We start from the raw sequence: 72,089 nt of genomic DNA on the forward strand, positions 1-72,089 counted from the left end.
CAACTTTTTTCAGAATATTGGCACAACATTATATGTGACAGATAACAGCCCTAATTAAATTAATCTGCTTCTACCTAGTAACTCTTAAAGTGGCCCTAAATAAGGACTACAGATTCATTTATGGATACACTAAAATTAGAAACATCATCTTTTAGTAAGCAAAAAAATATAGAAATGTCACCAAACTGGTAACTGAACTTCAGGAAAATTTCAGCTGGAGGCACATTTAGGCAAATACAAAGGCACCCCAAAAAAACATAGCATAATAGTACTGCCTAACTTATCGAACTGTTAAGGACCCTTCATGAAACAAAATTGTTTTTAGATTCAGTAAAGTTGAAAGCAAATGTAATACATCTTAGGCAGAGTCCCACCCAGAGTGCTGAATTGTTCCAACTTTTGTACTTTCTAGAAAAAAACTTCAATTACTGGTACAGCTTTGAAACTTTTGTACTCACTACAAGTGCTCTATTTGCTAAGCTCAGTTAGGGAATAATTTAATTTGACTTAAAAACACATGCGTACAAAAATATGAGCTAGCAGCAGGCAGGGTATGTATTCTAGGTGAAATAGGCAGACTCTTGTCTCTTGTCAAGAAGGCACAGATACAAGTGTTGTTGTTTGAGTGAGAAGCCCTCCATATGCTCACGTATTTGAATACTTGGTGCCCAGTCGGTAGCACTGACTGGAGAGGTGTGGCAGCCTTACTGGAAGAAAAAAGTCAGGAAGAGTGGACACTGAAGTTCCACAGTCCCTCCTCACTTCCCTTCCCGTCTCCCCTGTTCCTGTGTGAAGGATCTCACTTCTTCCTGCCGCTGCTGCCATGTCATGCCTTCCCTGCCACGAGGCCCTTTATGTCTCTGGACCTATAAGCCATAATCAACTTACTATTCTCAAGCTGCTTTTGGTCATAGCATTTTATCACAGCAACAGAAAAATAACTAGTAGAGAAAGTGTGTGGTGACACTTCAGTATAATGAGTACCAAAGAGACAGAAGGTAGTTCTATGATCAGCCTAGAAAATACCTGGGAAGGCCTTCTGCACTAGCCAAAGTTTGAACATATACTGATTGGACTAAGCAGGTGGAAGGCAAGCTGACAGCAACACCTGAGAAAATGGAACAACTCTAATGTAACCAGACAGTGAGACACCCTGAAAGACAAGGTGGGAAAGGTAAGTTAACATGGCCTGGAGGACCATGTGACTTTTAATTTTGTCCTTCTGTCATTGTGGAGTTGCTAAAAGTTTATATGTAAGATATTGGTGTGAGGAACACTTTTCTTAAGGAAAATTTATTCAGAATGGACAGCTGCTCTTCTCCAGAAAGCAAAACGCCCAGTTATTTGGGGCAGTAATACTGATGGCAATAGTGTGTTTTTGCATACAATATACTTTTTAACATTGAAGAAATTCTAAATTATTTTTAATTGTGGCATATAACTTAGGAAAGTACTCTGAATCTACTTTGAAAAGCATAGTGAGCAACATCTATTTATTTTATCATCCCTGCTTAATATAAAGAACAATGATTTCAGTAGAGAATTTCTCTCAAATAAAACCAGAAACCTGTAATTACAGAGTTATAAATCCTATTACAACCTAATCCCATTCATAATACCACTGATAAACCCAAAAGTCAAAGCAGAGGAAGAAACTTAACTCAGGTCCACATGACTAGTTACTGCCTTTTGGAAAATTAAAGTTATATTAAGCATATGGCCAATCTTAACTAGATAAAAGGTCAAAAATTATTTACATTAAACATTGAAAATACACCTAATCATAGAGATTTTCTGTCAAAAATAGACAATTTCTCCAATGTTGAGAATAACTGGAGAGTCTTGGGTTCAAATTTAAAGCTTGAAACTCATCAGTGACAACTTGCTTAACTCTGATTTTCATCTAAGACCATGATGTTCTTTTGCAGCTCTTTGTCATCTTGTCTCTGAATTATTTCTAAGTCTCAGTTAAGGTCCTATAGCACTTCTCTGCAACAACTCAGTCTTCCTTGAGGTTAGAAAGAAATCATTTATGTCCAAATATGCTCTATAAACAGAGACGAAATTCCAAAGTGAGGTTTCTGCTCCATGTGGCTTCAGACTAGGGAAAAGATGCTATTTAAAGCTAACTCTTGGTGCTTCTGACTTATGTCCAGATATGTTTTACAACAAATAAAGCTTTGAGCAGAGAAACTGTGAGTCAGAAATCCAGCGTAAGTGAGTCACTTGGCTTACAAAGTTTCCATTTGAAAACTAAAGCATAAGTAATCTCTAACACTCTTTTAATTTAAAATATTCCTTTTCATTTATGTCTTTCTTCCATACCTTCCTCAGATGTCTACACAGTAAAATTCACCCTCGTAACTAAGCTACTCTATCTAAATATAAAGCATTCCTCCTTCAATATTACATATTCCACTTTCCTGCTTTATGTCTTCATAGGATACTCACAATCATTTCTATTTAGTCCACTGGAATATGGGCATTACAAACACAATTTTTTGTTTTGTTCTATGGAATTAGCCTAGAACACTCTGTTTCACATAGTAATAAATATTTGTTGAGTGAAAACTTGAAAGTTTTGAGCATCTCTGAATGTCAAAAATTGTAAAGGCTCCTAGCATATCATGTTTCTGACATCAAATAAAACTCCTGGCAATAGGTGTACATGTATCTTGTGGCCATTCAGTGTTGATATGTGAACTATATTTATATACACTATATTTTGAAAATCACAAGGTTCTGGATTTTACAAATGTATATATGTGCATGTGCATAACATTAAAGAAGAAAAGAGGCTACTTAGGAGAGGGCAAAACAGGCAAGGGTAAAAGGAGGCTAGTACAAGAGGGGAAGGTGAGGAAAGGGGGGTTACAGGAAGGAGACTATGGCCAAAGTATGTTATGTACTTTAAGAAAATGTCTATGAACCCTATCACTTTGCATAATGAATAATATGTGAATAAAAGATTTTTAGTATCATTTTCTAACACAGCCTTAGGCAAATATCAGCTTTATTTGATGCAAGCATTTTAACCATAAATTTCAACTTTCAAACATAAAATGATACCAAAAGGAAACTCTTTATGATATTCAGCTTTATATTTAGTGTTCAAAAAAATATTCTGCTAAAAGGAAAAGAGAAAACTGCTTCAGTTTAACTGCGAAAATCTTCCTGCTTGGCATTCACTATGATTGAACTTCCTAGTCTAATGTGGGGGAGGATAAAGGAAGGGGTAAGGTAATGGCAGGAAGCAGAATGGTATTTAAGGCCTGAGGACAAGGAACTGGAGCCCGGTTAAGCTTTTAGACTTTTGAGCAGCAGTTCAGCAAAGATCCATTCGGATGAGGACACAGAGGCTTCCAGTTTGAGGAAACGAGATCAGCTGAGGAATTGTCAGGGTGAGGTAGCTGTGGCTTCTTCTGCTTCTCTGATCTTTCAGCATTCACCCCAATAACTGGCCTTGGGTTTGTTTTTATTAACAAGACCTTTTAACAATTTGTGCAACAATAAGGGGAGCTTCAGATCAGCATTTACCATGTAATCAAATTTCTGTTTTGTATCTGGGAAAAGCTACTGGTGCTTATTAAGGTAAAATTAACATATCCAACTATATATATATTTAATACATACTAATGTATTTTAATTGAGTTCAGAAGAATAATGCTCTGTGCATCCACCTTAATCCTCTAACAAAACATTTTCCAATAATTAACTGTAATGTCAGGTTTTGAGAATTAGGCAGTAGAAAAGTAGAATTCAGAAACTAATTTGAAAGAAAATCTAGCATCTGCTACTAAATCTGTACTCAGATGAAATCAAGTTCAAATGAACAAGGGAAGCTAATTGAAAGAGAAAGGAGTTATAACTCATCATGCTTAGCTACCCTTCTTGTAAAAAGGGGACACTGAATGCTTACTTTAAATGAATGAGTTCAGATAAAACAAATTCAAATCCATAACCAGTTTTACCAATGCTCAGTATATAAATTTAAGTGGGAAATAAGTTTAAATGGAGCAACTGTTTGCCTTCAGTCTATCCCAAATTGGCACACCTGTAAGTCTATGCTCACTCAGTATTACCAAAACACTTCCTATGTTAAAATCACATACATTTGCTATTTTGCCTTTCTTTCCTACATCTTTTTCTTTAAATAATTCTTGGTGACCTCCCTTTCCATTGAAAAGAAAGAAGCATTTAGCACTTGACTTTTTCTTGGCCCTACTTGTGATTCTTTTTAAGCTCTTAATTAAGCTTTCTCTGTGTCTAAGGTCTTTCTGACCTCTTGGCACTGGCCCCAACGTGGGCAAGCATTGAGCCATTTAGTATTCCTGGAAAAGTAGATTTCTTTGGTGGCCAAAGAATGGTAAGAGTCACCAGTAATCCTTAATTTTACCTCACAAGATTTAGTGAATGACACTTTTAAATTGGCTTTTCCATTTGGGGACAAAATACTCTAGCTCAGAGACTGCTTTAGCCAGGAAGCTATTCCAAAACTAGAGTAGTTTGCATTGACCAGAGTTCTTTTAAGATGCTGATGGAGCATTTCCAGTTCCTCTTTTTGATCTCTAAAGAGTGAAGTGCATAAAAGAGGAATCAATGTTGGTCTGCTGACTACAATTGATTCCTTTATTTCATCCCCATAGCCCCAAAACCACGACAATAATTAAAGAAAGAACAAGGCACAATAGGTTTTTCAGTCTTCACAGTCATGTTAGGCAAAGAACCAAGGAAGGAAATAAAGGTACTGGAAAAATCAGTGTCCAAGATGCCTGCTTTTATGCACCTTCTACTTTCAAATGAAATATGATCCTATTCCTCTTCCTAGAATTATTCCATATTAAAACCTAGAGTACATATTCTATATAAATATATGTCTACCCTCTCACAGTCTTTTTCCTCCTTCCCAACCCCAAAATGTTCCTGTATTTAATTTCAAATCTAGTGATCCAAAGACAACAATTATAGAGATGTTTGTGCTTAAAACTTGGTCTTGGCTCTTTAATTTTTATGATGGGTCTTTTTATTTAAAACACAGATTAATCAACTACTCCGATTCACTCATAATGTATTGAAAACCAACAAAAGTGTATGCCTAGACAAAAAATGCCTATCAATAGATCTTGTTTAGTGTATCTGCTAAAGGCATCTGAAAAGTCAATCATGCAAGATAAGATTGATATTAGGGAAACATAAATTCCCCTGAGCCATGCAAGAGATAGGTTAAAAAAATAAGTATTAGATCAAGGAGTTATAATAATAAGATTAATATCTCCAAAAAAAGCTAACATCAGACATACCTAGCTAGGGCATTAGTAACTTAGTTGAAAATGTATTTTTTCCTCTAATAAGCATTTATAGGTGTTTCTGGATATATATTAGCAAGTATCTGTTCAATTTAGATCAGGCACTGATGATAGACCAATTCTATGAATTCAACTAAGTCTAACTTGGTGAATCAACAACTTTATTAGAATTACAGTCACATACAGGAGCATAGGTTGGGGTTACTTATGGGAGCCTAGGTGATACAGGGGCATCACCACCACAAAATACACATCAGCATGTGTAATGACTCATGAAAGATGAATCCCAGGAACTCTCTGTCCAATTTGCACACAGTTCCTCCAGAAAGTCTCCTCTTCCTCTGCAATTCTTTACTATGCATGTGATTCAGGGAGGAGCTTTGTGAATCTTGTAAAGTCCTGAGCCTCTGGAGTCTTATGCATTTCATAAGCTTCCTGAGGTTTGCAAGTTCCTTTAGCTTCCTGAGAGAATATTTTAATTCAGAGGAACTAGCTACACAGTACTAGATTAAAGTATACTTACCCTATGTTGTTTAATTTTTTCATGTCTTACTACTTATATATACTTAGGATAGGTCCTAGATACAATTTACCTTGATCTCTGGCATTATTATTGTTCAAAAAATAAACCCAAGAGCTCAAAAATGGGATTGCCTACAATTAAAAAGTTTCTGCATAGCAAAGGAAACAATCATCAGAGTGAAGTGACAACCTACAGAATGGAAGAATAATCATCACCAATTATACATCAGACAGGAGATTAATATCTGGAATATATAAAGAAATACAAAAATTAAGTGTCAAGAAATACAAATCATCTAATCAGTAAATGGGCTAATAAACTGAACAGTTGGTTCTCAAAAGAAGAAAAATAAATGGCCAATACATATTCAGAAAAAAATGTCCAAGATTTTGACCCATCGTGGAAACTGTTTTGAGATTCTATCCCATACCTGTAGTGATATTTTATTTGTATGTTAATAAAGTTTGCCTGGAGATCAGAGGACATAGTCAGCCATTTTTTAAGTAAACATAGAAGTCAGGCAGTGGGAACACATGCCCTTAATCCAATTACGTGGCAGGTAGGGTGTCTGTGTGTTCAAGGACACACTAGGGAACAGCCAAGCGTGGTGACACGTATCTTTAATCCCAGTACCAACCATAGAGACCTGGAGGTCTGTACAGACAGACAGTGACAAGGAAGTGAGGTAGCTGGGCTAAGATAGCCAATGAGAGGGCAGAATAGCAAGGCAATAAAGGCATGGGTAAGACAGGAAGTAGCTCTCTTGGTGAGCCAGGGCTAGCTGGTGTCTCACTGTTTCCTGATCTCTAAAGCTTTCACCCCTATATTTGGTTGTGTTTCTTATTTAATAAGACTGTCTACAAATTTGTCTACACATGCCAGTCAGAATGGCTAAGAAGAAAACAAATGATAGCAAGTGCTAGTGACGACGTGGTGAAATAGGAATCCTTATGCTTCTGGTGAGACTGGAAAGCAGAGCAGCATTATCAAAATCAGGACAGAAGTTATGTTGCTTGTTTTTACTCTTTGGGGGCCTGCCACACAACTCCCAAGTAAACACACATAGAGAGAGACTTATTATTACTTATAAATGCCCGGCCTTAGCTTGGGTTGTTTCTAACCAGCTTTTCTTTCTTTTGTTTTAGTTCTGAGATAAATCACTATTGTTTTATTTATTTACAGGAAGGCATTATTCACAGAGAAAGAATGACATGCTAAAAGAGTTTTTATATGTATCAGCACAACTTTTAACCACTGTATAACAAAACTACTAAAAACAAATCATTGAATTTTACAGAGGATGAAAAGAAAGAACTGATAAAACAGAATGGGAAAATAAGGATTGTGGGAGCCTAAAGAGGTTTCCTAGTGAGATCTGAGCTTGCTTTACCAGCAGGGCTGCATAAGAGGATGATTGGCTCATGGGCCTGGGTACCAGGTGTTTGGAAGGGTCTGCACTTGGCTGTATCTAGCAAGGGGAGGTCTTTTGCCTTGCCCCTTGGCATTGATATGAAAAACTCTTTTGAAATAAGTTCTGGGCCAGTGGATAAGGATCCAGGACCTCCCGAAGCTATCCTGTGTTTCTGTCTTTCTCTCTCCCCTCTATCCTTCTATCTAAATCTCTCATCCCTCACTCCTCAAGAGTACCCTGGGGGAAAAGGATGGGGGACTGGTCCCCCACAAAGGATCTATTTAACTTGATTTTACTTAGACTGTATTTTGAAAATGTGGTTTGATAACTATGATAAAATGTTTTTATCAGATATTAATGTATTTTCTTTTTAAAAAAACAAAATGGAAGTTTTATTATCTGATTGAAAAAGCAAATGATATACAAACCAATTTATTTTATATTAATGTTAAATTAGTATCAAGATAAAGATATGCACATTATTATATTTGAGGAGAAAAACATAAAAAAACTGGGGAGATTAAAAAATAACACCATATATATGGTTTTTCGAGGCAGGGTTTCTCTGTGTAGTTTTGGTGCTTGTCCTGGATCTCACTCTGGCCTCAAACTCAAAGAGATCCACCTGGCTCTGCCTCCCGAGTGCTGGGATCAAAGGCGTACACACCGCTGCCTGGCAAGATAGCACTATTTTAAACACTACACGGCATTCATTTGCTACTGTTTAAAGACAATTCCAAGCATTTTCTTAAGTTTTTAATATGTGGTCCTTAATTGGATGCAATAATAATGAGGTTTTAAAATCTAGTAGATATCAATTAAAAATTCTATTCCTCATCGTCTAAACAGAACTAACCAGATTTTCTTAAATTATCTCATCTACCTTTTGCCTCTGTGCTTTTACCTTTCTTACTTCTGTATATCCAACTTTCACTCTTAGTCCATGTCTTGCTGTGTAGCTGGGTGGTTGACCCCTGATGTCCTCTGTGATCCCTCTTACTCTTCTTTCTTCACAGATTTCTATTTATTCTCTCTGCCTGCCAGCCTCACCTAGCCTTTCTTCCGCCTTGCTATTGGCTGTTGAGATCTTTATTAGACCATCAGGTGTTTTAGGCAGGCAAAGTAACACAGCTTCATAGAGTTAAACAAATACACATAAAAGAATGCAACACATCTTTGCATCTTTAAACAAATGTTGCACAGCATAAACAAGTGTAACACATCTTAAAATAATATTTGACAACAGAGCATCTCAAAAAGAAAACCAAAAACTACAGATAGGACCATCATCTGACCTAGCTATAACACTCCTGGGTATATAACTAAAGGAACATATGTCAACATGTCACAAAGGCACTTGCACATTCATGTTCATTTTTGCATTATTCACAGTAGCTGAGAAATGGAAGAAGTCTTGACGCCCATCCACAGTAAAGTGGAAAAACAAAATTGGTTGCATGTACACAATGGATTTTTTTTCAGCTATAAAAAAATGAACTTAGGACATATGCAGAAAAATAAATAGCACTAAATACCATTATGTTAAGTGAAATAAGGAAGGCTCAAAAAGATACATATCTTCCCTTATAAATGGAATACATAGAATCTAGATTGTGTGTGGGTGTGGGGGTGTGTATTTGGCTCAAAGGATAGAAGAGAACTGTAGGGGGTGGTGATAAAGTATAGTGAAATATGTGAATGAAAATGTCATAATTAAGCCATTTCTTTGTTTAAAATTTTAACTTTAAAATTAATAAAATGGAAACAAGATATTTTTAAAAAGAAGCAGAGGCAGTATTTCAAGATCTCAGTTTTCTGTTACTATAATAAAATATCTAAGATGGGTAGTTTACAAAACAAAGAGATTTATTTGTCTCACAGCTTTGGAGACAGAAATAACAAGATCAAGGGAGCTCATCTAAGTAATCCTTGGTAGCATTGTTACAAATTACTTCTTGTTATCTTTACTAGTAAATATGAAGAGAAAAAGCATTTTCCAGGTGAGTAACTGCATACCAGTATCAGATGATTAATTCATTTTTATTAAGAATAAAACCACATCTGATTTAGCAGCTATAATTGAAGTAACTTGAACCTAGTTGGATTTCAAATAACACAGTGTCCTCAAATATCTGTTTCTTGCTTTGTTATTATTATTATTATTATTATTATTATTAATTATTCAGTTTTGTTTGGCAATTAAGTGTCTGTATTTTGGAGCTTGCTGGAACTTGAGTCTAGCTATATATCAAGAAACAAAAAGGGATAATTGTTGTAGAATATTAATTTAAGATGTGTTACATTTGTTTATGCTGTGGAACATTTGTTTAATGATGCAAAGATGTGTTGCATTTGTTTAACTCTGTGAACCTGTGTTACTGTACGTGTCTAAAACACCTGATTGGTCTAATAAAGAACTGAATGGCCAATAGTGAGGCAGGAAAAAGGATAGGCAGGGTTGGCAGGCAGAGAGAATAAATAGGAGGAGGAAATTTGGGAGGAAAAGAAAGAGGAAAGAGCAAGAGAACAACAAGAGGAGGATGCTAGGGCTCAGCCGCATAGCCAGCTATGGAATAAGAGAGATATACGGAAATAGAAAAGGGTAAAAGCCCAGAGGCAAAAGGCAGACAGGATACTTTAAAGAAAATCTGGCTAGCAGTTAGCCAAGCTAAGACCAAGCATTTATAAGTGAGAACAAGCCTGTGTGTGTGTGTGTGTGTGTGTGTGTGTGTGTGTGTGTGTGTGTACGTACATGCATGTGTATTTATTGGGAGTTGGGTGGCAGGCCCCCCAAAAGAGCAAAAACCAACTACAGAAAATCTTGTCTGTTGTTCTGAGATTGACAGCAAAAAATTTAAAGACAAGTTAAATTGTCAGGTTGTGTTGAGAATCCCTGCATCTGAATCATATAAGTCCTTATGGTGATAGTAATAACTGATGTCCCTCCAAGAAAATCAACATTGCTTCTGATTTATAATTTCCCCAGGTATAGGCAACTCTAGTGGCTTTCACTTGACTTTTCCTACCATGATAAATAGCCCTTTTTTTTACAGTTCAGAGTACTAACACGGGGATTTTGCAAGGTATTAAGTATGTCTATTGCAGTTAACATTCTGGAACTGAGGAGATAATGGACAAATGAATTTGGCAAGGCATTAGACCAACTATAACATGGGCTGAACTAAAGCTTCACTGATCATTTATCCCTAAATCGTTCCCTATGTACCACAGTGAGGTTTTGGACATCCTGAAATTAGTGTCACTTCAGACCCACTACCTAACAATCTTCTAAAAGTCTATTTCCTGTTTCTCAATGCAAAGTCACCCTAGTAAGCAAAGCCATAGGACCTTTGACTTATAAGATACTTAACAGTATAATTGTAGGCATCTCCCCTTATTCAAGGACGCATATCCTCTACTTAATTCAAGTGAATCTGGTCTGAAAACTGGCATTAGGTGAGGAAATTTGTTTCTCTGTTGTTATTATGTAGCCTAGGCTAACATGGGACTTAACCATGTAGCCCAGGCTGACCTCAAACTCATGATTCTCCTATGTCAGCATCCTGAGTTCTGTGAATACAGGCGTGAGCTATCATTCCCAAACTACTGCTGCTACTGCCTCTGCCTCTTCCTCCTCTACCTTTTCCTCCTTTTCTCTTTACCACTGTAGTCATCTTTATGATTCAAATTTCACTACCGTGTACTTGGCCTAGAATCCTTCCACATATAAAAAATTAAAAAGAACTTAAACATTCCAGATATTTTCTATTTCTTTCCACAATGATTAATAAACTAAAACGATATATTTCTGTCTCCGTGCACTGGACTATTCTGAGGACTTTTTTTTTCTTTACTAAGAATTTTTCTACTCACTCCTCATGCTATCCACAGACCCCCCCTTCCTCCTCCCACCCCATAGCTCTCTTTTTCAAGCCACCCCGCATCCCCACATCCCCCAAATCGAGGTCTCCCATGGGGAGTCAGCAGAGCCCAGCACACTGAGCCTAGGTAGGTCCAAGCCCCTTCCCACTGCACCAAGGCTGTGCAAGGTGTCACACCACAGGCACCAGGTTCCAGAAGCCTGCCCATTCACCAGGGACAGATCCCAATCACCTGCCTGCGCGCCCCCCAAACAGTTCGAGCCAAACAACCGTCTTCCGTGTCCAGAGGGCCTAGTCCAGTTCCATGGGGGCTCCACAGCAACCAGTCCACAGTTCATGGGTTTCCACTAGTGTGGTCCGTCAACTCTGCATATCCTCCCATCTTGATCTCAACATCTCTCACCTGCAGTATCTCTCCTCTCTCTCATCAATTGAATTCCTGGAACTCTGACTGGTGCCTGGCCGTGGATCTCTGTATCTGCCCCATCTGTCACTGGACAAAGGCTCTATGATGACAGCTAGGTTATTTGCTAGGCTGGTCACCAGAGTAGACTGGTCCAGTCACCCTCTGGACCACTGCCACAGACCAAGGTGAGGTCAACCTTGTGGATTCCTGAGAGCCTCCCCAGCACCCTGCCTCTTCCTGTTCCCATGATGTCCTCATTTATCATGGTATCTTCCTCCCTGCCCTCCCACTCTGTCCCTGTTCCAGCTTGATCCTCCCATTTCCCTATGTTCTCATCCCCCACTCCTCACCCTCTGCCACCCCCTACACCCAGTCCACTCATGTAGATCTCATCCACTTCTCCTTCACAGGGTCATCCATGTGTCCCTCCTAGGGTCTTTTCCTGTTAGCTAGCCTCTCTGGAGTTGTGGGTTGCAGTCTGGCCATCCCTTCCCTCCCATTTAGTATCCACTTATGAGTGAGTACATACTATGTTTGTCCTTCTGAGTCTGGATTACCTCACTCAAGATGACATTTTCTAGATCCATCCATTTGACTGCAAATTTCATGATATTGTTTTTTACTGCTGAGTAGTACTCCATTGTGTATATGTGCCACATTTTCTTTATCCATTCTTCAGTTGAGGGGCATCTAAGTTGTTTCCAGGTTCTTGCTATTGCAAATAATGCTGATATGAACATAGTTGAGCATGTGTCCTTGTGGTAAGAGTGAGCATTCCTTGGGTATATGCCCAAGAGTGGTATAACTGGGTCTTGAGGAAGAAGTATTCCCAACTTTCTGAGAAACTGCCATACTGATTTCCAGAGTGGCTGTACAAGTTTGCCTTTCCACCAACAGTGAAGGAGTGTTCCCCTTGTTCCACATCCTCTCCAACATAAGCTGTCTTCAGTGTTTTTGATCTTAGCCATTCTGACAGGTGTAAGATGGTATCTCAGAGTTGTTTTGATTTGCATTTCCCTGATGACTAAGGATGTTGAGCAATTCCTTAAATTTCTTTCAGCCATTTGAGATTCTTCTGTTGAGAATTCTCTGTTAAGCTCTGTAGCCCATTTTTTTCTGATTGAATTTCTTTTTTTTAATTACTATTATTTTATTTTATTTTACAATATAATTTAATTCTACATATCAACCACTCCAGGAGTCCAATTGGCGAGAAAGAGGAGGGTTTATATGAGCAAGAATTGTTGAGACCAAGGTTGGATAAAGCACAGGGACAAATAGCCAGACGAATGGAAACACATGAACTATGTATGAACCAATGCCTGAGGGTCCCCCAACTGGATCAGGCCTTCTGAATAGGTGAGACAGTTGATTGGCTTGATCTGTTTGGGAGGCATCCAGGCAGTGGTACCGGGTCCTGTGCTCATTGCATGAGTTGGCTGTTTGTAGCCTATTTTTTAATTGGATTGTTCAGTATTTTAATATCTAGCTTTTTGAGTTCTTTATATATTTTGGATATCAGCCCTCTGTCAGATGTGGGGTTGGTGAAGATCTTTTCCCTTTCTGTAGGCTGTTGTTTGGTCTTATTGAATGTGTCCTTTGCTCTACAAAAGCTTCTCAGTTTCAGGAGGTCCCATTTATTGATTGTCGCTCTCTGAGGACTCATTGATCCTAGTGTACATTACTGTAACTATAGTCATCTTAGCCCTAGTGTTCCATGCCACCAATTGGTTGACAGCATCCCAGACGCTACTATTCTATTGCATTTAGGAATTCCTCTAGGAGGGACAGTAGTTTCCACTATAATTTTTGTTTACAAAAAGAAACCACAAAGTTCTCCAAGAACATTAGCCATAGAGGATAGAGAATTCTATTATTTAATGTTTACATAACTAAAGTTTTGTCACTTGTGATGACAATAGTTTACCCCCAAACCATAGACTTCTAACAAAACCACAGTGCCAAGCAAGATTTGGTTCAGGGGATTCCAAGACAGCCCTGCCAAAAATATGGGCTATAGTCTTTGCCCACTGTCTTCCAGAATAAAGATGGTAAGACCCTATTAGTGAAGAAATCACACACTTTAGAGACAGGACTTGGAGGAACCAAACTTGGTTCTGACCTGGAAGCCTCCTCATTGAGGACTAGCTCTCATAGTATGGGAAAGAGCCATGCAAGCTGCTGAGAGAGAAAAGCAATCAGTAGTCCTATCCAGATGTAATTACTAAGAAGCACACCAATGACCAGCACAGAGAGATATTCCAAAAGGTGCAACAGTGGTGCTTATCGCCTGGGAGTAAGCACCAGGCACCTGACTGGACTTGAAGTCTGATCGATAGTCGGGAATTCATGCCTTACAGTAAACTTAGTCAACTGCCCACGGCTGGTGAGGCCATGGGACCTCAGGGAGAACATACTACTGCTACTTTCTTAAACCACTAAATTTCAAACTAAATTTTAAACATTTATACTTATATCAACAGATAATTGTAGTTTCCCCCCATCACCAAAGAAGCTTTTTCTTATCAGCAGCAGCAACAGACAGAGACCATTACAGAAAGTCCTAACAGGCCAAAATGCAGTTAACAATTAACCATCAAATTCCCCTCCCCAGTTAATGCATTTATAATGCAAAACCTATACCGAAAGCTCAAGGAAAGTAGTGGAAGAGGATTCAGAAAATTTTTAAGAGACAGAGGACCAGGAGATCGGCTACAAGACAGTATCTTCTTAAAAAATAATTCAAGAGAAAGAACACCAAAGTCCAGAGGGTAAGGAGAAGGGGGTGGATCTGGAAGGAGTTTCAGGGAGGAGCAGAAGTGAATATAATCAAAATACAGTATATAAAATTCTCAAAGAAATAATAAAATATATTATTTTAAAAATGAATGTTGGCAATCTCTAATAAATCTTTTTTTTTCACATTCAGGTAAAAGAGTGTATACTGGTCACTCTAACATTCCAATCTCCATAAGCTTATTTGGCCTAACCTAATGCTATGTCCTCCTCTACCTTATCCTCCACCCTTAATATCTATTACTAAACATTTCACTCATGTTCCCATCTGTATACATTGGAAAATCCATACAGTTCTTTTGGATCTTAACAAACATCCTTATGCAACACACCTCATCTTTTAGTGCTTGCTGGGACTTGAGTCTAATTATATACCCAGAAATAACAGAAAGCTAGTTAGGAAGGCCCCAGGAAGAAACCTGAGTGGTGCAAGGCAGCCTTGATATGAGATTCCATACCAGTTTCTCTGGCAAAGTAGAGTTCTTCCTTTGATGACACTGCTTCTATTAACAAAAGGAACTTGGCTAACTTTAGGGGTTCAGTTCGTTAGCATGTGCCCATTTATTCCCATGTCAATTCTGAATATCCCCATTCCTTCCCAGCTAATGTCTTCACTTAACAAAGGTTAGAGTTCTATTTAAGTTGTAACTTGCTCAAGTGACAGTATTTAGATTCAATTTTTCATCATGTCAGCTTTGTCACTACAGGTAAAAGTCTTTCATGAAAGATTTCAACGTTTTCATACCATTAATGCAGCACTTGAACTAGAAATTAAAAGCCTTTAATTCATTCCTTTCTTTTACCACTTGGCAAAATTAGGAGCAATTGCTCAATCTCTGAAGCTCACTAAATTTATAAGGATACTCTAGGGTACGCAGCCAGGTGTGATAGTACATGCCTGTCACCTCGAATCAGGACGATCAGGAGTCAAAGGCCAGTCTCAGCTACATAATGAGTTCAAAGCTCCCCACCTCTCTCTCAAGTGTGTGTGTTCACCAGGAAATTTCATTGAGTGTAGTCAATAGTGATATTTTACACCTCTTGCCACATCATGCTATGTACTACCAGAGCCCTTTTTACTACTAGAAATAGAGACATTAATGCTCTTAAATCTAGTCACATTAGAGAAGATATTTCAAAATCCCAAAACTAATTCAGAAAACTTGTAAGAATCCGCTTCTCTGAAATGACTCTCAGTAGCAAAATTCAGCATTGGTCAGGGTTCTCCAAAATTAAAAATAAAAATAAACAGAACATATAAGGTATGACATTCTCTATTTTTTTATTTTGAGATTATAATATGATTACAGTATTTTTCCCCTTTCCTCCCTCCAAACCCTCTCATAAACCCCTCCTTGCTCTCTTTCAATTCATGGCCTCTTTTTTCATCAATTGTAATTGTAGAAGAGAGGGTGAAAAGATTCTAAGAGCCAGGAGATAAGGGAGTTTGCTCTGAGACTGTCTCTCTTAGTAATGTCAGAAGCTACATCCATGACGTCTTACCAACATGGCTGCCTTAACATGACCTGAACAAGGACAACACCAACAGACAGGCTAATATGGAGATGGAAAGATCACAAGGCCTCAACCCTAGACATAGAACTACAGGCAACTAAGAAATGCTGAGAGCAGGAGAAATAGTCTTCCCCAGGGAAGAGCACACCCATTGGTTACCCAACACCAAGTAGTCAGCCCTGAAAACGCACATATAAGTGACATTATCCAGGCCAAGCAAGTTGCATTTTCTCTTTCTTTTAAGTTGTCTTACATGATTTTTCAGAGCTAGAAAGTTCAAACTCTGTGACAGTGGAACACAAAGCTGGAACATCAGGAACACAGATGCTGTGGTCTTGAGGCTGAAATATGCAGTACAGACAACAGCTTCGAACCTCATGTTACCAGTCTTCAGGCAATATTCCTTTCGCTGGAAAACCTGTGTTTTGTTCTCAAGGCCTTCAGCTGATTAGATGAGGTCCATTTTCACTACTGATGTTAGTCTTTTTCTTAATGGTAGCAAATTAAAAGTTAATTGTATCTATAAAATGTCTTCACAGCACCATTAAATATGAGTGTTTGACAAAACAATTGGGCACTGTATCTCACATTTCTAACTATCTATAACAGTCTCAGAAATACATTTTATAGAAAAGAAATATGTTGAAGATTCTTAAAAGAACTCCAATTGGGTAAATAAGCAATTTCAGCAATGCTGTGGTGTCATAACAGAAATTCATCAATAGCCGAACTTGCCTATAAATGCCAATATAAGAGATATTGAGGCCTTTGATGCACTCAAGCTGATAAAGGAAACACTCAGTAATTACAGCAGCCCAGATGATCTTAGAAGCTACTCTGGCACATCTAACATTCCTTATGTGGCGTGTCTCTACTGGAAGAAAAGTAATCAGAAAAGCCTCAAGGCTAACACAGCTGAGTAAAAGGGAACTGGCATGGACGTTTGCAATTTGGAAGTTCTCCCTCAAGGCAAATTGAAAAGAAGCTGCCAATGTTTCATTCTTTATCACACCTTCTGTAATGGCAGAAAAAATGCTGCAGCCAACTAAGATGTCTGCCTGAGCTATGTTACTAATAAACACCACAGTGGATTTTCTGGATACAGAAGGAAATGTCAGTATCAGCATGACATACAGACTGGCCAGCAATCCCAGTAGAGTGATAATGGTGTTGGGAGAAGGTAGGACTAGATATTGGATGTATTTGAACACCAGGTACCTTCGGAGGTCTTTCATATGGTCTCGATGTTTTAAAATGTGAAGTTGGGCAGGATTCCTGTAGTAGAGTAGAGAAGAAAAATGATAGAAGATTATATGCAAAACAACTTAAAGCACTTGAAACTATAGTTCTGTGCAAGCGATTCAATGGTGTTATTTTCTTTCCCGTGGTTAAAACTAGTTTCATATTATGTCACACAGGCATACGAAATGACATTTTACTTTTGGTGGCAATTGATGGCAAAGAGAAAAATCTTTTTTTTTCCCCAGTGCTGGGTTTGGTGGCCCACATCTTTAATCGAAGCACTCAAGAGGCACAGAGGTCAGGAGATAACTGAGTTCAAGGCTAGTCTAGTCTACATAGTGAATTCCAGGACAGCCAGTTCTGTGCTAGAGAGACCCTTTCTCAAAGAAAACAAAACAAAAAACCTTTCTTCGATTTCAAAGCTTTCTACATATAAACTGATGTCTCAGTGTTTGATCTTTTCTTCTGATCACTTAGAGTTAGCAAAGAATTAGAAGAAATGTCCCTGAGCAGATAGATTATTATATCAGAATCAGGAAAATTCTTGGAGCAGTTGTCTAGTGGGGAAAAAACAGTATTCTTTTTGATTAGTGCACTAGAAATGAGAGGGAAATGTTACACTCATAATTTTTAAATGAAATTAAGAGAATGAAAGAAAATGTGATATTTAAATGTTCTCCCCTCCTTTACACAGAAATACATTTTAAAGCTAACAACTGTTTCTTCTACAGCCCCCAAATTATTCTTCATATTGGTATCCTTTCCATTTAAAAGTAGCATGCCTAGAACCTTCTTTCCGGTCATCTGAAATCTCCTCTATGTCTTCTGTCCTATCTACCATCATGGCACTAACGAAGAGCATTTTGTGAGGCAGGTTTTAAAACAACAGTGACATGATGAACCTCCTCATAAGGAAATCATTACACATTGATAGCATTTTCTAGTTAGGATTATCATTGCTGTGATGAAACAGCATGATCAAAGCAACTTAGGGAGGAAGGGATTTATATGGCTTATGCTTCTATATCACAGCTCATCATCAAAGGAAGTCAGGGCAGGAACTCAAACAGGGCAGGAACCTGGAGGCAGAAACTGATGCAGAGGTCATGGAGGAGTGTTGCTTATTGGCTTGTTCCTCATGGCTTCCTCAACCTGCTTTCTTTTAGAACCCAGGATTACCAACCCGGTGATGACACCACCCCCAATGGACTGGGTTCTCTCCCCTCAATCACTAAGAAAATGCCCCCACAGGCTTGCCTACAGCCTGATCTCATGGAGGCATTTTCTCATTTGAGGTTCCTTCCTCTCAGATGACTTTTGCTTGTAATGTAATCAAAAAATTACATTTTTGAAATGTAATTTGATGCGAAGTGTAAAGTAGGAGTATTTTCACTACAGAGAAAAACTACATAAAAGTCTGTCTCTGATAGTATCTCAAAATTCCAGAATGCAGTTTGATATGTGAGCTACTTAAAACTATTGTCCTCAAGACAGCATGACTACGAGAAAACATACATGGGAGACACAATTTAAAAATGTCTAAGGGTTCAGAAAGCCAATTTGAATAAGTCCCTAGCTGAAGGTTAATAATTAGTTTCACACTATCAGGGCCATTAAGCTGTGTTGTCATACCTTTTGGATTTTCCAAGATACAGGCTTTTCAGTCAGATAATTCAAATTTTTGAAGTGGACCATCAGTTCAAAAGTGCTTATTTGCTCATGGAGTGTTCTGTTTGTTTTTAACACCATTAAATAAAGCTGAACAGCCACTTTGCAACTTTTAGTTGGAGTCCTGAAAACATCATCTCTAACAAACAAGGGAATTAGGAGCCATGTGCCTGATGGACACTACTCAACCAAAACTGTAGCAAACCAAATTCAAAAACATGTTTAGAATCAGACATCATGATAACATAGGATTTGTTCCTGGGATGAAAGGATGACAGGTGGTTTCTTTTTATATTTTGCACTGCCTTATAAGCTGGGCACGGTGGCCCACGCCTTTAATTCCAGCACTTGGGAGGCAGAGGCAGGCAGATCTCTGTGAGTTCGAGGCCAGCCTGGGCTACAGAGCAAATTCCAGAACAGCCAGGACCGTTAAACAGAGAAACCCTGTCTTGAAAAATAAAAAATAAAAAAGGAAAGAAAAAGTGATCCTAATTTTAGTGATAAAAACGCCAAGGCTTTAATAGGCTCAATAACTTGACCAAATTCACATATGACTGAGAAATGAAGCCACTTCTAATACAGGCCTGTCTAACCAGCAAATTTTTGTTCTTCACATCCTAACATGTTTTCAATGATTCAACAAGAACTTACCTTTGGATCATTTTCATTAATGTATAATTACATGTTAGGATGTCAATACACAAAGAATTTTTCAAAAAAGTCAACCTTGGTGTATTTCTGCTTTCCCTGCCTTTAAAACCAATCTTTTAAATCCTTCATTATTAAAGTAACCTTGGGGTAATTTTACAAAGAACTACAGGCACCTAAGGACTGCTGAGACTGGGAAAAACAGTCTTCCCCAGGGAAGAGCACACCAGTTGGTTATCCAATACCAAATGGTCAGCCCTGAAAACATATATCTAAGTAAAATTATACAGATGGAGAAAGCTGTTTAGAAATATAGATGTGTATACACACCTACATGCAATAACAATTTTTTAAAGGCTGTGAAATTGAAAGAGAATGAGGAGGGGGATATGGAAATGTTTGGAGGGAAGAAAGGGAAGGCTGAAATGATGGAATTATATTTCAATTTTTAAAAAATTGGAAGGAAAGAAAAAGTATCTTAGGTGATTGGCACAGGCATATCAAAAGACATGGCTTTCAAGGTATTTACAAATGGAATAAAGAGAAAGGCACTGGGTACATTATGAAACACTGAAAGAGGAAAAAGAAATAATGAGGACAAAATAAATGCCCAAGGAAAATATCTTTTACATGTCATTTGTTCAAAACGATTTGAATCACAAAAAACAAAAACAAAAACAAAAACCAACAAAAAAACATGTTCAGGGCAGGTCTTATATACTACCCCATGTGTTCTTTCCTATTTACTTCTTTCTCACTTTTAGAAGAAGACCAGATGCCTTATTCCAATCATCTTTAAGAGAGGGGGGGGACTGGAAGATTCTCCCCCACCCCACCCCCCAAAATCAATAGTCAGCCAGGCTAATCTTAGTCTAGTCATCACATTTATGCCTTTGTTGATGAGAAAGGGGATTCTTTCATGAATAATTCTTAGAGCAAAGTGGGCCAGGGCAGGGAACTGAGTCAGAAAACTGCTGTTTAGAATTCTGTAGATGACCATATCTCCTTATCTGGGCCAGGAAATACCACTTCAAAGACCCTTGCATGAGTGAAGACGTGCAAATGTCAAGTTACATCACCTCTGAAGGATGTGAAACCCAACAACTCCCAGCCACACAGAAGTGTAACTATGTACTATGATTTCTATCAAAAGCAATCTGATTGTGTTTATCGCATTCATTGTGGTAATAGCTTCGTGCATATGTGCGTATGCTCAAACTTGTCACATTAAAGGTGATAATTTTGTAAGGTGTGTTTCATTAACTATTCTAAAAGAGAAATGTAAATGCATTTCAAACAAAAGAGCAACCTGAAATCTGATTGTGTGAATTAAAGTTGATGAATGGACTCTGTTTACATTGCCAAGCTTAATTATGGGTGTTCACAAAATACAAAGTGTTTTTTTTAATTGGTAAAAGCCAAGTTAATTGCTTTATGAAGTCAGACTAGTCGAACTGAAAATGGAAAATAATACCAGCAGTAGTAGGATTGGCTATGCAGTTTCATTTCCTAATACAGCAAGACAGTCTCTAATCAGTACTGTTATGACACCAAAGATAAAAATATTTGATACAGATTTGTAGCCTGCCCTCCATCAGTTCAGAATCCAGTAGGAAGAACACAAACAGAAACGTGCGTATGTACATGCATACAAAAATCTGCTAACAGGCAGTAATACATAGTAAGAGTTAGGTCCTTAGTGAGTACACTGGGTATAACAATTTAAGGGGGAAAAAAAAAGAAACCTCACGTTCACATCTGCTGGTGATTTGGCTACATTTTTTTCTTCATATCCAAACTGACATACATGTTTGTTGAGATTAGTTACAGACATGCTTAATGCTTCTAATTAGACATATTCAGAAATAGAGGTCATACTTACATGATGATGAAGAATCCAACCGGATACACTCCCGAAGGGGTTGGTGTAGGTAAACAGAACCGGGGTAAACGTTTGTTTATATCTCTCGTTTTCCAGGCTGCATTTCACTGGAAGCCATGGGTAAGCTGTTCATCTAATGGCTCTGCCAAGGAATTTGCTAAGGCAGATTTCACAGGAAATGTCTGAATCACTGCTCTTAATAGTTTTGTGTGTGTGTTTGTGTGTGTAATGTGGAAAAGCTGATACTTCTATTTTTGCAGTAACTTCTGATTTTCCCTTTGAAGATGTGAGGAATGCAGTCTTCATCAGTTGGAACACCACCTGAAGTTTTGAACAAGTTAAAGCTTGGCAATTTAAATCCTTTGTGAAAGAAGGCGGGATAACAAGTAAATAAACAGCCACATGCAAGGGAAATAAAGTGGAACTTCATGAGCGAGTCAGATTCTTAAGGCTGCAATACCCTAAAATTCACAACTTCTCAGTGATTCCATAAGGGTTTATGCTAAGAAATGCAGTGGGTTTTTCTTCATTTTTATAACATTTTTACTGAGTGTGGTGTTGGGGGGAGGTGGGTGGAGAAACAAAGACTGAGAAACAGGACAGAGACAGACAAATAAGACAAGAGCTACAAGGAGAGAAAAAGGAAGGAAGAAAAGAAGGGAGGTTCAGGGATTTTAATATGAATATTCAAGTAAAAGCAAATTCCAAATTTGCCAGCCTACAGTGGAGCTTAAGTAACAATATTAGCTTGTATCTATGCAACACCAATAAAGCCAGAACTAGTATTCACATTTCTGTACTCTTAGCTGAAGACTATTTCCAGTAGAATAAAAAAAAAGTTTATATGTGAAACTGCAGGGGTTGGAAAGATAGCTCGACAGTTAAGAGCATATAGTGCTTTTGCAAAGGGAGTTTTACTCTTAGCAACCACATTGGATATTTCATAACTGTCTATAACTCCAGTTCCAGGGGATCTAACACCTTCTTCTGGCTTTCCTGGGCACCCGTATTCATAGACACATACCCATACACATATACAAAAACTAATTTTTTTAATTTTTATAAGTGGTTTGCCTGCATGTATGTGGATGTGCCACATGTGTGCATTGCGCAGGGAGGCCAGAATAGGGCACCACGTTTCCCTGGAACTGGACTTAGAGATGGTTGTTAGCCTCCACATGGGTTCTGGAAAACAAACCTGGGTCCTCTGCAAGAGCAGCCAGTGCTCTTAAACTCAGAACCATCTCTCTAACCCAAAATAAATCATTTTTTTTTAAAATGTGAGACTGCAAGGAGTTGAGGCAAAGTGGCCTCTGGTGACAAGTATGAGAGACCATAGAATCAGGAACCCCAAAATGACATCACACTTTTAGGAACTCACAGTCATGGTCTTCCAGAATCTTTCCCTACTTCAAATATAGTTTGTAGTTTCTCAAAAGATGCTGCTACTTGTCTTATGGAAGATGAACATTTTTGTAGACAATCCAACTTTTGCTGTTCAACAGAAAGTGGGGACTTGCCCTGACATTATAATACCGGTGGCACTGCACACTCATACCTAACCAGGATTATCCCCCCAAGAACTTGCAAAGGAACTATATGCAGCTGGCAGCTCCCAACTGACATGTTTGTCCTTGATGATCTGCCACTGGAGAATGATAGACCAATAAACAGACCCCTAGTCTATTTCAATATATGAGCTCTAGCACCAGCTCTTTTTTCCCTCTGCCAAAGCCAAAGTATATTCTCAACTTCATTGCTTCATTAGCAGAACAGAGCATCTGGTGGTGCAGAACAGTAGGGGGCTCCCATTTCATTTGAAAGGATACACACTGAAAAAAGAAACAAACTAAGCTAGGGCTATAGCTCAATGGTAGAACATTTAGTTAGAATGTATGAGACCTTAGCTTCAATTCTTGGTCATGCACACACACACACACACACACCCTCTCTAATATTAAACCTTGCATTATGCCTGATAAGCCTACAAATAGGTCAAAATTTCCCTGCTTAATTTCCCTATGCAAGCTTGCATAAGAATTAAGGGTTTCACCAAACGGAAAAAAAGAAAGAAAAAGCCTTTGGTACTCCAAAACAGAAAGGATTACCAGAAGTCTTCAGTAGTTTGGCTAATATCAAGTTCCCATATCTTTGAAAAGAAAAGGACCGCCGGGCGTGGTGGCGCACGCCTTTAATCCCAGCACTTGGGAGGCAGAGGCAGGCGGATCTCTGTGAGTTCGAGGCCAGCCTGGGCTACCAAGTGAGCTCCAGGAAAGGCGCAAAGCTACACAAGAGAAACCCTGTCTCGAAAAAACCAAAAAAAAAAAAAAAAAAAAAGAAAAGAAAAGGACCATCCAAGACTATATATATATATATATATATATATATATATATTCATATTCCTTCCTTCCCTTCTCTCTATTCACAAGGTTGCTGCTTTATTTTCAGCCTTTCATTTAGCCCTAACAAACATCATCATGCAGCATGAAATAATGCATACAAATATTTGGGGGTCCATACAAGTTTGGGGGTCCCAAAAAAGAACATTTAATTTCTATAGTTCATCACAGCACCTTAAACATAATAAGCTAAACTCTCAAGGTTAGAATTTTGAGGTGTTTTGTTGTTAAATAGATAATGCCATTATCTGGCACTGCAGATATTTTCCCCAAGCCATTAAACAGCAGAAATCAAATTACAAGCATGTAATAACTCGTACTAACTCTCCAATAAACTCTAGCTGCACAACTCCCTAACTTTGAAAATCAATCCCTACCTGGTGAAATAATCTCATATCTAAACAAGACTGACAGAGAGAGAGAACACACACAGAGAGAGAGAGAGAGAGAGAGAGAGAGAGAGAGAGAGAGAGAGAGAGAGAGAGAGAGAGAGAGAGAGAGAGAGACACAGACAGACAGACAGACAGACAGACAGACAGATACAGAGAGACAAAAGATGGTTTTGTTGCCAAGGGAATATGCTGTGGGATGTTCTGTATGGCAAATGTGTTGCTCTGATTGGTTAGTAAATAAAACACCGATTGGCCAGTAGTCAGACAAGGAGGAGAAGAATTCTGGGAAGTGGAAGGATGAGTCAGAGACACTGCCAGCCGCCACCATGACAAGCCACATGTGAAGATGCAGGTAAGCCACGAGCCATGTGGCAAGGTATAGATTTATAGAAATGGGTTAATTTAAGATATAAGAACAGTTAGCCAGAAGCCTGCCACGGCCATACAGTTTGTAAGCAATATAAGTCTCTGAGTTTACTTGGTTGGGTCTGAGCGGCTGTGGGACTGGCGGGTGAGAGAGATTTGTCCTGACTGTGGGCAAGGCAGGAAAACTCTAGCTACAAGAATATCTGATCCAACTGTCTGACTGTCCTGGTAGTAGAGTACTAATGACTAAAAACAGTAATAGGTAACCTCTGAGTCTTCCTTCTCCTACCATGTATACAATTCAAACACATTAAAAGTCCATATCAATTACAAAATGACTTTTGGATATTACAGATCCTACTAATGTCTTTAAGTGTACTACTGCCCCAACCCAGATTTGCATCATCTATGTATTTAATCTCATCATCAACATCCCCATTTAAGTCAACAAAAAAAATACTGAATTAGGACAGGGACCAAGATAGACCTCCTTGACACTTCACATTAAAGACGTGTTTCAGATAAACTAAAATTTAGTCTTTGAAGATACTAATCAGTTTTAAACCTCTGTGCCCATCCACACTCTGAATTTACTAGTTCACCCCCAAAGAAAATGTTTTCTATAAAAAAGCAGCCCCTCCTTACCAAAAATTAAAAAATTAATTAACTAAGGAAACAAACAAACAGACAAAAAACACCAGAGATGCTAAGAACAATGATTAGATATAAACTTGGGCAACTGAAGAAAAACAGAGTTTGAGTTTGGAAAGCTGTCTCAATCTAAATGGCATGATTCAAGTAATAGTACTGTTGGCATTTTCAGTGGAAGGATGAATCATCCTTTAATCTTTTCAACTTCTCAAACTTCATAGAACAGAGAATGGTGATTATTGTAGATGGTGGGGGAGGAAAATGTAGAGAAATTGATCAAAGGGAACAAACTTCATTTGGTATTAATACATTTTTTAATGTATGGACAGCATGGGAACTATATTTCATGATATTGCTATATATATTCTTGAAATCTGCCTAGACTGTAGATCTTAGGGTTCTCACCATTAAATACATAAAAACAAAACAAGAACTGTCTAACACAATATATCAGATGTAGGAAATATTTTTTGAACAAAGTAAACAATGTCTCCCTAAATCAAATCCTGACTTTCTAAGGCCTACCTTCTTTATATCCTCACAGATACTAAATTTTCAATTGAAACTCATGAGAGCATCTATTACTATGACACTTTTCATCTAATAGATGATGAAAATAAGTTCTAGAAAATGCAAATAATTTTGCATAGGCCCTACATAAATCTATCATGTGAGTTGAAACTAGAAATTCCTTTCCTGACTTCTGGCAGAGTATCTTTCCACCATTATTCACAATCTCAGTAGAGGCTAAAAACTCTAGTTTGTCTTGGCCACAAAATTTTAGCTACATACTGTTTTTTTCTTTGTGTGTATATGTCTCTGTATGTATGCATATGTGTTTGCAGGAGCACATGCATATGTATGTGTACATGTGTGGGGGCCAAAAGTTGCATCAAATGTCATTCCTCAAGAATTCTTGACTTTATTTTTTGAGACAGAGTCTCTTGCTGAACCTGGAACTTAGCAATTTGGCTAGACTGGCTGGCTACAGAACAAGCCCCAAGGATTTTCCTGTCTCTGCCTCCCCAGTGCTAGAATTACAGGCACATTTATTTTACCAGCCTTTTTAAAATGGTACAGGAAGTCAAAATCAGGTCCTCATGTTTGCGGGACAAGCATTTTATTGATTGAACCATCTGTCCAGTGCCTACACACTGCTTTTGTATGTTTCTTGAAGCACTTCCAATTCTGTCAAGCTATGTTTTCTTTGACTCTAGCTCTCTTTTTCATTGGTGTTGAGATCTGGAAAAAAAAAGCCAAAAACCAAAAACCAAAAAGAAAAAAAAAAAAAAAAGCAATTGAGATCAGTGATATGGCTTACTCAGCATTTGTGCCTTGTAACTCAAAACCTAATAGCTTACATGTGACAGAATTGCTGAGAAACGTGCGGTCAGATTCAAAGACTGGATAAGAATAAACATTTCTATCTATCAGAGACAACATGAATAATATGAGATTGAGTGGTAAGATTGTAAGTGAGGAATAATTCCACACCACATGTTATTTTGAAAGAGAAATGCTTGTTTGAACCACCCTACAAGCATATGGGTATGTAAACATGTAATTCACCCCAGAGCAAAACATTTCTAATAATTCTTAAATGCTTAATGGGTAAATTCAAACAATGATACAAGAATACCACAAAGACATTAAGCTATCATGAGAAATAAATTATCTACTGAAACAGAGGAACAGCCATGCTAAAGACTTAAGTAAAAGTGAGAATATGAACAAATGTGTATGTGAGAGAGGAAAGTGGGCATTTAAACCCTCCTAAGGGCTAGTCCTCTCCTGACCATTGTAAATGACTCTGCTGAAAGAAGAAAGGCAACCTGCACAAAAAGGAAGAGATGCAATCAATTTTCCAGCTGCACAGTTTCAGAGCAGAAACAGAAACAGCATGGAAAACCAAGACAACACATCTCCTCCACAAAGTATAACAATGACACCTAATGAAAATCAGCTGGAAGGACTTCCTGACAAAGAACTCAAAAGAGTGGCTATAAATATGTTCACACAATTCATAGATGACACGAATATACTCCAGGAGAACAAAAAAGAGATAATGAAACAAGGATTTCAATCCAAGATGTGAAAATTGAATTCAACAAAGAAACAGAATTCCTGAAGAAAATACAAATAAAATGATGCTAAAAATGAAAAACTCAATGAATCAAATAAAAAAGTGAATGAAAAGCCTCACCAATATAAAGGATCATACAAAAAATAAAAACAAAAAACAAAAAACCCAAACAAATGAAAAACCTGAAAGACAGGGCTGAAAGACAAGGTAGAAGTATATCACTCAGTAAAGGCCAATGAGGTTTTGGGTTTGTTTGTTTGTTTGTTTGTTTAATGAACAGAATGTGAGAGAGTTCTGGAATATTATGAAAAGACTGAAACTTTGAATTAGTGACATTACCCTGATACCAAAAAAGATAAAAATCTAACTGAAAACAGAAACTATAGACAAATCTCCCTGATGAACATGGATGCAAAAATTCTCAATAAAATACAAACTGAATTCAAGGACACATTAACAAGATTGTCTACCACAATCAAGTCAGCTTTATCCCAGATATGCAGAAATAGTATTAAAAGCTGCAGGAGAGAAAGGTCAAGTTGTCGTTTGTTAAGGCAGGCCCAAATGAAATCACTGTCTTGCAAACTGGAAGTATGTCCACTAAAATCAGGAATAAGATAAGGATGTCCATAGTCCCCACTCCTGTTCAACATCATGCTTGAAGTCTTAGCTACAGTAACAAGACAGCAGAAGGAAATAAGGGTAAATAGGAAAAGAAGTCAACATATATTTATGTGCAGATTATATGACTCTATATATCAAAGTCCCCAATGACTCCACCAGAAAATCCATACAGCTGATAAATACATTCAGCAAAGTAGCAAGACAAAGAATTAATACACAGAAATCTGTAGCCATCCTAAATACCAGTGGTTCTCAGCCTGTGGGTCACAACTCCCTTGGGGTCCCATATCAGATATCCTACATATCAGATATTTACATTACTATTCACAATAATAGCAAAATTACAGTTATAAAGTGGCAATGAAAATAATTTTATGGTTGGGGGTCACTACAACAGAGGTGAAGGTATTTGCTGCCAAGCATCAGGATCCTAGTTTGATCCCCAGACTTCACATTGTGGAAGTAGAGAACTGACCTCCTCATGTGCACTATGGCATGTACTCCCCCATCCCTCAAACAAATGCATGCATGCATGCATACACACATGCAAAAAAATTTAAGAGGAGATCCTGCCATTTGTCACATGGATAGAAGACACCATACTCAGTGAAATAAGCCAAATACAAAGAAATTTACTTTATATGTGGGATCTTAAAAAATAATAGAGATAAAAACAAAACAATGGTTTTCAGGAAGTAGGAAATGGGAAGGTGTAGTGCTGTGGGATGTCCTGTATGCTGTGAATATATGTTGCTATAATTGATTGATAAATAAAATGCTGATTGGCCAGTAGCCAGGCAGGAAGTATAGTGTAGGCAGGACAAGAGAGAGGAGAATGCTGGGGAGAAGAAGGCTGAGTCGGGAGACGCTGCCAGCCGCCATGAGGAGAAGCATGATGTAAGATACCAGTAAGCCACAAGCCATGTGGCAAGGCATAGATTTATGGAAATGGGTTAATTTAAGATACAAGAACAGTTAGCAAGAAGCCTGCCATGGCCATACAGTTTGTAAGCAATATAAGTCTCTGTGTGTTTACTTGGGAGATGCAAGTGGAAGAGATTTGTCCCGACTGCTGGCAGGCCGGGACACAGAAAAACTTCAGCTACGGTGTAGGTCAAGTCATACAAAGTACCAAATTTGTACTATTAACCAATATAGATAGCTAATGTATAATTAGAGAACTATACTTAATCATAGCTAGGATAGCCAGGATTTTTGCCAAATGAATAGGCTTTAGCTGTTCTTGTCATATACAAATAAAATGGGTATCCACGTAAGATAATTGATATATTGATTGGCTTCACAATACTAACCCACTTCACTATCTGTACATGTCCCATAATGTCATGCACAAGCCTTTAAAAACAGTAAAAATAATCTTTTTTAAAAGTATGTGTGTTACTGCTCTTACAGAAGACCTAGGATCCATTCCCAGTACTGACATGGCTGCTCACAACTGTCCATAATTCCAGGTCTGGAAATCTGATACCCTCATCTAGTATACTCAGTCACTGTGTGCACATGGCATGCAGACATACATGCAGAAAATAAAACTCATACACACAAATAAAAGTAAATTGTAGCTGGATGGCGGTGGTGCACACCTTTAATCCCAGCACTTGGGAGGCAGAGCTAGGAGGATCTCTGTGAGTTCGAGGCCAGCCTGATCTACAGAGCGAGTTCCAGGACAGGCTCCAAAACAACACAGAGAAACCCTGTCTCGAAAAAAAAAAAAGTAAATTGTAAAGAACAATTTAATTGAAAGGAGGAAAGGGAGATGATAAATGGTGTGATTATGTTTTAGTTAAATAGAATTATTTGTATTAAAAGTTTTAAAGTAAATTAGTGTGGCATCCTCTCACCGTTGTAGGAGAAAAGTGTAAGTAGTTTGATTTATTTATATTTATAATAGTACAACTTACAAGTTTTCAACATTATTATGGTGCAAAGGTGATGGACATTGTAGAGATCATACTTCACTAGTCTCATGCAATGCTGGCCAAGAGCAATGAGCAAAATATCCCAGTCAGCCATGACAGCTAAAGGCAAATAATCGATACTCTACAGTGCAGTGTGTCACAAAGTCTGTTGTTCCCTAGGTTAGGTGTTATTAAACACATGTTTGATTTATGACATTTTTAACTTACAATCATTTCATCAGTATTTAGCCCTATTGTAATTCAAGGAGTGCATGGGATAGAGGGAACACATGAGAAACAGCACAAAGAGTCTAATCTAGCTGTCTATAATACATGGATAAAATGACACTTATTCTTCTCACTGTTTATACTTCCACATTTTTCTTACATTAGGCCTATTTCACATTTGTAGTATGAAAGACAGATTTTATTCCTGTCTGTGCAAAGTAATCTCTTCTTAGCCATATAAGGCCATAATTCCATCACTTTTGAGTAGGGCTTTCTACTTTCCCAGGACTTTCACTTAATAGCTTTGGATGATAAATAGTGTAAGCAACATAGGCAACTGAAGGGTCAGCCATGGAGTTTATATAACTTTCTTAGTTTATAACTAGAGACTTGATGGTAGAACTCAGGCCTGAACGCATGGCTTTTAGCTTTTGAAGCAAAGTGGCACTCCTTCTATGCCACACAGTCTCCTTAAAGTATGGTTCATCTCTGATTTTCACATGGAGAAACTAGAAAGTTTTAAGGAATTTGGCCATGGCTATATCTAATAACATTTACTCTTGCCGCAAGAACATTAGAGACAGGAACACTTTGGCGACACAAAATAGTCACTGATGGATCTATACTGCCATTCTTTATTTCATATCTTGAAAAGTAGAGATTATGAAGACTCCCAAAACCTCTAGAAATACCTTATTTTAGGGTAATGAAATGAGGCCTTCCTAGATGGCAGTTGTGATCAATGGTGAATAAAGACATTCAAGGCAGATTGTCCTGAGCCGTCTGATAGAAGAGGTAATTTAGAATGCTCTAGGCAAGGTCTTGTTTGCACTTTTTAAGAACCTCTTGTGTATTACAAAGTGACAATGTTTCACTGTTTCACATCAGAATTATATAAAAAAAAAGTCATTTATATTTTGTATGACAATTAGTGGTTTTGAGGTCAAATAATTATATGTAGTAACAATTTGCTATTTGAAAAATATGAAATATCCTTTAACTTTGTCCTAGAAGATTAGAAAGTCCACAGAGGAAAAGTAAGTTGCCCATTCTGGGCCAGCTCTGCTGAGTTGATAATGCCTATTTGAAACAGTGTCTAGAGCAGTGGTTCTCAACCTTCCTAATGCTGGAACCCTTTAATACAGTTTCTTATGTTGTGGTGACCCCCAAACATAAACTTATTTTTGTTGCTACTTCATAACTGTTATGAGTTGTAATGTAAATATCTGATATGCAGGATATCTGATATGCGACTCCTGTGAAAGGGTCATTCAACCCCCAAAGGGATCACAATGCACAGGTTGAGAACTGCTGGTCTAAAGTAAAACAACAGAGACTAATGGGTTCAGTGAATCAAGGCTCTAAAACCATAATCCTTAAAGCTCAAAGAAAATATCTGGATGAAAGTGATTTTACCCAGAGTCACATAGATATATAGTTATTTAAATCTAGAAGAAAAGAACTTGAAACATGTTTTGTACTATATTATATTGTATTCAGGCCATACTCACTGCAGAAACAATTTTCAGATTATTTGAATTTGACTTGTTCAGCAAACCTTCCACTATCAAGAACATTCACAGAACTGGGGAATGGAGGGGAGAATCGGATGTCCTGCTGTAAAGACATGGTACTCATTATCTCCTAAGAGTTCAAAACATTAGGATATAGATAAAATCTTCAAGACTAAAGCAAAAGGTATCTGCCTTTGCCCCTTCAGAAGTTTAAGTGGAAAATTTATAGGCTACATTTTCCTATAGTCATGAGAAATCCTGTTTCCCATATTGAATTGCTTGGGCTCACTACATAGTTACCCAAATCTTCTCAGTTTTTTTCAGAATCAATCTCAATTTATTCCTCCTCCATAAAATATTCTGTGGCAACACAAGTTTCCATGTATATTTCTGAGCCTTTCCAGATCTGGCTCAGATCGTTAAGAACGTCTTACTCTGAGCAAGTGATGGCTCAGCTGGGTAAAGGTGCTTGATGACCTGAGTTCTGTCTCCTGCACAGTCTAAGGACAAATCTGGCTCCCACAACTTGTCCTCTGATCTGTAATATGTGTTGAGAATCAATCTGTGACACGTGTCCCCCAAATACATGCACATGAACACAAACAATTAAATAAATAAATAATAAAATAATGCTCTTCTCCAAAAGATACTTCTAAATTTATTTATATATATATATATGCCCTCATTACTCCCCAAAATTAAATTCTTTAAGGCCCCAGTTCTCTGTTTCTAAACAGGAGCTGTCACAAAACAATACAGTGAGTTCTTAGGGGAATATTAATTGGATACTAAACTTCATAGACACAGAAAGTTATTGCAAAGAAAATAAAGTGTTTGCATGAATAAAGGACCCAAGTATCCCCAGAAACTATGAAATATTCCTAAAATGCATATACTGTGACATAGTCAACAATAATTCATATAGCAAGTCTCCACTAGAGATACAAATAAACTCAAGTTTCTATGGATCAGCAGAAATTAATAATGTGAAAATGACTATATTAACAATGGTGGCCTATAGACTAAATCTAATTCCCATGAACTTTCCAGTGACATCTTTCAGAAAACTGAAAAAAAAATCCTAAAATTCATATAGAAATACCAAAGACCCTAAATAGCCAAAACAATCCTGAAGAGAAAGAGAAATGCTGGAAGCATCAAAACCCCAGATTTCAAATTCTACTGCAGAATCATAGTAAAGAACAGACACAATGACCAAGAGATTGCCATAGGAACCCATGAAACCACAAGCACCAAATTTTTACAGGTGCCAAAACAAATACTGAAGAGAAGATACCCTCAGCCAGTATGGTGATGCACACTTCTTATTCTTGCACTTGAGGGATGAAGCAGAAAAAAAAAAGAGATAAAAGACAGGGAAAAGAAGGAGGAGGAAGAGAGGGGGAAGGAAAGAAGGAAGGGAGGAAAAGAAAGAGAGAGGGGAAGAATGAAAGAAGAAAAAAGAAGGGGGCGCTGCTAGAGAGATGGCTTAGTGGTTAAGAGCAGAGCATGTATTGCTCTCCAGGGCACTGAGTTTGATTCTCAGCATCCTCACCCACATACCCACAAACACACAAATACACACACACACACACACACACACACACACACACACACACACACACACGAGAGAGAGAGAGAGAGAGAGAGAGAGAGAGAGAGAGAGAGAGAGAGAGAGAGAGAACAGGCAGCCTCATCATGTACATAAAAAATCTACTCAAAGTGGATCAAAGACCAATACTTAAAACTCTGAAATTATTACAGAAAACATTTCAAGAAACAGACACAGGCAACAGCTTTCTGAACAAGACTCTAATAACCTAGGATAATAACAGCAAGTATTGACAGATGGTGTTGCATGAAATTAAAACAAGATTTTGCACAACAAAAGAAATAATCACAACAGTAAAGACACAGCTGGATGGGGTGGTGCACACCTGTAATCCCCTCACTCGGAAAGCAGAGACAGGCAGATCTTTGTGAATTCCAAGCCAGTCTGATCTACAGAGTGAGTGCCAGGACAGCCTAGGCTACATACTGTATTTTTTTTTTTTAAAAAAAATCCATTTTCAATAAAAGAAAAATACAAAAATGAAAAAACAGACAAACTACAGACTGGAAGGAAATCTTTATCTGAGAGGATATTAATATATAATATACACAGAACTCAAAGAAATTAAATGCCAAAAGAATAATCTAGTCCTAAGTGAGCAAATTATTTGAACAGCTATTTCTCAAAAGAATAACTATAATTGGCAGTAAATATACAAAAATTGCTTAACAGCTCGAATCATTAAGGACATTCAGTCAAAACTACACAGATTCTATCTGACCCACCATGGCCACTATCAAGAAAACAAATATTGGCTCAGATGTGAGGGTAAAGGAACCCTGTTAATTGTTAAAATCAAAGACTAAACAATCTTAGTGCTACACAGAAGAAAACAAAGCAAAAGTATCTCAATAAAGGTTTTTTGTTTTGTTTTGTTTTGTTTTTGTTTTTCGAGACAGGGTTTCTCTGCGTAGTTTTGCGCCTTTCCTGGAGCTCACTTGGTAGCCCAGGCTGGCCTCGAACTCACAGCGATCCGCCTGTCTCTGCCTCCCGAGTGCTGGAATTAAAGGCGTGCGCCACCACCGCCCGGCTCAACAAAGGTTTTTTTTTTCCCCAAAAATGGTGTGCCAGAGCCCAAACCAGCAACACACCAGGGCCAATAGAGCCCCCATCTTTTTCCCCTCACATATGTAGTAGCTGTTTTTCATCTCATTGGTGGGAGCTTGACTTCACAATCTGACGTGATTGGCTAATTTGAAGAGGGAGGGGAAGGTTCCAGAAAGATGAGTCCTTATCAGCCTAATTACCTTTGGGAGAAAAAAAATCATGGTCTTCAAAATACATTAGTGCAGATGTTATGGAAATCAGTATAAAGGTTTCACAAAAAAATAAAAAGAACTGCCATATAATCCACTATGCCACTCCTGGGTCTATATCTGAAGGAATCTAGGTCAATCTACCACAGAGATAATCTGTGTGACCCCTTTTATTGCAGCACTAGTTGAAGATGCACAGATGAAAAAGATGTGTCATAAAGGCACTAAGAAAAAGATATAGGCACTATGGGGTTTTACTACTCAGCCATAAGGAAAAATGAAATGTCATTTGCAGGAAAGGGGGTGGAACTGGAGATGATCATATTAAATGCAACAAGCCAGACTCAGAAAAATAAAAGCTGTACATTTTCTCTCACATGTGGGATCCAGATTGAACATTGTTATGTGTTTCTTTTAAAGACATGAAAGTAATGGAGGGACCATTTGGGAAGCAGAAAAGGACCAGTGGGAAGAAGAAGTAGGACAAAGGAGCATAACGGGTGTGAAAATAATTAAAGTGTGTGTGTGTATATGTGTGTGTGTATGTGTGTGTGTATATATGTGTGTGTATATGTGTGTGTATGTGTGTGTATGTGTGTGTGTGTGTGTGAGAGAGAGAGAGAGAGAGAGAGAGAGAGAGAGAGAGAGAGAGAGAGAGAGAGAGAGAAAATGTCAAGGGAAAACATTCATTTTCTACAATTGATATATACTAATACAATTGGAAAAATAACAAAAGCAAGTAATTTAAAATGAAAATATATTAATAAAAACTCTAGAAATGGATAAGAATCCAATTTGTCTGGTGCACATATTACAAAATAAGCACAATTTTTCTCTGGAGATTTTTTCTCTTATTTCTTCTGATCACATGCAGCTTAGACAGGCATTGAACTCGATATGTAGCTGAGGGTAGCCTTGACCTTCCTATACTCCTCCTACTACCTCCTGTGTGTTAGCATTGCAATCATATACCACCCCATGGGGCTTTTTATGCAGTGCTAGGGATCAAACCCAGGGCTTCGTGCATACTAGGCAAGTACTTAACTAATTGAATTACATCCCCCATCTCAGGGCAATGTATTTATTTTCTAACAAAGTCTATCTGTACCAGATGGTATTTTGGTATTTCTTTTGGGCCAGCTCCTAAATCATGATATAGAGACTATTAGTTATGAATGCTTGGCCTTTTCTTATGTCTTTTTTCAATCTGTTTCTCTTTATCTATGTTTTGCCTCGGGACTATTTCTTTCCTGCTGTCTCCATGTCTGGCTGGCTGGCAGGTGCCTGGCTTCTGGTCCCAGGCACATCCCTCTCTTTCTCCCTCATTCTCTTCTCTTTTTTTTTTCTCTCTAGATTTCTCCTCCTATTTAGTCTTTCTGCCCATCAGCCCCACCTATCCCTCTTCTGCCTAGCTATTGACTATTCAGCTTTTTTTTTGTTGACTGTTCAGCTTTTTATTAGACCAATCAGGTGCCTTAGGCAGGCAAGGTGAAATAACAACACATCTTTACATAATTAAACAAGCGCACCATAAACAAATGTATCACCTTCACATAGTTAAAGTAATATTCCACAGCATAAACAAATGTAACACCTCTTTGCCTAGTTAACATAATATTCCACAACAACCCTCCCCCCCCCACACACCCCTGAGGAAGCTAGCCAGATGGCTGCAGAAAGCTCTGCTTTGGCACCAGGTCTCAATATATAATGTGGAGAATGATAAAGAAAGACATCTAATGTCAATCTCGGGCCTCCATATGCAGACACGTGTGCATGCACACACATGTATGTATATCCCTCACACGTGCACACCTAAAGAATCCCTTACTTAATATTCCAGAGATAAGACTCTAATTACTAGCTCTGTGGGGACAAACCCTATATTTGATGCTATTTCTTTACATTCTGTGTAGTATCTTCAGCATCCAATAGTTCCAGTATTTACTGATAGGGGAACTTTGTAATGGAAAAGTCTGAATTTTAGATCTATAACATTTTTCAACATTATGGTGTAATGAAAAATTTGCAAATCAAACCATGAGCCTATATGTTTTAGGCAAAGGTAAGATAAATAAAATCACAAGATGAAGGCAAAGTAGTACCAGCTCCTTGAAATTCATTGCTAGAAACCCTCAATGGCTTCCATCTCCCATTCTTCTGATTCAAGTACTCTGTACATTCATACATGTCTGTGTCTTTTAGCCTTTTACAATTTCTTCATCTTCATTCTCTTGCACTTTCTTGCAACTAATATTCTTTACTCATCATTGTTCAATCTTTCTTCTTATTTCTACTCCTTCTTTCTTCTGTAAGCAATCATGTTACCATTTAAACAGCTCTTGGATTTTTAGATATATTCCTTTCTGTCTTCCTCTTTGTCCTCTTCTTGCACTGAAATATGCTCCCTTGTGTTTCAAATTCTACATGTGGCTATTACTTATTCACCATCCCTACATGTGTTCCAACTCCAATTTCTCTCCCCTTACTTTTAATGTTTTCCCTTGTGGGCATCCTTTTGGGGAATTTTTGTTCTTGTTCTTTGGAGTTTCTGTCTAGCTTCAGCTTCCCCAGACCTGCCTCCTGCTTGTTTCCCTCAAGCAATGGTATATATGATGCTTTTATTCTACAAGGAGAAAAGCAGGCATGAAGGAGGCAAAAAACATTTATAACATTAATTAATCTTCCCTAGAGTGAAGGCAGATAAATGTTTTGGACATCTCTGGTTACCGCCTTCTGCATCTTTTATGTATTCATCAATCTTCTGCCTGGATCCTTTCCCAGCAGCCACTGTTTTCCTACTGTCCCCGTCTTATAACTACTGACCTCTATTACTTGGCATCATGGGCCCTTATCTCTGGATCTTGACTCGGCTTTTCTCTGTAGGAAGAATGATAATTGGTCCTGGAAAGCAGAGAAAAGGCATCAATCAACAAGGATAGAAGGAGAAATATGTCTAGGGACAATAGACATTTTATCTAATAAATGTCATGGGGTAGGCATGCAAGAAACTGACCTTGCCTCAACTGTTGGCAGTATGCTGTCCAAATTTGACAATCATGACACAAAAGAAAATGACTGCTGAACTTTGCCAAGACAAAGCAGGACAGCCCTTCAAAACTCCTGCTTCACAGAAAAGTCTATCAGATATCCAAGACCTGTAGGCTGAAGATGGATGCCAAAATGTTAGAGAGGAACCTTTGGTGACTGTGCAGGCAGCCAGTTATTTCTGCCATTTCTATAGTTTTGGAAGTTGTTTACTCTGCACTTACTGCTTACTCAAGTAATATTTTAACCTTCTTGGGTCTCTGATGGAGACTGAAGACTAGATAGTTATAATTTTCCTTGTCACCAAGTTCAGAAAAGAAATTCACAAAAAAGATATAAAGTGTATAAGGATGAGAGACATAAAAGCTTAAATTGTTTATCTAAGAAAATATTTTGAGGTCTTAAAAATAGTTTTGTGTTGGTAATACAAGTTAGGATAGAAAGCGAATTAAGTACAAAACTTTGGACTCACCAAGATAGGCTAGATAATGGAGTATTTTCCCTTAATTTGCCAATTGCCAGTGGACTGGACATTGTGAATGTAATTCTTACCTGATAGTTGTTCTTATTCTATATAATTTTTCTGTGTCAGAGTTAAAACCTTCCCTTTTTATTTAGACAAAAGGGGGGAAATGTTGTATGATATTTTGATTGCATTCTGATGCTCCCAAGACTGACAATAAAGTTTGTTTTGAATCAGAGAGCAGAGCTAGCTACTAGCTGACCAAAATTAACCATAGAGGTTTTGGAGGACTGCGGAAAGATAGAGAGACAGGAAGTAGTGGGGTGGGGCTTAGAGAGAGTCTCAGCCCTTTTGGATGGAGAAATGAGAGAGATAGGTCATTGGTTGATTCTCCACCACTTCTCTGATCATTCAGGTTTTTACCCTGATATCTGACTCCTGAGTTTTTATTGGTAAAGAATAATTAGATAGCTGGGTGGTGGTGGCACATGCCTCTAATCCCATCACTCAGGAGGCAGAGCCAGGCAGATCTTTGTGAGTTCAAGGCCAGCCTGGTCTACAGAGCGAGATCCAGGACAGGCACAGAAACTACACAGAGAAACTCTGTCTCAAAAAATGAAAACAAAACAAAACAAAAGAATAGTTAGATAAACACTTCAGTATACACTCTCCAAAATGGGATAGCTAGATCATACAGTAGGTCTGGTTTTAGTTTTCCTGAAGACTATCCATACTTTTCTTCATGGTCATTATTATGTAGGAATAGTAAAGTCTTCTTTTTTCACTATACCTTCATCAAGATTTGTTACCTCTTTTGTTATTATTCTAAAAGCTACTGTAACTAGGGTAAGATATCTTATTGTATTTTGATTTGCATTTCCCTGAAAGCTAATCATATTGATCATTTCTAATATATTAGCTGGCTTCTTCTGCTTCTTTTGAGATTTATCTATTCAAATCATTTTCCCTTCTTGATTCGGTTAGTTGTCGATATAGGGCTTTATGTGTACATGTGTGCCCCTTTTTAAGTGGGTATTAATTCCATTCTATGGATTGGCTCTGATTTTCTCTTAAGAAGCTTTTATATTTAATGCAATCTCATATGTTTCTTTTTAGTTTTGTTTCCTAAGCTTTTGTGATTATCTTTCTAAATGTGCTCATGTCATTGTCCTTAGGCATTTACTCGGTTTTCTTCTAGTTCTTCCATAGTTTCAGGTTATTGGGGTTTCTTAAATTTTGGTCTTTGATACATTTTAGTTGATTTTTATACAGGATGAGAGAGTCAGTCAAATTTCAACCTTCTACATGTTTGTCTCCCATTTTCCTAATGATATTTTTGAAGAAATATAGTAATCTCTCCATTGTTTGGGACATCTTTGTCAAGAATCACTTGAGATATATATATATATATATTGATTTCCTTAAACTTAACATTACATAGTATCTACATGTCCAAATCATCACACTGTACTATAGAATCAAATACAAATATTACATCAAGCAAAACTTACAACAATTAATTCAATTCATAACAACTGAAATTGTCTTACAGTTTTAGAGGCTAAATGGAATTTTTTTGAAATGGCACTGGTTCCTGTAAAGGTTTCAGGGGGGGGATATTCTTTCTTGCCTCTTCCAGCTTCTACTGCTGTCAGCTATTCCTGGATTTATAAAGGCACTACTACCATCTTTACTTTCTGCCCAAATGTCCCTATTTATGCAACAACAGCAATCCAGTCACATTGATTGAGGGTCTACCTTACTCTAGTATGAAATCATCTTACCCAATTATATCCATAATTATTCTGTTAGAAACAAGGAATAATCTCAGTGTCACACAAAGGAATACCTAGTGAATCCAGCCCAGCAACACAACTTCTCTATTTGCAAAAAAAGAACAAGAGAATGCACAGAGGATCCCAAGCTCACTTGGTTTATATTCTAATACAGGTAGTGACTGTGTCTTTTTCCCCATTGGTCTTTCCAATTAGCTGGTTTTGATAGAATCAGCACAAAGGAAATGAGAAAATGGTAGTTACAACTGACCATTGACAAAAAAAAATTCACAATCCTATTTCCAAATAAGGTCACACTTTGATACTAAATATTACCTGATAGGTATCACCTTCAGTATACATTTTGAGGGGACACAATTAACTTATTGAGTGCAGTGTGAATAAATCATGAGTTGGAAAACCCTGGAGTTATGATTCTAAAACTAGATGACAGTTTTTGAAAATCAAATACCTTAGAGATAAAAGTGTAATGCCAGGACTAAGACATGTTTACACGTTAAAAAAAAAAAACTTTTAAGCATTCTGCATCAGAATAGAGAGCAACTTGAAGATCTTGGTGTGGTTACACGTTTTCTTGTAGAGGAAGTAGGTGAGAGAGCATCATGGAGCCATTTGCATCTGTGAGTTTATGATTAAAAAGGCCAGAAATGGAAGCAAAAGCTCACTCTTCCCAGGAAGCTTGAAAGTGTTTATAAAGGGTCACTACTAGTGAGGGAAACAAATATAGGTGTGATTCTGCATTTTACTCTCAGAGTCTCTGACTGAAAGAGAGAGCCCAGATAGCAAACATAAGCCCTCTTCAGTATTAACATTAACTTGGACAGAATGGAACAGTTTTGGCAATAATGATAATAATAAAATTAATATTTTATTTTCCAGTTTTTAGTTGCAAAACAAGTATTTATTCTACGACTCTATCCCTGATCTTCCTGAAGATTTGGTTCTACTTTCATGTACCCTGTAATCATTCTCAGAGAAAACATTTGTACCATTCCAGACACAAGACATAAGTGGACAAGTAAATGCTCCAAACAGTAAATTCCATTCGCAGAGAGTTCCCATACTAGTGCTGCTCATGCTTGCTGAATTGTGATCGAAACAAAAAAGTGAAATATAGAATGAACATTATTACAACCCTAAGAAGTAAACTAAGAAAGTGTTCTGGCTGTTCAAGTGAAAGACAGTTAATTTCCTGCTACAGTGGTTAGAGAGTGTATGGATTATGTGAATAAAATGACTAACCACTAAAACACTGTCTCATGTCCTATCCATTTTAATGAATATAACATGCAAAAGAAGGCCCATTTTAAGAATATCTGCAACCAACTTATTAATGGCTTCTAATGAAGAGAAAAGGCAATTGCAAGTTGAAGATTCATGACAAGTGACAGATATCAAAACGAGTCAAATCTTCAAATAAAGCTTTATGCTAATATATTGATTTTTTAATAATCATGGAATTTCCAATGAAGAAGAAATGACTAAGAAGCAAGAAGAAAAAGAAATTTAAAAAGCCTTTTCTCTGGGCCTCCATCTACAGATTTCCATAAAGGTGAAGGTATTTGCTTCTGGAATGCTTTTAATAGCATGTTACAGATCAAGTAATGTGATATATTTAATAATTTGTAAATATCTTGAGCTGCTGAATATCTTTGTCAGAACAGTCAATCTAAGAGATGGGAATTTCTGTCCACGTCCTGGCACAGGGGAGTGCTGATAGCATTGAGATGTGTGTATTATATTGAATGTCACCAGATTGCAGGTTTGATTTGGTTTCTCATTCTACAAGAGATGTCAAAAAGATGGTCCACAGATATGCTGCATTCTCATCTAAAAAGCCAAATGCCACCTTCTTCCACTCTCCAGGATTTCATTTGTTTAATTGTTCAACATTTACTACACCTAAGGTTTCTTATTATAATTAAGAAATAGACAGGTCTAAATAGGCTAAAATTACACGAGTTTTCTGATTTTGTGCTTGCTTCTAGAAAAGCTTTACAAAGCAGACAGTGAGCTCTTTAAAAGTCTGGAGACATGGTGGTTGTTGGTGTTGGTGTTGTTGGTGTTTGTGGTGGTGGTGGTGGGTTTTCTTTTTTTTATTTTATAATTAATTTAATTTTACATATCAGCCACGGATTCCCCTGTCCTTCCTCCTCCCACCCCACCCCCGCTGCCCTGGCCCCGACCCGATCCACCCGCCCCCCATTCCCACCATTCCCACCTCCTCCAAGGCAAGTTCTCCCCTGGGAATTCAGCTCGGCCTGGTAGATTCAGTTGAGGCAGGTCCAGTCCCCTCCTCCCTTCACTTAGGCTGAGCAAAGTGTCCCTGCATAGGCCCCAAGCTCCAAATAGCCAGCTCATGCACTGGTCCTGGTCCCACTGCCTGGGGGCCTCCCAAACAGTTCAAGCTAATCAACTGTCTCACTTATCCAGAGGGCCTGATCCAGTTCCATGGGGGCTCCTCAGCTATTGGTTCATAGTTCATGTGTTGCCACTAGTTTGGCTATTTGTCCCTGTGCTTTTTCCAATCATGGTCTCAACAATTCTCACTCATGCAATCCGTCCTCTCTCTCGCCGATTGGACTCCTGGAGCTCCACCAGGGGCCGGGCCATGGATCTCTGCATTCAGTTCCCTCATTCATTGGATGAGAGTTCTACCACGACAGAGTAGGTCAGTTTGGGCTTTCACTCAACCATTGCCAGCAGTCTATTGTGGGGGTATCTTTGTGGATTTCTGGGGACCTCTCTAGCACTTTGTTTCTTCCTTTTCTCATGTGGTCTTCATTTATCATGGTATCTCTTTCCTTGTTCTCCCTCTCTGTTCTTGATCCAGCTGGGATCTCCTGCTCCCCTAAGCTCTCTTTCCCTCGACCCTTGCCCTTCATTACCCACCCCCACCTCATGTCCATTTTGCTCATGTAGATTTCTCTGTCATTGGGTGATCCCTGTGTCTTTTTTAGGTTCCTCTTTTCTAGGTAGCCTCCCTAGAGTTGTGAATAGCAGTCTAGTCATTCTTTGTTTTACATCTAGTATCCACCTATGAGTGAGTACATACCATGTTTGTCTTTCTGAGTCTGGGTAATCTCACTCAGGATGATTTTTTCTAGATCCATCCATTTGCCTGCAAACCTCATGATGTCATTGTTTTTCTCTGCTGAGTAGTACTCCATTGTGTATATGTGCCACATTTTATTTATCCATTCTTCAGTTGAAGGGCATCTAGGTTGTTTCCAGGTTCTGCCTAGTACAAATAATGCTGCTATGAACATAGCTGAGCATGTGCCCTTGTGGTATGATTGAACATTCCTTGGGTATATGCCCAAGAGTAGTATAGCTGGGTCTTGAGGGAGATTGATTCCCAATTTTCTAAGAAAGTGCCATATTGATTTCCAAAGTGGCTGTACAAGTTTGCATTCCCACCAGCAGTGGAGGAGAGTTCCCCTAGCTCCACATCCTCTCCAGCATAAGCTGTCTTCAGTGTTTTTGATCTTAGCCATTCTGACAGGTGTAAGGTGGTATCTCAGAGTTGTTTTGATTTGCATTTCCCTGATGATTAGGGATGTTGAGCAATTCCTTAAATGTCTTTCAGCCATTTGAGCTTCCTCTGTTGAGAATTTTCTATTTAGCTCTATAGCCCATTTCTTAATTGAACTATTGGGCATTTTGATGTCTAATTTCTTGAGTTCTTTATATATTCTGGATATCAGCCCTCTGTCAGATGTGGGGTTGGTGAAGATCTTTTCCCATTCTGTAGGCTGTCTTTTTGTCTTGTTGACTGTGTCCTTTGCTCTACAAAAGCTTCTCAGTTTCAAGAGGTCCCATTGATTGATTGTTTCTCTCAGTGTCTGTGCTACTGGTGTTATATTTAGGAAGTGATCTCCTGTGCCAGTGTGGTTTTCTTTCTTTTATTTTTTTTATTGGTATTTTGGGACAGGGTTTCACTATGTAGCCCTGGATTTCCTGGAATTTGCTCTGTAGACCAGGCTGGCTGTTCTACAGATCCACCTGCCTCTGACTCCCGAGTGCTGGGATTAAAGGCATGTGCCACCACCACCCAGGAAGACATGTTTTTTGTGTGAAATTTACTTATTAAACTATCAAATAATTATTAAGTACTAAGTATATTCCAAGTGATTTAGTCACAGTCATCTCCCTTTCATTTTTTGTGTCCTTTTTTTAAACCTATCAAGTTGAAATTTTGCTATCTATTCTTGGATGTGTGGCCTTGTTGACATAGCAGGTGATACACTCTGTCTCCTTTTCTCAGGAGCTAACAATTGCCAATAGGTCTTGGCTAGAAGCAGAATTTTGTGCCCAACTCCCTACTGCGATTTGTTCTGGCTTGGGCTTGCATGTTATTATAACCAATGTGGGTTCATATATGTACCTGCCCTCCTATATCCAGAAAACATCATTTTCTAATGTTATCTACCACTTCTGTCTCTTACATTCTTCCTGCTCCCTCTTCAGCAAAGTTCTCTGGGACAAAGGGGAAAGAATTGTGGTATATATGTTCCAGTTAAGGCTGAGAATTCTTCATTCTCTTATTCTTTACATCTTAACTAGTTATGACTCTCTGTGTTCATCACCATTTTCTATAAATAGAAGTTTCTTAGGTGAGGGTTGATAGATGCACTGATCTATAGGTATAATTAGGAGTTGGTTTAACACTGTGTCCATTTAGCAGAATAATAATAGCAGGTTCCTCCCTAAGGTCTATAAGTTATCTAGCCACAGGGTCTGGACCTAGTAATTGGTGCTAGGTATAGGTATCATCTTGTGGAGTGGAATTCAAATACAGTCAGAAAGTGATTGGTTACTCCTATGAGGTTCATGTCACTATTCCAGAGGACATGTCTGATAGAAGAGAATGTAAGAAGTACTCCTGATCTTATTGGCACAGAAAAGGACTTTCTGAACAGAATTCTTCTAGTTCAGGTATCAAGACCAATAAATAATAAACGGGACTTGATGAACCAAAAGTTTCCCTACAGTACAGGACACCATCATTTGAGTGAAAAGGCAGCTTACACAGTAGGAAAAATGTTTTAACCAACTATACCTCTGATAGAGGGTTAATATCTTGAACACTGGTTCTCAGTCTGTGGGTCACAACCCCTAAAGGTCACCTAAGACCACTGGAAAACACATATTTTCTTATGGTCTTAGGAACTGAGACACTACTCTATCAGTCTCCAGATAAATCTACCAACATACAGATATGCCCACTTATGAATATCCAAGTACCCTTAGCTATATTAAAGAGTCACAGCAATAGAAAGTTTGGGAATCACTGATCTAGAATATACAATGAACTAAAAAAATTAAAAATAGGGCCTGGAACTAAAGACAGTGTTCTCAAAAGATGAGATATAAATGTCTGAGAAACAGTTTTGAAAAATATTCAACATCCTTAACCATCAGCGACACTGTTTTAATTGGTTTTGTTTTCTTTAACATTTAGAAAGTTTGGGGCCTAGCTAAAAATATTTAATGTTGAAGATTTATCTATTTGATTAAAATTAGACTGAAATAAGATTTAATGAGAGATAGTAAGAAATAATTTTCATGTACTATCTCATTTTGTTCTCTTAATAATAATTCAAATTTCTCCATTAATTTGGTCATGATAACTACATACAGTCCTACTTTTTACTTGAATATTGCAACATTGAAACTCCATCATAATTTAGACCAACAATACTTATTACACTCACAAATGTTATTCAATGGCCATTATCTGCTAAAAATTAAGTCTGATAAATCTGAAAACTTAGGATCATGAATTTTTAGCCCAATATCAATATCAAAATGATAATCCCTTATGTTATGCAATGAATTTATACCAACAATCTATTCCTCCAAAGGATTTCAAAGTGGCTATAATAATCTCTAATATTCCAAGGAAAATTTGCATGCAGGGTCTCATTTAATCTTTCATAGCACCAGTTACATGGAGTAGATATGACACCATAATTCATCATTTAAAAAAGTAAATTGTACCAAAGTTGTGAAATAACTTGCTCAGTGTTCCTCAGTTCATAAGTAGCAAGAGAAGTAAAGCCTTTTTGGCTGTGTCATGTCAACAGAGGGCTTCTTTCTGTGTACATTAAAGCTAAGAATAGACAAACAGTAGATTATACTACTTGAGTTTTACTGTTTGTAAATAGAAATAAAGAGTTCATTTGGAGCCTTTATTTTCATTATGAATATATACCATTTCATAAGTAAGATGCTAGCTAACAGACAAATGACATCCTAAAGGTTTAAATCTCGAAATTATTAAAGTGATGTAAGAAAACACTCTAAGTTCATACACTCGACAAACACCTAAAAGCCACTTGTACATGTGATTTGCTGTGCTAAGTTTGGAGGATAAATAAATCAGGAAGATATAATCCCTTAAGGAGCCCAAGTGAAGAGGCAGACAAACACTTTGCAACTGTTTTATTATGTTTACAACTAAGGATGAGATTGATTGGAAGCATGTGGCTAGACAGTGCAGAGGAAGTAGAACATGAAGGATCTAGCTGAGCTACAAACTAAGACCTTTGGAACTACTCTGCAGACAACGGTAACTTACTAAGAATTCCATGCATATTTTCAATTAATCCAAGAAGAAGAGAAGAGAAGTTTAAAAAATCATGTATAAATGTTAAGGCTATTATAAGAGACTGAATAAGAATTGGATGAGTCTTCATGAGGAAAGTAGCTAACTGGGGGTTAGAGGAAGCGAATAGTTTTGAGAAGAGATAGTTTGAGACAGAAGAATGTAAAACTGAGATAAGCAGGGAATTACAAAAGAAAAACTAAAGGCAATTCCCTCGGGCTTCTGGTTTGCAGGATTGTAAGTTGGAGTAAACTTCTTTGACAGAGAGAATATAGGTAATGTGGTAAAGAGAAGAAAAACTGATTAACTGAAAAAAACTCCAGGAAACAATTATAGCAACATTATTTATGTTCACATTATTGTGTAACCCCACATTATTTCCAAATTTTTTCATCTCCCCCAATACAAAATGTATTAAGTAAACAACAACCCTTATTCCCACCATTTTCCCTGGTAGCTTCTAATCTACTTCTGCAGCCATGAAGTTGTCTATTATAGTTATTTCTCATACATAGAATCGTAACATTTCAATCTGACTTATTTGAAGTAATATTTCAAGACTTGTTTATGGGATAAGTGAAATTGCACTTGATACCAGCCTGACAATCTGAGTTTAATACTCAGGCCCCACCCACATGTGGTGATCACACTTACCCACACCACACACACTATATATGGTATTTATTTGTTGTAACATGTTAGAATTTTACTCATTTTTATGGCTTATGCAAGTTGTTCACTCTTTTGACTGACATATATTATACTGTTATAAAATGTTGCTAAGAAAGAGGATGTTTGAGATACTGTTTTCACTTATTTGGGGCATACCAATTCTCTGATTGTTGTTCGTTTGTTTGCTTTAAGGAACCACAAAAATATTTCCACAGTGACTAAATGACTTTACATTGCCAGGAGTTTCTCTGTAGGACTAATTTTCACACCACATATTAATTATACAAAATGATGGATTTGGGGAATTTTGATACATGGATATAATATACTTTGATCATATTCATCCCATTGCCTTCTTTAGCCTTCCCTCTAGTCCCCTCCCTAATAATACCTTTCAGCCTTTATTTACATCTTGATTCCACATGTGAGAAAAAAATGTGGAGTACTTATTTTTCTGAGTTTTTATTATTTTACTCATTATGATGATTGCCTGTTGTGTCCATTTTCCTGAAAATTATATAATTTTACTCTTCTTCATGGCTGAATAAAACTTCATTGTGCTTATATACCACATTTTCCCTACTAGTCACTGATGGGCATCTATGCTGGCAGCATATTTTAGCTATTGTGAAAAGTGCTGCAATAAATATGGGTGTGCAGAATGAAATTTTATGAAGCCAAAAAGAATAATAAAATCATGGCAATTGAAGGAAAATAGATAAAATTGGAAATTATTACCATAAGTGATAGAAGCTAAACTCAGAAAGACAAATATCATGTTTTTCTCTCCTATGTGGAACCTATATTTAAAATTATATATGTGAAGGCTGGAGAGATGACTCAGTGGTTAAGAGTATATAGTGCTCTTGCAGAAGACCCAAGTTGGTTCCCAGCACCCATGTCAGGTGGCTCACAACTGCCTGTAAATCCAGATCTAAGGGGAATCCAATGCCTTTGGCCTCTGTAGGTACCTGAACTCATGCACACACACATACACACAATCGTTTAAAATCATATGTGTATGTATGCTTATATATGTATGTTTGTAGGCCATGAAACTAGGGAGAGGATCATGGGGGGTGGTAAGAAATAGAGCAATGGGATACATGTAATAGTAAAGCAGAATAGGAACTAACTGGGGGAATAATGGGAATCATCTAGGGGGCATAATAGTACAGGGGAGGATTTTCGGGGAGGGGAATGAATGAGAACAAAGTATAATGATAAATATGCATGAAGATGCCATGATAAAACCCATTTCTTTGCTTCTGTGGAGTTTTGTTTGTTTGGTTCTTGTTATTGTTGTTTAACATTTTAGTTTTAAGATTATAATTTATTTATAACACTGTTCCTTTCCCTTTCATCCCTCCAAATCCTCCCATATACCCATTCTCCTTCAAATTTATGGCCTCTTTTTTTTACTAATTGTTATTGCATGCATCCTTGTTATTGCATTATATTTTTATGTACACATATTCCTAAATATAAGCTGTTGACTATATACAATATACAATATTACCTGTGTGCATGTTTTCAGAGCTGACCATTTTTGGCATTGTACAATCAATTTGTGTGCTCTTCCCTAAGGAAGACTATCTCTCCTGTTTCCAGCTTTCCATGGATGCTTATAGTTCTTCGTGTTGGGATGAGGCCTCATGAACTTTTCTCTGTCCAGTTTAGCATGTTCTTTGGTGTCATCCTTGTTCAGCTCATGTTTGGTTTCATTGGTTCATTGGTGAGGCTTTATGGATACAGATTCTGGTGTTACTAAGAGACATAATCTCACAGCAAACTCCCTCGTCCTCTGGTTTTTACAGTCTTTCCACCCCCTCTCCCATGACGTTCCCTGAACTTTAGGTGTAAGAGTGTTTGTAGATGTTCCATTGGGACTTGGTTCCACAACTCTGTAGTTTGGTTGGTTGTGGTAATGATCTCCATCTGTTGCATCCAGAAAGTTTCCTTGATGGGGGTGGAGGACTACACTTAACCATGGGAATAAGGGTAAATGTTTATAAATTGTTATTATAGATTGTGTTGATTTAGTAAATTAATGGTTGTAAATTTGCCTTCAATAATTATGATTTCATTAGCACTGAGCAGCTGGCTAAATTACCAGTATCAAGCATGGTACCTCTCTTTTTGCATTGGTCTTAAGTCCAATTAGAACTGTTGGTTACCACCAAAGTATGTGTGCCACTACTGCATCCTTAGTGTTATTGTGCCATGCTGGTTGTTGATGTGTAACATAGGTGTCATAGCTGGATAGGATTGTTGGTTACCTTCCACCTTTGGAAGCTTGTATGATGCCTTCTAGTTTGCAGGGAAGGTACATGCAAGTCAGTTCCAGCCTAGGGGCTTCAGGACCTTGTTTCTGAAGTGCATGGTATCTTCAGCAATAGGGATTTAACCTTCTATTTCTGGTCGGTAACCAAAGGCAGTAGAATAGGCTGTATGTGTACAGATAAATCTATTGTATGTTGACCTTGAGTTCTTTTTGAATTTTACAGTTTTATTTTATTTTTATGTGTACAAGTGGTTTTGCTGCATGCATATGTGTTCCATGTTGTGTGCATAGGCATTCCTTGAGGCTGCAGAGGCCAGAAGAGGCCATTGGATCCACTGAAACTAGAATTATGGATCATTGTGAACCACCATACGAATGCTGAACTCAGGTCTTACGAAAGAACAATAAGTGCTCTTAATCACTGAATCATCTCCGGCCCCAGCCCTTGATTTTTATAGGTGCATCCCCAGGAGAGGTGTAGTGGGATCATATAGTTTTGTTCTCAGTTTTTTGAGAAACCTCTATAATAATTTATAAAGTGCATAGTCTAATGTATAGGACTAACATTGTAGATTTACTTTCTTTCCTGTATCCTCATCAACCTTTCTCAATTTTTGCTTTCTTTACAAATGCCACCTCACACCTACTTAAGGTGGTAATCTGACCTGAGTGTCTGTGTACTCCTAAGATTCATATAATGAAATTTTATCCATAATGCAACAGTATTTTTTGAGACTGTGTCTCACTATGTGGCTCTGGCTGTCCTGAAACTCTCTGTGTAGACCAGGCTGGCCTCAAACTCACAGAGATCTGTCTGCCTTTGCAATTCCAAATGCTGGAATTTAAGATGTGAGCCATGATACAGAGTTCCAATGCAATAGTATTAAGAGATGGGCACTTAGGAGGTGATTGGGTCATAAAGGCACGGGCCCCAATATCCTCCTAAGGAGGCATGAAGGCAAAATCTGTATGAATGGGATTAGAACCCATTTATTTATTTATTTATCTATCCATTTATTTATTTATTTGTTTATTCATTCATTCATTCATTTAATTTACAATTCGATGCTCCCAGTCCCTTCCCCACCCCACCCCACCCCACTCCACCCTGTCCTCATCCTCAATCCACTCCTTCTCCATTTCTGTTCAAGAAATGGCAGGCCTGCATTGGATATCAACAAAATATGCCATATCAAGTTGTAGTAGGACTAAGCATTTTAAGAGGCTACAGGAAGTTTACCTAGCATGTATAACATGTGAAGCACCATATGTGAGGAACCAGACACTGACGCCATGGTGTCTTTATCTTGGACTTCACAGCCTCCGGAATGAGGAGAAAGTAATTTGCACATGTTACAAATTACCCAGATTTAAGTATTTAAGTATCTGTTATTGCAATGCAGATGAGCAGATGAAGAAAGGCAGATGGTATATATATATATATATATATATATATATATATATATATATATATATATATGCAACAAGTTTTGTTGAAGCTATATAGAAATTGGCTTCTTCCTTCATGTCTGGTGGAAACACAACAAACTGTTCAAAATAGTTTGTAGGGGTGGAGAGAGAGCTCAGTGATTAAGAGTGCTCACTACTCTTGTAGAAGACCTGAGTTCAATCCCTTTCACCACATTGGGCACAACAGACTATACCTCCATCTTCAGGGGGATTCAACACCTTTTTCTGGCCTCCACAGCTGACTGTATCCCCATGAATGTACTTCCACACAGACACACATACATGTAATTTTTTAAAAACCAATTTTTTCCTTTCTCTTTTATGACATAGGTCCTCATTATCTCACTATGTTGCACTGGCTAGAGTGGAACTCTGCATGTAAACCAGGTTGGCCTCAAATTCACAGAGATCCACCTGCCTCTGCCTCTAGAGTATTGAGATTAAGGGTGTGCAAATCACACCTGACTAAATAAATCTTTTCTTAAAAAGCATAAAATTACCCAGGAATTCCACTCCAAGGTATTCCCAAAGTACAGTACATGTTTTTAGTTAAAATAAAATTTATGTAATAAAAATAAAGTTATACAATTAAATATAAACTAAAACTCAAAATTATAAGCATAAGTATACTCCAGAAAATCAGCTTTAGGGGGTGGTCATTGAGGCAACTTGATGTTCTCATAGTAGGCTGGTAAATGGTACAAACTATTTGAAGAAAGAACAAAAAAGAACTGAAGCAGAAAACCAAGATAAATGGTGTAGGGGCTGTATAACATCTTTTCACCTCTCATTTTGTAACCCATGTAATGAAGAAATGAGATTAAGTCTGGAATTTAAAACATCTAGCTAGTATCCTCAGCTGTTCCACAAAGAGTGTCACTCTGAATCATTGTCAAACTAAATCAATTCCCTATCTTGTTCTTACATAAGTAAATAAAAGCTAATAGCAATTACCTAGTCACAGTGTTGTTAAAAGAATCAAGTTAGATAATATTCATTTCAGCCACTGTAAATTTCAAATGTGCAATGCAAATATAAAGGATTTTTCTTATCACACAGGACATCTGTTACTAGGGAGTTTGTAAAATATCCCCATGATGTTTTCATTCAACTCAATGCATGAAAATCTATATTTCTACTTTAATAGAATGTCAAGAAATATGATGATGTCACTGTTACCTCAATAAGAGAATTTCTAACCAAATATATAATGGCACATTATGATGTGTTTCAAATGTCCAAGAAGCAAAGGAGTAATTCAACATATGGTGTTAGGTGCCAAATGGCAAAAATGGAGCTGTTTCCTTCAGCTTAGCAACACACTGTTATTCTACTTGGTTTCTAGGACACACATACTTTAGGTCTGAATGCTTAAGAGTCCAATTAGCACATGGAATTTAACTAGAGACATATGACCAACTGATCTGGCAATACATTTTCAGTTTTTCCTCCACACAATAATCTGAATGAGGATATTTAATAGCATGAATAAAAAATATTTAATACAAAGTAAACCTCTTTATATTTTCTTTGCTCTTTGGCCCCATTTTTTAGAGAGCCAAAATTGAAAAATTTCAAGTATGCCTTTCTGACCAATGCCCAGTTCTTTGGCATCATCTCTCCCCACACTGTCTCATCCCCTGCCACCAAGAACTCGTCTGCTTCCCAGTGCCCCCATGACACTTCTATTTATATAATGCTTTGAGTGGAGGATGCAGTATGCTGGCAGGCTGGCATTGGATGAAAGTCAGTTAAAGCAGGGATCTTTTTAGGGTCAGGAAGATAACAGGACTGTGTGAAAGGAGCCTTTTAAAGAACTTTGGCTGCTTGACTGAAGAATTCAGGTGTGAATTTGTAAATTTCTGTTGTAATTTCACTTCAAATTTTGTTTCAATTAAATTAGAAAAATAGAACTTAGTTCATTTTATAAGAGAGACAAAATGGGGATTGAGGGCACAGAAATATTTTAATGTCCAAGTTCAAGTACATTTGTCACACATTTACTGATAGTTCCAGTTATACTGAGCCAAAAGCTTTGTGAGCAAATGAACCATTTCTACACATAAAATAACTAAGGTGATTTTAATACTACCCCATCAAGCATTTCTGGAATTACTTTGCTACTTCTGGATCTCCCTCTATCTGTTCATGCAAGAGTGGGCACTGTGAACTCTAAAGTGATATTTATATCTGATGCCCTCACTTGTTCACACTGCCTAGTTCCCAGATTGAAGGAAGCAAGCATATGTGCCAAGAGCTCTCAACAAGTACTGGATAACATTTCTTCACAGAAGAAAAATAGAGAGACAACTGCCTTTGAAAAGTAATTTCTAGAAACCCAATATAACAGGTGGTGCCTGCCTTTGAGCAAGGCATGGGGGTGGAGGCTGTGTTGACCTGAGTAGCTCTTGGAACTGGCAACTCCAGCTGAAAATGGAATGGGGTGGAGAATGAGAAGGGATGTGCAAGCTTAAGCAAGAAGGCAAAGACAGCACATTTATAGGAAACCATAGTGTGTTCCTATATAGATTTAACATGTATAATTAAGGGAAGACCATTGACTTTTTTGATCTTGCAAGATAACCTCATAATACAAATTATTTGAAGTAGCAAAGGCCTTGGAGAAATCCACAATAAGGAAGTGGATTTTGAACAAGATGGTGTCAAGAACACAAAGACTTCCTGGGAAATAGAGAATCTGGAAGATGAAAGCAAAATGTAGCACCGACACATTACCATAAAAAGCACTGGAATACAACCAAGACCATTATCTAGAAAGCATGATAATTATCATTTATCCCCTAGCTAAACTCAATAAACTAGTCAATTCTAGTACTAATGCTCATGGTTAATAATAGCTTCTTATTAATAAAAAGCTATAATTATTAACAACAGTACTTACCTCGCAAGTTTAATACAATAAATAATACTAATAATATGCCTTCAAATGCATAGTGTATTAATTCAAGTAAGTTTATGTTTAAAGTGGTAGAATTAAAAAGCCTAAACAAATGCACGTGCTATTGCAGAAAGGAGGAGTCTTCAGAAGCCCTCATCTATGGAAGATGAGCAGATACCGCTGGAAAACAAATCATAATTATACTACCCATTTTCTGTAACTTTACTTTTCATAGTGAGTTGAGTCTGGGAAAATAAGCTTGGAAAAAAATCAAAAGTGCTCCAAGAGAAACTAACTTCTGGAATCATAAAGGCCCTACAAAACCAGTTCCTCTATAAAAGCAAAAAAAGAACACTTGAAAGAAGTGTCAAATGTAACTATTTCAGAATTTGGGAAATTTCCTAAAGACTTAAAGCAATCTAAGGGAGCAATAAAATAATACTACTAAGAACAGCATGCATTGGGTAGCCTGTTTACATGCCCCTCTTCCTAACTTTGAAGAAACCCTGAAGAACCAAGAACCCATAGTTGACATGGAAGCCTGCAGCCTAACAGGCAACAAAAGGTATGGGATGGATTTTTAAGATCAGGAATGCCACGGCTTCACAAAATAGCCACTCTGCAATCTATTTAGAGGTGCTATAGGAACTCAAAATTCCTGCAAACCGGAATTTGATTGGAGTGAATCACTTTTTCATGAGGGCATTTACTGAAGCCGATTGTGGAAAATATCTAACATTGTAGCTGGTTGATTCAGTGATAACATTAGGAGCAGAGAGGAAACAGAATAAAGTACTTTTAATGAAAGGTAGGTTTGAAAAACTGTGATAGGGAATTAGCACGAGACGTCAGCCAATCAATATCATTTGGTGCTTTCTCCACACTGGTATACCAGGTTGAATAGCTCTTTATGCTCCCTTCAGGAAGTAAATCATGTATGGGACCGTGGTGCTTGCTACTAGTATAAGAAAATGCAATATCCCATTGAAGAAAAAGAAAAAAAAAAGAGTTGCCTACATCTTCCCTTCCCCAACTGCCAGCAACTGTTGGCACAGAAAGGAGCACCTCTTGTTTTTGAGGAGAGAATTATGATAGGCTTGGAATCCAGTATCATTCCAGGCACAGTGAAACACAGTGTTGGGTAAAGCCCATGAATCCTATGAAGAGACCATCACCTGTGAACTGAGCCACTGTAACTGGCCAAGATCAAGTGTTTGGCTCCAATAACGAATGACAGAGCAAGAAGCAGGACTCCATATGAAGTTGAGTATTATTCTTTCCAGGTCTGTGAAGAATTGTGTTGGTATTTTGATGGGGATTGCATTGAATCTGTAGACTGCTTTTGGTAAAATTGCCATTTTTACTATGTTAACCCTGCCTATCCATGAGCATGGGAGATCTTTCCATTTTCTGACATCTTCTTCAATTTCTTTTTTCAGGGACTTAAAGTTCTTGTCATATAGGTCCTTCACTTGCTTGGTTAGTGTTACCCCAAGGTATTTTATATCATTTGTGGCTATTGTAAAGGGTGATGTATCTCTGATTTCCTTCTCAGCCTGTTTGTCAATTGTATATAGGAGGGCTACTGATTTTTTTGAGTTGATCTTGTATCCTGCTATGTTGCTGAAGGTGTTTATAAGCTGTATCAGTTCCTTGGTGGAATCTTTGGGGTCACTCAAGTATACTATCATGTCATCTGCAAATAGGGAAAGCTTGACTTCTTCCTTTCCAATTTGTATCCCCTTAATCTCCCAGGATAGCCAAAAGAATCCTGTACAATAAAACAACCTCTGGAGGCATAACGATTCCTGACTTCAAGCTCTTCTATAGAGCTACAGTAACAAAAACAGCCTGGTACTGGCATAAAAACTGACATGTGGACCAATGGAATAGAATTGAAGACTCTGACATTAATCTGCACACCCATGAATATATAATTTTTGACAAAGAAGCCAAAAGTGTACAATGGAAAAAGAAAGCATCTTCAACAAATGGTGCTGGCATAACTGGATATCAACATGTAGAAGGCTACAAATAGATCCATATCTATCACCGTGCACAAAAGTTAAGTCCAAGTGAATCAAGGACCTCAACATAAATCCAGCTACTCTGAACCTGCTAGAAAAGAAAGTAGGAAGTACTCTTGAACGCATTGGCATAAGAGATCACTTCCTAAATATAACACCAGTAGCACAGACACTGAGAGAAACAATCAACCAATGGGACCTCTTGAAACTGAGAAGCTTTTGTAGAGCAAAGGACACAGTCAACAAGGCAAAGCGACAGCCTACAGAATGGGAAAAGGTCTTCACCAACCCCACATCTGACAGAGGACTGATATCCAGAATATATAAAGAACTCAAGAAATTAGACATCAAAATGCCCAACAGTCCAATTAAGAAATGGGCTATAGAACTAAACAGAGAATTCTCAACAGAGGAAACTCAAATGGCTGAAAGGCATTTAAGGAATTGCTCAACATCCCCAATTATCAGGGAAATGCAAATCAAAACAACTCTGAGATACCACCTTACACCTGTCAGAATAGCTAAGATCAAAAACACTAAAGACAGCTTATGCTGGAGAGGACGTGAAGCTAGGGGAACTCTCCTCCACTGCTGGTGGGAATGCAAGCTTGTACAGCCACTCTGGAAATCAATATGGGGCTTTCTTAGAAAATTGGGAATCAATCTCCCCCAAGACCCAGCTATACCACTCTTGGGCATATACCCAAGGAATGTTCAATCATACCACAAGAGCACTTGCTCAGTATGTTCGTATCAGCATTGTTTGTAATATACAGAACCTGGAAACAACCTAGATGCCCTTCAACTGAAGAATGGATAAATAAAATGTGGTACATATACACCGTGGAGTACTACTCAGCAGAGAAAAAATGACATCATGAGGTTTGCAGGCAAATGGATGGATCTAGAAAAAATCGTCCTGAGTGAGGTTACCCAGACTCAGAAAGACAAACATGGTATGTACTCACTCATAGGAGGATACTAGATGTGGAACAAGGATGACTGGACTGCTACTCACATCACCAGGGAGGCTACCTGGAAAACAGGACCCCAAGAAAGACACGGGGATCACCCAATGACAGAGAAATGGATGAGAGCTACATGAACAGCCTGGACATGAGTGGGGGTAATGAACAGCGAGGGTCGAGGGAAAGAGAGCTTGGAGGAGCGGGACATCCCAGCTGGATCAACAACAGAGAGGGAGAACAAGGAATAGGAGACCATGGTAAATGAAGACCACATGAGAATAGGAAGAAGCAAAGTGCTAGAGAGGTCCACAGAAATCCACAAAGATACCTCCATAATAGACTGCTGGCAATGGTAGAGAGAAAGGCCGAACTGACCTACTCTGGTGATGGGATGGCCAAACACCCTAACTGTCATGCTAGAAACCCCATCCAATGACTGAGGAATCTGGACGCAGAGATCCACGGCTAGGCCCCGGGTGGAGTTCCAGAAGTCCAATTAGCAAGAAAGAGAAGGGTTTATATGATCGAGAATTGTTGAGACCAATGGGACCTGGTCCTGTGCTCAGTGCATGAGTTGGCTGTTTGAAACATGGGGCTTATGCAGGGTCGCTTGGCTCGGCCTGGGAGGGGGGCTGGACCTGCCTGGACTGAGTCTACCAGGTTCATCTCAGTCCTCAGGGGAGGATTTGCCCTGGAGGAGGTGGGAATTGGGGGTGGGGTGGGGTGAAGGGGAGGGAGGCGGGGGGGGGGGGGGGGGGGGAACAAGGGAATCCGTGGCTGATACATAGAACTGAATTGTATTGTAAAATAAAATAAAATAAAAAAAGAAGCAGGACTCCTCCCACTAAAGGGCAGAGCACAAAATATAGTGCAGGCCTCTTTCTCTGAGCACAGTGCCAGGCTGCCATGGTGACAATAAGCAACGACCAAAACCTGAACTTACCACATATAGGCCAGAACTCAGATAGACCTGTCAGACAGGCTCCAGCAGGAGGAGGAGACCTATGTACTTTGGACTAGAACCAAGTTTCAGCCGTATCAGTTCCAGCCTCAGAATGAGCTGCCCTCTTCCTAACACTGTACAAGGTCCTGTAGCTGTGAGACTCAGGTGCGACACAGCTCAGCACAGCTAGCATAACACATATCTGGTTGCAATGTTCTTGGTCCATTAGTCCAATTCAGCTATAGAAAGCCCATAGCAGCAAGAAGATTGGTCTAAATCTAGTCTTATTCTGGTTGGGGGCAAGAAAGGGCTGCAGGCCCAGACCACAACATAGTTTGGTGGCCAAAGGTGTAACTTGTAAGCCTACAGCTAATTCACCCTTGATGACTCTGCGGGCAAAAATCTGCATTATCTGACCACAGAACAAAGCACCTGGCTGATCCCAGCTCTGCAGAGAGGCTTCTGGGGCTCCTCTTTCTATTTTATTCACTTATTCTGAACAATACAATAGTGCAGTTGGAACAAATGTGATCACAGATTTCCCTCTAGCACTGAACCGATAAATATAATCCCAAATGAAACTCCTAACATATCAGGGCCAGGGTATCATCCAGTGCTGAAAAGATGAAAGTGACTATAGTCACAGAAGATAAGGAGAATCTTTGTAAAGAAGGGCACAAATTCAGCTTATGAAGACTAGAATAAATAAATACCTGATCTTCAACTGTCCAGATCACAGCCCATGCTGGCAAACATGAAAAGATTTCAAGAAACTGTGACTCCACCTAATAAAACAACATAAGGTACAAGGCACTATTAGATCATAACCAGTATGGGAAAACTTCCAGAGAATTTTGAGCAGCCATTTCAAAGAAATTCAATGGGTTTCCAGAAAACATGACCATTTTATTACTTTACCAAAAAAAATTCACAGAAAGACAGAAGAAAGTTCAAAAAATAAATGTAAACTCCTTAGGTTGAAAAATAGATTTATATAAATTAAAGTACCCTCTGCCCTCAAAGCTCAGGTGTAGATGAATTTCTAAATGGTTTTATTAAATAAAAAACATGGAGCCAAATATTGGGGTAAAAGCCTTAGATCAGGGAAATAGGGAAAGCCATCAGCCAACCTTACCTCACCAACTGTGCAGCTTCCAAATGCGAGTTACTTCCTGTCTACCCACACCTTTATTGCCTTGCTGTTCTGCGCTCTCATTGGCTCTTAGCCCAGCAACCTTACATTCTCTTCCTACACAGCTTTGTCACTTTCTGTCTATCTGTACCTCCAGGCCTCTATGGTTGGTACTGGGATTAAAGGTATGTGTCACCATGCTTGGCTGTGTTCCCTAGTGTAGCCTGGAACACACAGAGATCTTGTCTGCTAAGGGATTAAGGGTGTATGCTGCTTGGCTTCTTGTTTACTTAAAATGCCTGGCCTTTTCCCCTTGATCTTCAGGCAAGCTTTATTTATTAACACACAAATAAAATATCACCACATTTTCCCTTTTTTGTCTAATTAAATACAATAAAATTTTAAAACGTTCATTCCAACTTGAGAGAGAGGAAGGAGAAAGGCAGAGATGGGAGATGCTGTTAGCTGCCGCCAGGAGAAGCAAGATGCAAAGTACCCAAAAGCCACAAGCCATGTGGAAAAGTATATATTTGTAGAAATAGGTTAATTTAGGATATAAGAACAAGAAGCCTGAGCCATTAGGCCACATAGTTTGAAAATAATATAAGCCTCTGTGTGTTTATTTGGGTCTGAGTGGCTGTGGACTGGGCAGGATACAGAAAAACTTCAGCTACACTCAGAGATCTATGTGGGAGAGGAGGTAGAAGATTCTAAGAGCCCAAGGCAATGGATGGCTCCAAGGAAACACTGTCCTCCTTACATGACAGGACTGATATACATAGAACTTAGACTGTGACAGCATGCACAAGAACTGTGCAAGTTCAAATCAATCAGATCACTTGTGCCCTGATATTACAAACTTCTCTGTTGCTCTCACATCTCCTACGCCAGCAATGGTTTCCTTTAACTTTCCTGCTTTCTACAGTTACTCCAATGTATGTACTCACAAGAACATGCAACATTTGTCTTTCTAAATTGGGGTTATCTCCATCAGTATGATTTTTTTTTCTAGCTCCATCCATATACCTGCAAATTCATTATTTTATATTTCTTTACAGCTGAATAAAATTCCACAGTGTATGTGTCACATTTTCATTGTGCCTTTGTCAGTTGAAGGATATTTACGCTGTTTCATTTCCTAGCAATTGTAAATAGGGCAGCAGTGAACCTGACTGAGTGAGTTATCTGTGGAGTAGGATGTCAAGTCCTTTGGGCATATACCAAGGAGTGGTGTAGCTTGGTCATATGGTAGGTTTATATTTAGCTTTTTGAGAATTTACCACACTGATTTCCAGAGTGGCTGCCCTAGTTTGCAATCCCACCAAAGGTGAAGGAGGGTTCCCCTTTCTCAACACTCCCTCCAGCATTTCTGGTCAGTTGTTCTGTTAGTCTTTGCCATTCTGACTGGAATGAGGGAAAATCTCAGAGTTGGTTTCATTTGTGATTCCCTAATTTCTAGAGATAATGAACATTTTTTTAAACTATTTCTTACTCCTTTCTTTTTCTTCTTTTGAGAACCCCTGAGGCCCATTTTTTAAAGGGTCATTTGTTTTTTAGATTCTTTGGGTTTTATTTTTTTAATTGTTTATATATTCTGGGTATTAAGCCTCTATCAAATGTATAGCTGGCAAAGATTCTCTTCTATTCTGTGAGCTTCCTCTTCACCTGGTTGGTTGACTTTTTTTTTAAGCTATGTAGAAACTTTTTCGTTTTAGGAAGCCTCACTTCTCAATTGTTGGCCTTAATTCTTGAACAAATAGAATTCTATTCATAATGTGTTTTCCTACACCTTGATCATGTATGGTACTGCCTATATTTTCTTTTTATTATATTTTTATTATTTGAAACAATTTTTAATTTAAATATATTTTGACTATATTCTTTCCTTCCACCAAGTCCTTCCAGACCCTCTCCCCCTCCCAACCCACCCAACTTTAAGTTCTTTTTTTAACAAACAAACAAAAACCCAATACAACCACCACCACGCCCAAAAAAACAAAATAAAACTATACCCAAGACAAAATCCCTATAACCAAATAAAAGCACACGCAAAAAAATCTGTGGAGACCATCATATGTTAGTCAACTACTGCTGAACATGAGGCCTGTCTTGTAGTATTTGATATGCCTAGTATCACTCTATTGGAGAAAACTGATTTTTCCCTCTCCCAACAGGTACAAGTGACAGTTCAGTTGTTAACCATTACTCTAGTAGCTAGTTTTCATTCATTCATTCATTTTTTAAAAATATTACAAAAGAAAATGTAATAAGATAAAACAAAAACTTTCACAAAAAGTTGGACAAGACAAACAAACAGAAGGAAAAGAGCCCAAGTGAGGGGATAAGAATCAGAGACCTACTCATTCACACACTCCAGAATCCCATAAAAACACTAAATTGGTTGCCATACTATATATACACAGAAGACTGGTGAAGATCCCTGTGCATGTTGCTCCAGTCTTCATGTGAGGGAAGCTTTGCTCATGTGGATTTAGAGGGCCTGGTTTTCTTGGTGTCTTCCATCCCCACCCGCTCTGGCTCTTAGAGTCTCTTTGCCTCCTTCTTTTTGGGGTTCCCTGAGACCTGGGAGGAGGGAATTGGTGAAAACATCCCCTTTAGGGCGGAGTCTTTCAGGGTCTCTCACTCTCTATGCAATATCTGGCTATATGGGTCTCTATATTTGTTCCCATCTGCTGCAGGAGGAAGCTTCTCTGATGATGGCTGAGCAAGGGACTGATCTATGAGTATAGCAGAATGCCATTAGGGGTCATTTTATCATTACATGTTTAGACAAGTATTTGTGGTGATATTTTATTTGTTCCTTAACAAATAAAATTTATCTGGGGATCAGAGGACAGAGCCAGCTACTAAATTAGACATAGAGGTCAGGCAGTGGTGGCACACACCTTTAATCCTAGAATTCAGGAGGCAGAGATTCATCCAGATCTTTGTGAGTTCAAGGCCACACTGGGAACAGAGCCAGGCATGGTGGCACATGCCTTTAATCCCAGCACTAGTTAACCATAGGGGTCTGGAGGTCTGTACAGACAGACAGGAAGTGATAGAGCTGAGGAGAAAGAGGAAGTGATGTAGCTGGGTGGAGAGAGGAAGTAAGATGGCAGGACACAGAAAGGTATATAGGCATGAGTATACAGAAAGTAGCTCTTTCTTGGGCTGAGAATTTCCTAGAAGTAAGAACTTGTGGCTGTGACTTATTCTATTCCTCTGATCTCTCAGTTTTCACCCCAATATCTGGCTCTGGGTTGTTTTTTTTTTTATTAATAAGACTGTTTAGCAATTCGTGTTACATGTATTATTTGATTTTACCCTAGGTCCCTGGGCCATCTGGTCTCAGGTTCTTGGTCACATAAACAGTTGTCAGGTGTGGGTTTCATCTTGTGGAGCGGGCCTTAAGTCAAATGAGTTATTGGTTGTTTACTCCCACAAGCTTTGTGCCACCATTGCTCTAGCATAACCTGCAGGTACTGTCTATATTTGCTTTTAGAAATTTCACTAAAATCCCAGTACAGAGAAGAGAAGTGGCTACAAATTCCCACCCCTAACACAGAAGCTGTTTGCAATTGATAGCTACTAGAAAAGGGAAAAAGAGTTTTCTTCAATGAAGTGACACTCGGTATATCAACCACACTTCAGGGAAGGCGTCATGCTCAAGAGTAATCAATCAGTCAACACAAAATGCACTCCATATTTTTGTATGTCTGTGATTTTTTAATATGGAGCAAAAAGTACAAAGTTGGCTGGATTTGAGGTCTTAGAGGAGTTGGGGGAGGAGAAAGAATATAACCAAAATGTATTGTATGAAAAAGATTTTAAATCATTTTTTTAAATTAAAGAATGATAGAAGGCATGAATAGATCAAAAACAAATTTACTAGAAAATTCCAATAAATGGTATTTTAAAATACACCAAGGAAGTTTTATGTGAGATTTTGTCTCCTAGAAATCTGAGAAGCTATATCCATGAAAGTTACCAACATAGCTGCCTAAACATGACCTGAACAAGGAGAATGCCAATAGAGGTGCTAAAGTGGAAAGGAGAAAGCTCACAGGACCTCTATCCTAGACAAATAACTGTAAGCAATCAAGAAACACTGAGAGCAGAAGAAATAGTCTTCTCCAGGGAAGAGTACACCAATTGATTATCCAGTACCAAATGGTCAGCCCTGAATCTATACACAAGTAACATTATACAGACTGAGCAGATTGTGTTTATATGTTTAGAAATATATACATATGAAAGAGAGCAAGGTGGGTACATGAGAAGGATTGGAGGGAGGACAGGGAAGGGAAAATGATACAATTATGATTTTACAACATAAAAACTGAAAATAAATAAATATAAAATATACCAAGGAGCAAAAAGAAATGAAGAGAGACAAAGTTCATGCAAACTTTGAGACCACATAAAAAGAGCAAATATTTGGGGTTTTAGAGTTCAAGATCTTAATATTGCCAAAGATGGATTAATCTTAATCAAACACAACAGAACAGAAATTTTCCCAAACCTAAAGAGGGATGCAAATATCCAAGTGTAGAAGGGTCAAAGGTCATGTCAATCAAGCCCTGGGAGTTTATAGATAAAGAAAAGGTTCTCAAGGAAGAAGGAGCATTGAAGCAGCACATAAAGCCAGCTTAATTCCCAGGATAAGCAGACTTCTCAGGCATTCTAACACAATACAAAAAGATACAGATTTGATATGTGCTAAAGAATGACAGAGAAATACCCGAATTTTTTTCCATAATTAAACTACTACATTTCTATAAGAGCAGAAAAGTTTATATACACTAACAGAGAAATTCATAACATACAATAATCCTGAATCTGAGCCAAAGTGTTTCAGTGTTGCTGGTGTTGGCACAATGTGATGGTACAAGTAGTATAAAGTGCAATGTTGTGTGTTTAGAACCAAGGCTACAGTGAAGTTGTGTGGTACAACACAGGTGAATGCTACCCAAAGCACCACAGGTTGGTGCACATTCAGAAACCTTTTAGTGTTGCCAAATTTTCACAACCTCCACATTCAGTTGTATAACCACAGTTTAAGAAGCTGTGCCTTAATCATCTCTGGAAACATCCTAACATAAACACACAGAGGTGTGTGGACTCCTAATTTCCCAGCCATCTCTCAATCTAATCTAGTTGACAACTGAGATTAATCATCACATGAGTTACAAAATCAATGTAATGAGGAGTTCTTTATGAACAATTAGTTACTATGAATGACAATAGATTGAGTTCTCAAATTAAGAGACAGAATGACTAAACAATTTTTTAAAAATTAACAAAACCGAATTACATGGTACTTAAAAGAAACTTCAGGCAGGTAGATGGCTGGAATCACTGGGAAATAAACTAGGGGATAGTTGGAGAGAAGTCATACTCTGAAGTGGGTGACTGTAGAAAAATCCTGAAGTTTCATTAGCAAAGAAAGAAAGAAAACTTTAGAAAATGGGACAGAGGGTCTGCTCAGGGGCTCAGTCCCAAGTAAGGAGCACTCAGCTCCAAGTGTGGAATGAGTGCAGCTTCAAAGGGTGAGAGCCATGGCTGAAGACAAAGAGAGGGTCTGGCTAGGGGGAAAGGAAAACTGAGTCAGAACCAGGTATTCTATATAACAGAAATCTGGTCTGTGGTCAATAGGAGTGAGACTCTCAGCTTCCCAACAGAGGAATAAGCAGTGGCAAGTGCTAAAAGGAGGTACCAGGGTCTAAGTCATGCCAATGGAAACCTTTCCAACAGCCCTATCTAATACCTAGTAACAGAACAACTGCCCGGAGTAATAACAACCATGGCCAGACCCAAAATCCACACTTCTGGTTACAAGGTAAATAAGACATGAGGTAAAATATCACATAGGATCTGCTCTCAATAGAAGACAGCAGCATATATAACCATAAAAGGAAAGCCAAGGTGGCATAGAGACAGACTCCATGTCTACCCAGCTATCTGACAACAAGAGAGACTCTTCACCCTATTCTGTTTCCTTCAACTTTTTATAGTTCCTTTACTTAATATCTAATTGGGGGGAGGCATTGCTCTGCCCTGCTCTCTCTTTCCTCTTCCCTCTTTGAAACAGGCTTTCCCATGGGGCACAGATTGGTCTGAGGCTTGGCCACTCCCTGCCTCAACCTGAGTGCATAGATTATTGAAATAGATGGCTATTTGGTTACAGGAGGAATGTAAAACACCAAACATCCTCCATCTTGTGTAGTCGGAAGTTTTCCTGTGTCCCAACTGGCCTGCAGTTAGGACAAATCTCTCACCCACAGTCCTGCAGCCTTTTATAAAATAATCACACAGAGGCTTAATATTAATTATAACAGCTTGGCCATTTGCTCAAGCTTATTATTGGCAAGCTCTTACACTTAAATTAACCTATAATTCTTATTTTTGTTTAGCCATGTGGCTTGGTACCTTTTATCAGTTCTGCCTTCACATCTTGCTTCCTCTGTGTCTGGCTGGCAACTCCTGACTCAGCCTCTCTCTTCCCAGAATTCTCCTTGTCTGTTCATCCTGCCTATACTTCCTGCCTGGCTACTGGACAATCAGCATTTTATTTATCAACCAATCAGAACAACACATTCACAGCATACAGAGTGACATCACCCATCAATCTTGTGTTATAGCTAAAGCACTAAATACACAGAACGAAAAACAGTGAAAGCTGTGCCAGATGTACCAAGCCACATATAAAGATCATACTAATAGACTATTTCTCGACAGAATCTATACAAGCCAAACTTGAAAGACAATAACTTCTTTTGTGGGGGTGGGGAGTTGAGACAAGGTTTTCCTGTGTCTTGCTACAGGCTGCAGGAAAATATTGTAAGAACTCAGCTGGTTATGGCAAAGCCACTACCTGAAGGGATCAAGAAATTCCTCCAGAGGAAGCCAAATTCCAGGGAGCATTTGGAGTTATTTGGCTTGTTATATATCAGCTCTCTTCTGTTATGAAAATCATGTGTGCTTTCATAGTTTTCCCGTTGATTTTTCCCTAAGAATTGCTAACAGTGTGGACTGATCACTCTCTGGACATACACATTCCAGGTATTTGGAGAACAGCCTCAGGAAAGGCTTCCCTCCCCCACAGCCCATCTGTTTCTCCCCTTTCAGCACTGGAATCAGATATCTCCCTTAGCCACATTCAAGGACTAACAGAAATAACAGTCCAGACCACCACATGCTAGTCTCATGATTTAAGGTAAATTCCACAAGGAGACACCGCCTAGGTCAAGTAGACCTTAAATAATAGCTTTGCACAATTTAGCTTAGACCCTCCTTTTTGTACAGCCTTACTAACTTTATGGACCTCTAACTCCTTATCTAACCACTTCTAGGAATATTTAGATAACCTTCTGTGCTGACGGCTATGCTCAGCCAGAACCTCAGTTCAAGTCTCCCTGTAATTATCATCATTGGCAGCATCCGGCCAGGACCATCCCCAGAGGAAGGAAAGTACCTTATCAGAGATACCGCTGTACTCTCTAAGAATAGACTTAAGCATCCAGACTACCTGTTTGAGAAAGCCTGGCGGATGTGCCAATTAAGCTTAACTTCCTTCTTTCCCAAATCTTTCCTCTAGTTCCAGATCTCCCTTTAACTATCACCAGAGGCATTTAGCTGTACACAGGTTGCCTAGCGACCGAGCACACCTTCCCTGACCCTGCAGAAAAACGGCAGATAGCTTGGACAGATAGGAGCCACGGGAAAAAAGAAGGCAGTTTTTTTTTCTCACATTGACCTAGCAGCTTATAGATTCCTAACATTTCCCACCAATCAAGTTTAAGATTATAGTTAAGCACATAAGATCCCTCTTCTTAGATATTACCGGAATTTAGCCTTTAGTTAATTCATTTCCCCATTAGTCACTTGCCTTTTCAGTTGCAAATGATAATTAACAATTATTGTCCTTCTATGTAATTATGATCACCCCTCCGTTTGACCCTGGAAGCCTGGCTTTACACTGCAAAGGGATTACTGCTTGTCAGTGTATATATACCAGGATTCCCAGGGCACGAGAAGATGAAGATTTTGAAGAATAAATGACTGAACTAAGAGCTCTGTGTGCTGAGATTCTATTTCCTGAAAATAGTCCTCACCATTAGTAGTTCTCTCTCCTGAGCCCCTAGGATGCATAATATTATGCAGTCTTGGCTGTCCTGGAACTCACTCTGTAGACCAGGCTGGCCTCGAACTCACAGAGATTCACCTGCCTCTGCCTCCCAAGTGCTGGGATTAAAGGTGTGCACTACCACTGCCCAGCCTTGAAAGGCAATAACTTCTAAAACAGATTACTATGTCCAGCAAAGCTATACTTCACAATTAAAGGAGAAATAAATACTTATTGTAATAAATGAGTAAAGAAACTCACGATCACCAAGCCAGTACTACAGAAAATATCTGAAAGACTCCTATATACCGAAGAGAAAGATAAACACACCCATGAAGTCATATGTATACCAATAGTAATATCTGAAAAAGTAGAATTCAAACCAAGATTAGCCATACAAGTCTCTTCATATTTATTAAAGAAATAATCCATCCAGGAGACATTCTAAGCATATATGCACTAAACATTGTCACACAAAATTTTATATAAAATCACAACTTCATATAAAGGCAAAGATTGACTTTGATCTAATAATACTGAGTTACATCAATATTCTGCTCTCATAATAGATAGATCATCCAGATAAAAAGAAAATCAACAAAGAAATACTAGAATTAATTGCCAGTCTAGATCAAATGAAAACATAACAAACCCTTGGAACAACAAAAAAAGTGGTTCTAAATGGGAAGATTATACCTGTAAATGCTTACTCTGTTTGAGGAGGACAATTGGGGGTAGCAAGAAAGGAGGGAGGGGAAACTGCAAAACTGCATCTGGGATATATATAAAATGTATTTTGAGCATATGCATCCTCCTGCCCCCAACTCCTCCATAACCACTCTCTCTACTTTCCTCTCCTTTCCATGAAAATATAAGTTTTCTTTCCCCTCTCCCAATAGAGTCTAACCTGTGCTGCTCAAGTGTTCTTGAGAGTAGGGCCTATCCTGGCATGTAATTGACCTACTTTTAATATTATGAATGAAAATTAACTCTTCTTCTCCTAGGAGTTATCAAACACCAGTAGCACCTTAGCTAGTAGTGGGAATTTATCTGGATTTGAGCTTGCCAAGGGCTTGTGCATTCTGTCACACTAACTATGAGTTCATGTGTGCAACTGTCCTGCTGTGTCTGGAACACAGTTTCCTTCACATTATCCACCACTTCTGGCTCTTGAAATCTTTCTGTCCACATAATGAAGTTGAAGAAATCTCACACTAGTGACTTAACAGCACACCTGAAAGCTCTAGAACAAGAAGAAGCAAAGTCTCCCAGGAAGAATAGATGCCAGGAACTTATCAAATTGAGAGGTGAAATCAGTAAAATAGAAACAAAGAGAATACAAAAAATAATGAAACAAAGAGTTGGTTCTTTGAGAAAATCAACAAGATAGTCAAGCCCTTATCCAAACTAACCAAAAGACAGAGAGAGAGCATCCAAATTAACAAAATCAGAAATGAAAAGGGGGCATAACAACAGACAATGAGGAAATCCAGAGAATCATCAGGTCATACTTCAAAAAACTCTACTCCACAAAACTGGAAAATCTAAAAGAAATGGATAATTTTATGGATAGGTACCACATACCTAAGTTAAATCAAGACCAGATAAACTATTTAAATAGTCCAATAACCCCTAAGGAAATAGAAACAGTCATTAAAATTCTCCCAACCAAAAAAAGCCCGGGACCAGATGGTTTCAGCGCAGAATTCTACCAGATCTTCAAAGAAGAGTTAATACCAATACTCTCTAAATTGTTCCACACAATAGAAACAGAAGGAACATTACCAAACTCCTTCTATGAGGCTACACTTACCCTGATTCTTAAACCAAACAAGGATACAACAAAGAAAGAGAACTACAGACTAGTCTCCCTCATGAACATTGATGCAAAAATACTCAATAAAATACTGGCAAACAGACTCCAAGAACACATCAAAACAATTATCCACCATGATCAAGTAGGCTTCATCCCAGGGATGCAAGGGTGGTTCAACATACGAAAGTCCATCAATGTAATACACCATAAAAACAAACACAAAGAAAAAAACCACATGATCATCTCACTAGATGCAGAAAAGGCATTTGACAAAATCCAACACCCCTTCATGATGAAGGTCTTGGAGCAATCAGGAATACAGGGAACATACCTAAATATAATAAAGGCAATTTACAGCAAGCCAACAGCAAACATCAAATTAAATGGAGAAAAACTCAAAGCAATTCCACTAAAATCAGGAATGAGGTAAGGCTGTCTGCTCTCCCCATACTTATTCAATATAGTACTTGAAGTTCTAGCCAGAGCAATAAGACAACATAAGGAGATTAAGGGGATACAAATGGGAAAGGAAGAAGTCAAGTTTTCCCTATTTGCAGATGACATGATAATATACTTGAGTGACCCCAAAGATTCCACCAAGGAACTGATACAGCTTATAAACACCTTCAGCAACATAGCAGGATACAAGATCAACTCATAAAAATCAATAGCCCTCCTATATACAATTGACAAACAGGCTGAGAAGGAAATCAGAGATACATCACCCTTTACAATAGCCACAAATGATATAAAATACCTTGGGGTAACACTAACCAATCAAGTGAAGGACCTATATGACAAGAACTTTAAGTCCCTGAAAAAAGAAATTGAAAAAGATGTCAGAAAATGGAAAGATCTCCCATGTTCATGGATAGGCAGGATTAACATAGTAAAAATGGCAATCTTACCAAAAGCAATCTACAGATTCAATGCAATTCCAATAAAAATAACAACACAATTCTTCACAGACCTGGAAAGAATAATACTCAACTTCATCTAAAATACAAAAAAACCAGGATAGCCAAAAGAATCCTGTACAATAAAACAACCTCTGGAGGCATCACGATCCCTGACCTCAAGCTCTACTATAGAGCTACAGTAATAAAAAACAGCTTGGTACTGGCATAAAAACTGACATGTGGACCAATGGAATAGAATTGAAGACCCTGACATTAATCTGCACACCTATGAACATATAATTTTTGACAAAGAAGCCAAAACTGTACAATGGAAAAAAGAAAGCATCTTCAACAAATGGTGCTGGCATAACTGGATATCAACATGTAGAAGGCTGCAAATAGATTCATATCTGTCACCATGCTCAAAACGTAAGTCCAAGTGGATCAAGGACCTCAACATAAATCCAGTTACTCTGAACCTGCTAGAAAAGAAAGTAGGAAGTAGTCTTGAACGCATTGGCATAGGAGATCACTTCCTAAATATAACACCAGTAGCACAGACACTGAGAGAAACAATCAATCAATGGGACCTCATGAAACTGAGAAGCTTTTGTAGAGCAAAGGATATGGTCAACAAGATAAAATGACAGCGTACAGAATGGGAAAAGGTCTTCACCAACCCCACATCTGACAGAGGTCTGATATCCAGAATATATAAGGAACTCAAGAAATTAGACATCAAAATGCCCAACAGTCCAATTAAGAAATGGGCTATAGAACTAAACAGAGAATTCTCAACAGAGGAAACTCAAATGGCTGAAAGACATTTAAGGAATTGCTCAGTATCCCTAATCATCAGAGAAATGCAAATCAAAATGACTCTGAGATACCACCACACCTGTCAGAATGGCTAAGATCAAAAACACTGAAGACAGCTTATGCTGGAGAGGATGTGGAGCTAGGGGAACTCTCCTCCACTGCTGGTGGAAATGCAAGCTTGTACAGCCACTCTGGAAATCAATATGGGGCTTTCTTAGAAAATTGGGAATCAATCTTCCCCAAGACACAGCTATACCACTCTTGGGCATATACCTAAGGAATGCTCAATCATACCACAAGGGCACTTGCTCAGCTATGTTCATATCAGCATTGTTTGTACTAGCCAAAACCTGGAAACAACCTAGATGCCCTTCAACTGAAGAATGGATAAATAAAATGTGGTACATATACACAATGGAGTACTACTCAGCAGAGAAAAACATCATGAGGTTTGTAGACAAATGGATGGATCTAGAAAAATCATCCTGAGTGAGGTAACCCAGACTCAGAAAGACAAACATGGTATGTACTCACTCATAGGAGGATACTAGATGTAAAACAAAGATGACTAGACTGCTACTCACAACTCCAGGGAGGCCACCTAGAAAACAGGACCCCAAGAAAGACACAGGGATCACCCAATGACAGAGAAATGGATGAGAGCTACTTGAACAACCTGGACATGAGTGGGTGTAATGAAAGGCAAGGGTTGAGGGAAAGCGAGCTTAGGGGAGCAGGAGATCCCAGCTGGATCAAGAACAGAGAGGGAGAACAAGGAATAAGAGACCATGATAAATGAAGACCACATGAGAATAGGAAGAAGCAAAGTGCTAGAGAGGTCCACAGAAATCCACAAAGATACCTCCACAATAGACTACTGGCAATAGTCGAGAGACAGCCTGAACTGACCTACTCTGGTGATGGGATGGCCAAACACCTTAACTGTCGTGGTAGAACTCTCATCCAGTGACTGATGGAAGCGGATGCAGAGATTCATGGCCAGGCCCCAGGTGGAGCTCCAGGAGTCCAATTGGCAAGAAAGAGGAGGGTTTGTATGAGCAAGAATTGTTGAGACCAAGGTTGGAAAAAGCACAGGGACAAATAGCCAAATGAATGGAAACACATGAACTATGAACCAATAGCTGAGGAGCCCCCAACTGGATCAGACCCTCTGGATAATTGAGACAGTTGATTAGCTTGATCTGTTTGGGAGGCATCCAGGCAATGGGACCGGGACCTGTCCTTAGACAAGGCATCAAAAACAGAAAATATGAGCAAAAATAGACAATGGAATTCGATCAAAGTCAAAGCTACTTCACGGCAAAGGAAACCATCAGCAGAGTTTCATCAGAGAAACCATCTACAGCAAGTAAGAGAATACTTTCCAACTAACAAAGCATTAATATATGGAACTGCAAAAGCTCAAGAGCAAAATAAAAAGAAACCAAATTGGAATAATAGATCGAAAAAGACATCTCTGAAAAGAAGACAATGGCCAACATGTAAAAGAAAAATACTCATCTCTAAATTATCAGGGAAATGTAAAGCAAAACAACAATGACAAATCACTGCACCTTTGCAAGAAAAGCAGTTATCAATAAATCAAGAAAAAAAGAATCAACCAAAGGAGCTAAACCATGGTTGCCGGGCAGTGGTGGCACACACATTTAATTCCAGCACTCAGGAGGCAGAGGCAGGCAGAACTCTGAGTTCAAATGTATGTTTGTTATTAGAATTTTTATATTTTTGTGTAACAACTAAGAGTAACTTAAATATGACTTCTAAAGGCTTCA

General features: G+C 38.3%; 1 protein-coding gene across 2 annotated transcripts; it reads right to left on the reverse strand.

The window, feature by feature from the left end:
• Positions 1-15,636: 15,636 nt before the first annotated feature.
• Positions 15,637-58,289, reverse strand: LOC102905839 (uncharacterized). Of its 2 annotated transcripts, XM_076561723.1 has the most exons (5): positions 58,216-58,289; positions 37,339-37,487; positions 37,149-37,226; positions 21,279-21,599; positions 15,637-17,113 (listed from the first exon to the last, which is right to left on the reverse strand). In XM_076561723.1, coding segments are annotated over exons 4-5 (666 nt in total). In that variant the 5' UTR covers positions 21,281-21,599; positions 37,149-37,226; positions 37,339-37,487; positions 58,216-58,289; the 3' UTR covers positions 15,637-16,449. The 2 variants fall into 2 exon arrangements, with proteins under 2 accessions (XP_076417838.1, XP_006992674.2); XM_006992612.3 differs by lacking the exons at positions 37,149-37,226; positions 37,339-37,487; positions 58,216-58,289 and having other exon boundaries at positions 21,279-21,648.
• Between the last annotated feature and the right edge of the window lie 13,800 nt (positions 58,290-72,089).

This window comes from Peromyscus maniculatus, chromosome X (assembly GCF_049852395.1).
Source record: "Peromyscus maniculatus bairdii isolate BWxNUB_F1_BW_parent chromosome X, HU_Pman_BW_mat_3.1, whole genome shotgun sequence".
Taxonomy (NCBI): domain Eukaryota; kingdom Metazoa; phylum Chordata; class Mammalia; order Rodentia; family Cricetidae; genus Peromyscus; species Peromyscus maniculatus.